The 72,089-nt window shown below is 41.6% G+C and overlaps 1 protein-coding gene and 1 long non-coding RNA gene across 8 annotated transcripts; one reads left to right on the top strand and one right to left on the bottom strand.

Moving 5' to 3' along the window:
• Nucleotides 1-35,510: 35,510 nt before the first annotated feature.
• LOC135364807 (uncharacterized) lies at nt 35,511-39,633 on the bottom strand. Its single transcript, XR_010412593.1, has 2 exons — nt 39,250-39,633; nt 35,511-39,102 (listed from the first exon to the last, which is right to left on the bottom strand). It is a non-coding gene; the product is annotated as an uncharacterized LOC135364807 (long non-coding RNA).
• Nucleotides 39,097-59,751, top strand: TIAL1 (TIA1 cytotoxic granule associated RNA binding protein like 1). Of its 7 annotated transcripts, none has more exons than XR_010412592.1 (13): nt 39,097-39,282; nt 45,856-45,952; nt 50,741-50,890; nt 51,154-51,208; nt 51,366-51,453; nt 53,344-53,419; nt 54,547-54,655; nt 54,968-55,063; nt 55,164-55,248; nt 55,498-55,621; nt 55,806-55,864; nt 55,959-56,098; nt 56,927-59,751. XR_010412592.1 is itself a non-coding variant. In XM_064595330.1 (13 exons), the coding sequence occupies exons 3-13, from the start codon at nt 45,941-45,943 to the stop codon at nt 57,051-57,053; spliced, it is 1,011 nt and encodes a 336-aa protein (XP_064451400.1). In that variant the 5' UTR covers nt 39,097-39,282; nt 41,967-42,028; nt 45,856-45,940; the 3' UTR covers nt 57,054-59,751. The 7 variants fall into 7 exon arrangements, 6 of the variants coding, with proteins under 6 accessions (XP_064451400.1, XP_045734921.1, XP_045734919.1 ...); XM_064595330.1 differs by lacking the exon at nt 55,806-55,864 and adding an exon at nt 41,967-42,028 and having other exon boundaries at nt 50,792-50,890; XM_045878965.3 differs by lacking the exon at nt 55,806-55,864 and adding an exon at nt 41,967-42,028.
• Nucleotides 59,752-72,089: the final 12,338 nt, after the last annotated feature.

Below are 72,089 nucleotides of genomic sequence, written 5' to 3'. Positions count from 1 at the left end.
TCAACAGTAGGCTATTAGTAGTTAAGTTTTGGGGGAGTTAAAAGTTATGCCTGGATTTTCAACTGTGCGTGGGAGGTTGGTGCCCCTGACTCCCATGTTGCTCGAGAGTCAACTGTATGGCTTAGCTGTAGAATTTCAGATTTCAGCACTAACTTTGCATCTGTTTGTTATTAAGAGTTAAAGTTGCCTGCTCAAGTCCAACTGCCCCCTGCTCTCTGACCTCCTGTGGTGGGGACATTCTGTACCAGGTATTTGGGCCTTTAATCATAAACTATCCTGTTTTGCTATTTATCTACATATCCCCCTGAAAGGGCTGCAGGAGCCGTAGAAATGGGGACTCTAGCATTAAAAGCTAAATTTTAAAAAAATTTATTTTTTAAGGAATCTCTACATCCAACGTGGAGCTCGAGCTTACAACCCCAAGATCAAGAGTTGCATGCTCCACTGACTGAGCCAGCCAGGCACCCCAAAGACTAAATTTTTAAAATATCAGGCACTGGGGGTGCCTGGGTGGCTCAGTCATTAAGTGTCTGTCTTCAGCTCAGGTCATGATCCCAGGGTCCTGGGATCGAGCCCTGCATCAGGCTCCCTGCTCAGCGGGAAGCCTGCTTCTCCCTTTCCCACTCCCCCTGCTGGGGTTCCCTCTCTCACTGTGTCTCTCTCTGTCAAATAAATAAATAAAAATCTTTAAAAAAATAATAATAAATAAAAATAAATAAAATATCAGGCACTGTGTTAAGCAGGTCAGGACCTGATCTTACTTGTTTTGCCCAGCAAACTTAGGAGGCATTGAGTCCATTGTGCAGATGAGGAAACAGACTCAGAGATGTTGAGTAACTGGCCCAAATTCATGTGGCTGACCTGCAGGTAGAACCAGGATTTGAAACCAAGTCTGTCTGATTCCAAGGCCTGTGCTTAATTATAAGGCTAAACACTCCTTCATCTTTTGCTGCTTCTCCCTTCTCAGTGATTCCTAACCAGCTGAATAGCTGTACTAGGTTGGATAGTGTTCCCCCAAAAAAATCCATATCCACCAGGAACCTCAGAATGTGACCTTACTTTGTATGTGGAACCAAGTTAAGATGAGGTCATACTGGGGGTGCCTGGGTGGCTCAGTCTGTTAAGCATCTGCCTTTGGTTCAGGTTATGATCCTGGGGTCCTGGGATCGAGCCCCACGTCGGGCTCCCTGCTCAGTGGGGACTCTGCTTCTCCCTCCGCTTCTCCCTTTGCCCCTCCTCCCTGCTCTTGCTCTCTCTCACTCACTCTCTCTCTTTCAAATAAATAAAATCTTCAAGAAAATAAAAATTAAAAATAAAGCTATATCTATATATACATATAGATATATAAAGACAAGGTCATATTGGATTAGGCGGGCCCTAATCCAATGACCAGTATCCTTATAAGAGGAAATTTGGACACAGAGACACACACAGAGAGAAGGCTTTGTGAGGATGGAGCAGAGATTGGAGTGATGTATCTATAAGCCAAGGGCTGCCAGTAAACACCAGAAGATGGAAGAGGAAGGGTCCTCCCTTCGAGTCTTCCAGAGGGAGCCTAGCCCTGCCAAAACCTCCATTTCCAACTTCTATTCTCTGGAACTGTGACACAATATATTTCTATTGTTTTAAGCCACCCACTCTGTGGTAGGTACTTTGTTAAGGCAGTGCCAGGAATCACATTCAGCGGCCATACCATCAATCTCTGTCACCCAACTCAGAGGTAGCTTCTGTGGGGCATAACGAGAAGCATCCTTTGGAGCATGAGCAACGAGTTGTTTTATTTGTCCCTCATCAAGCACAGCGGGGCAGGGAGGAGGCCTTTCTCAACTGTTCATCTCCCCACCAGACAAAAATCAACCCTCTTCCTATTTGAGGAACTATCTACCCAGAAAAGTATTGAACTCCCAACTCATCTGAAGTGAACCTCTTATATGTGTTTTTATTTTTATTTACTTATATATTTATTTTTAAATTTTAATTCCAGTATGGTTAACATGCAGCATTATATTAGTTTCAGGTGTATAATATAGTGATTCAACAACTCTATACATCACTCAGTGCTCATCATGATAAGTGTACTCTTCATCCCCTTTATCTATTTTCCCCATCCCCCCCGTAACCATCTGTTTGTTCTCTATAGTTGAGTCTATTTTTAGTTTGTCTCTTTTTTTGCTTTGTTTGCTTGTTTCTTAAATTCCACATATGAATGAATCATATGGTATTTGTCTTTCTCTAACTGACTGATTTCACTTAGCATTATACCCTCTAGATCCATCCATGTCATTGTAAATGGCAAGATTTCATCCTTTTTTATGGCTGAATGGCTGACTAATATTCCATCGTGTATATATACCCCATTTTCTTCATCCATTCGTCTACCAATGGACACTTGGTCCACTTCCACAATTTGGCTATTGTAAATAATGCTGCAATAAACATAGGGGTGCATATGTCTTTTCAAATTTGTGTTTTCACATTCTTTGAATAAATATCCCATAGTAGAATTACTGGATCATATTGTAGTCCTATTTTTAATTTTTTGAGGAAACTCCATACTGTTTTCCACAGTGGCTGCACCAGTTTGCATTCCCTCCAACAGTGCACAAGGGTTCCTTTTTCTCTACATCCTTGCCAACATTTGTTGTTTCTTGTGTTTTTGATTTTAGTCATCCTGATAGGTGTGAGGTGCTATCTCATTGTGGTTTTGATTTGCATTTCCCTGATGATGAGTAATGTCGAGCATCTTTTCATGTGTCTGTTGGCCATCTATATGTCTTCTTTGGAGAAATATCTGTTTTTGTATTCTTCCCATTTTTAAAATGGATCACTTGGTTATTGGTCATATTGGATTAGGCGGGCCCTAATTAGGTGGGTTTTTTGTGTTTTTTTTGTTTTGTTTTGTTTTTTGCTGTTGAGATAAGTTCTTTATGTATTTTCGATACTAACCTTTTATCGGATATGTGATTTACAAATATCTTCTCCCATTCCATAGGTTGTCTTTTAATTTTGTTTCTTGTTTCCTTTGCTGTGCAGAAGCTTATACGTGTCTTTAAATGATGTGTTTTCCTTCCACCAATCAAAACCCTCCAAATTTTAGGGTCAGGCTTCAGCCATGTCCCCCTGACAACGTATAAATGTATACGTAAACGTATAACTTATCAAGCCAAAAATCAATAAATAGTGATGGAACTGTAGGAAGGCAGTGGAAAATATCTAGTTATCTATTTAGTCATCCACTCCAGCAAACATTTGAGGACCAGTATTTAAGAATATAATGATGAATAAAAGGTAGGCTTGGCTCCTTTTGTGGATGGGATAACCCTTTGAACAGCTAAATTAATTACAACATGGTAAATGTTGCAGAGATAAGATATCCTTGGAGCCCAAACAATGGAGCAATTGACCCAGCCCCATGAATCTGAGAAGGTTTCAGGGAGGAACAAACATTTGTGTTGAAAAAAAAAAATGTTTTTTAAATTGGTAATATACGTGCATGATACAGAACATAAAAGGCACCAAAGGACACTGTATTCATTTGCTACGTCTTCGAAACAAAATACCATAAATGGGGTAGTTTAGAACAATGGAAATCTGTTGTCTCATAGTTGTGGAAATCAGAAATCCAAGATCAGGGTATTTGCAGGGTTTGTACCTTCTAAGGACTGCAAGGAAAACACCTGTTCATGCTTCTCTCCTGGCTTCTAGTGGTTTGCTGAGAATCACTTCAATCTCTGCCCTCGCAGTGTCCTCCCTGTGCACCTGTATGTGTCCAAATTTCCCCTTTGTATAAAGATACATGTCGTATTGGATTACAGACCCACACTACTCCTATATGACCTCAATTTAATTTCTTTTTTTTATTTTTATTTTTTTAAGATTTTATTTATTTGCGAGAGAGAGAATGAGAGACAGAGAGCATGAGAGGGAGGAGGGTCAGAGGGAGAAGCAGACTCTGTGCTGAGCAGGGAGCCCGATGTGGGACTCGGTCCCGAGACTCCAGCATCATGACCTGAGCCGAAGGCAGTTGCTTAACCAACTGAGCCACCCAGGCACCCTCAATTTAACTAATTTCATCAGCAATGCTCTTGTTTCCAAATAAGGAAATTTTGAGATACTGAGGGTTAGGACTTTGGCATAGGAATTTTATGGGTCACAATTCAATCCATCACAGGTACTCAGTGAAAAAAAACAAGCCTCCTTCCTTCTGATGTTTCCATGCCTCCCAGCGCCCTGCTCTGGAAGCAACCAGTGTTCCCATGTTACTGGACATTCTTTCAGGGGTCCTCCATGCATTTACCAACATATATGAGCACATGTGTTCCCACTCACAAGCTCACCCCATGCACTGGCATCCCTGTTACTCTTTTCACTTAATATTAACCCTGCAAAATTTTCCATATCAGTCAATACGGACCTTCCTATTCCTTTAAGTGGCTGTATAGTGGTCAATTTATTTAACTGGTCCCCTATTAATAGACATTTAGATAGTCCCCCCAGTATTCTATTACAAACAATGCCACAATGTATATTCTTGGGCACACGTCATTTTGCATGAAGGTACAAAATCTATTAATACCTGGATGTGGAAGTGCTTGGTCATCAAACCAAGGCATTTTAAAATTTGAGATGTTTTGCCAAATTGCTCTCCAAGGAGGTCAGAGAAGGTTAGCTTTGCGCCAGCCCCACAATCTTACCAGACTGCATTACCTAACATTCTGATCTTCGCCAGTCTGTTATATTCTCCTTGTACTTTTAATTTGCATTTCTATTATTGTGAGTATAATTGAGCATCTTCTCCTGTGTCTAAGAGACATTGGGAATTTCTTTTCTTTGAACAGTCTGTACCTATCTTTTGCCCATTTTTCTAGTGGGACTGAGGAGGAATGCGGAGGATTTTTACAGATGCCGAAGGAATTTTAAATGGGCACCAGATTATTGCAAGTACATGAAGATGGGGGCTGGCATTTAAAAATGGCTTGAGGACCCACCCCCTCCCCAGTTGCTTGAAATGTCTGGCCCAGGCCTCCCTCGTCTTTCAGTCTAAGTAGCAGCCTGCTTGGGAACCAAGGGGAAGTCTGGAAATTAAATTCTGGGTTTAGAATTAAAAATTTGAGTTTGAGAGGTGCTTGGGTGGCTCAGTCAGTTGAACGGCCTACTCTTGGTTTTGGCTCAGGTCATGATCTCAGGGTTGTGAGATCGAGCCCCATGTCGGGCTCCCCACTCAGCAGGGAGTGTGCTTGTCTCCTTCTCCCTCTCTCCCCACTCGTGCACGCATGCACGTGCTCTCTCTCAAATAATAAATAAATCTTTAAAAAAAAATTGAGCTGAACTGGGAAAGCAGTAGCCCCTCCTCTGAGCTGCTTAATCTCAAGGGGGGGTGGTGATCTAAGCTTGGTTTGGGGTGGGGGGGAACAGGTAAGAGGTGGAGCTTGTTACATAGATTTAGTAATAGGGTTGGGAGAAAGAGGAAGCTTGAAACAGGTACGTACATCATAAAAAGATGGTTGGAGACCAGGGTTGGAAATTTCTCCCTAGGCCACAACACGCTTTTGTGTTTTTCCTTTGTCTTTCCTTCACTAGCTAGGGCTGTGCTGAGTTCAAACCCAAATGAATGGACATTTCTATCTAAACCTATTATTGTCTTGGAAAGTGTGATGGAGTATGAAGAGTCATTTTCAGGGCAGAGAAGGGATCAGGGTTGTGCCTTTGGGATCTCTACGGCCCTGTGGTTTGCACTCTGGGGATTAAGCAGATGTTGGCTACACATCCTCTGTTGTTCTCAGAAGATGCATGAGGTTGCTTCCAGAATGTCTGTCAAGTCTCACTGTTCTTCCACTCTTTGGGGATTTATGGAACGCTCCCTGACAATCACCTCTGAAGTAGGCCCTGTGGGAGGATTCAGACAGGTAAGAGCTAACCTGTGCCTTCCAAGAGGGTAGACTCTAGTTAGGGAAATAACACTACTGTGATGGCTAATTTTATGTGTCACCTTGGCCATTGTGCCCAGGTATTTGGTCAAATATTATTCTAGGTGTTTCTGTAAAGATGTTTTCCGGATGAGATTAAGGTTTAATCAGTGAACTTGAGTAAAGCAGATTACCCTCTACAATGTGGGTGGGCCTCGTCCAATCAGTTGAAGGCCTTAAGAGAACAAAGGCTGATGGCCCCCAAGCAAGGAATTCTGCCAGCAGATTGTCTTTGGACTGGGCCTGCAACTCTTCCCTGCATCCCCAGACTGCTGGGGTACCCTGTAGATTTTGGACTCGCACCTCCACAGTCATGTGAACCAATTCTTTAGAGTAAATCTCTCAACACACATGCACATGTATATATATGTGTCCAGGCATGTATACACACACATGCATATTCATACGCACATACTTCTACACACACATTGCTGGTCTGTTTCTCAGGAGAACTGTGACTAATACAGCAAGTACTGAGCTACATTATCCTCAAGGGGGTATGTGATTTAGCATGGGTTGGGAGAGTTGCTGGAGGGAGGGAGGAAGTGAGAGCCCCTGCAGTCAGGGAGGCCTTGAGCAGGAACTGGAGATGTGAGCAGGATTCTAAAGCGAGGTCAAGTTTGAATAGGTGGAAAAAGGAGGAAGGGCCTGTAGGAGGGGAAATAGCAAGAACAAATGTGTGGACCTAGGACCCAGTCCTGGAGACGCAGGTGCTCCCAGCAGCAGGAGCTTTCCCCATGGCAGCTGTCACAGTGGTAACTGGGTTCTTGTTAGTGGGATGTGTGTTTCATGGCTGTCTCCCTCTTAGGCCATAAATCTGTGTTTCCCCATGCCCACCTAAATCCATTAACGCAAGCCAATGCCAAGGAAATACCTGTGGAATGAATGCATTCACTTTATACTCCTATTGAATTATAATCGATGGCAGAATTAATTTCCTACCTTGTTCCAAAAGGGGTCAAGAAATTGGCAACGACGGTTATAAGAATCACTTTTTTCCCAATGTAGAAATCATTTTGTTTCTTTCCATTTCAAAACACATACTCATAAACAATTCAGACAATGCCGCACACCAGAAAATGGGACATCCGTAGTCTTGGGCACAGAGACGAGATGTGGAGGAAATAACATTAAATAACACCGCTTACTGTAAAATGTGACACCTTATCATCACTGTCCCCTTATCAGATCTTTCCTTGCTCTTGAACCAGGACCGTCCTATTAATTGACCACCTACTATTACGTGTTAGGGGCTGAAATATGAGGGTAATGTAATCAGACACAGGTCTTCCTGCCTTCTCCGAGTGTCTGGCTGATCAGAGAAAGTTGTCTAGCTTTTCCGGGCTTTGGTGTTTCTGTGCCACCTCTTGGCTGCTGGGCACAAGCTCTTTGGTTGATGCTGTGCTTGAACACATGTTTTTCTTTCCCTTTCCAAGGCTGTGGTGAACAAACCTCTGAGAGCATTTCTGTGAAGCCACCTCCATTTTCTAGAAAATGAGTTATGAAACTGGAAGGGCCCTTTTTTTTTTTTTTTTTTTTTTTGGAAGGGCCCTTTTTATTTCTTTCCTTAGATCCCTCTGGAGGCCCAGCTTCCTTAGATTAACGAATTTTTTAGGGGGGGAAGCTGTTGTTATTTGTGTTTAAAGATCCCATTCTTGTACCGGGCAGCAGCTGTTCGCCCTGACAGGCCAAATGGGTTTAGTTTTATCACTTTTCACTAACAAAAAGAAGTCCTATTCTCGGGAAACAGAGAGGAATAATTAGCCCTATTCCCTTTAATGTTTGAATTTTTTTTAATGTGAGTCATCTTTAAGTACATGTATTTATATATCCTTGTTTGGAAACATGTTTTAAATTTTAAAGTCTTGTGTAAATGAAGCGTTGCACCCAACAAGCCTTAACCTGGCCTTTCTTTGCGTTCTTAGGGTTGTTCTTATAGGGCATAGACCAGAGGTTAACCCACTTGCACCTGGGAAAAACCTGTTTTGATTTGCCAGAATCCCTCTGTGTCCTGGATTAATTTTATTCAAATCCTATGGATTACCCATGAAGCTATTCCATACAGTTGATTGGCCATTAGAAGCCAAGATAGACTCGTGAACTGGTGAGGAAGACCCTCTGGGACAGGCCTGGTGGCCCCTGGGAGTCCATATAGTATTGCAGGCCCATAGCTCTTGGCTGGTAAAGGTGCCTTTGAAAGCTGAGAAAAGCATTCACTAGTTAATGGCAGCCACGGAGCAAATAGCAGGCAGGTCCTAGGGCAAGAGAAACCAGACTATGCGTGTGCTGGGTTCAGTCACCAATCTAATGTGGGAGAGGAGGCCAGCGAGTAGGTTTCTTGTTAATACAAAGGGCAGGAGATATATATAGATATCTCTATATATATAGGGAAGAACTAGGTTTTGTGTTCAAACATTTAAAAAATGTATTGTTTTCTCTCTAATTACAAAAGCAATTTATATACACTCTATAAAAGTCAGAAAATACAGAAGTCATAGAAGAAAATAAAAATCTCACAAATGGGGGCACCTGGGAGGCTCAGTCAGTTAAGCTTCCAACTCTTGATTTCGGCTCAGGTCATAATCTCAGAGTCATGGGATCGGATCCCACATTGGGCTCTGCCCTCATCGTGGAATCTGTTTGGGATTCTCTCTCTCCCTCTCCCTCCACCCCTCCCACCCCTCCTCACACTCACGCGCTCTCTCTCTCTCTCAAAAAAAAAATCTCACGAATGGGTGGGAACTTTTCAGGAGACAGAATTAAGGTTGAAATGGGGAAGAAGTTGCTAACAATTAGGAGTGAGCTCCTGGTCACCAAAAGTATTAACGGGGCGGGGGCGGGGGGTGCAGAGGATGACCAGCCTCTAAAAGGGCCTTCCTGCTCTGATTTGCAGCCTGTCAGCCTGCTGGGTTCTCCACAGCATGTCCCATTGCCCCTGCCCCACAGAGCAAGGGAGAGGGCAAAGTGCAGCAGGGCTCTGCTGAGTGGCATCTGCAGAAGAGGACTAGGTCCTGAGGAGGGACCGCTACATCTGTTTAATTTATCCAATCATTCACAATTCTTTAAATATTTATTGAGTGGCTACTGTAGGCGGGGCATTACATCAATCTCTGGGGATGTTTCGTGAACCACACAGACTCCAGACCAAGTTCCTACACAGGCATGAATACTATACGAATAATTTTATCATAAGAGTTAACACCAAGAAGGAACAGCCCTCCTTGTCCAGAAGTTGGGGAAGGCGTCTCTGAGGAAGTCACCCGGGAGCTGACCCTGCTTGGATGAGCAGGAGTGAGTTAGCCGAGCTGCCAGAGGGTGTGGAGGAGCCCCGTGTGTGAAGGCCGGCGCTGGGGAAACTTCAGGATGTGACACAAGACCAATGTGGTAGCAGCAGGGTGGAGCGGGGCTCTGGCTGATGAAGGAGGCTGGGCCAGGTCATCAAGGGCCAGGGAGGCCTCTCTCAGGCTGCACGACCTTATTCCACGGGCAATGGGAATCATCTGCAGGATTTTAGCAAAGCAGTGACATGATCAGATTGGTGTTTTTAGGAAATCACTGGGCTGCTGTGTGGAGAATGCCTTGCAGGGAGGCAAGATTGGAGGCCGAGAGACTAGTGGAGAGGCTAATGGACTTTTAAGTGAGAGGTGGTATAGAATGGGGATAATGGTAATGAAAATTAGGTTGGTTGAATGTATAATTAAGCGCCAGGCACCTGCATGATCTCATTCAATCCTTGCAAACCCCTGTCAAGTAGGTATCATTATTATTATTTTATAGATAACACTAAGGCTCAGAAAGGTTAAGAAACTTGCCTAAGTTCACCCAGTTGGTGAGCGGAGAGCCAGGATTTCAACCTGGGCACTCTGGGTCCGGAGCTTGCTGTACAGTTTACCATCTATACTGGAGAAAAGTGGATAGACTCAAAGTGTACTTAGGAGTAATGAGCAGCAGAGCTTGGCAATTGGAAGCTTTCTTCCATGATCATAGCTAGATGACTGGTGCCATTTATTATGGCTAGAACAGCTAACTGCAAATGACTTTGTTATAGCTACAGCTTAATGCGAGAAGAGTTGCAGGTGAATTAATTTGCACTAAAATAATAATAATGGCAAACACATGGAGCTTTCTATGTGCCGGGTGCTCCCAAACTTCTATGAGGATAATTCACTTAATCCTCACAAGAACCCTGAAAAGGAGGTGTTAGTGTTATCATCCCTGCTACGGGCTGTCTGAATGCTTATGTCCCCCCCAAATTCCTATGTTGAGATCCTAACCCCCAAAGGTGATGGTAATAGTAGATGGGGCCTTTGGGATGTGATTAATTCATGAGGGTGCCTTATGAAAGAGGCTCCAGAGAGATCCCCAGCCCTCTTCCAGCTAGAAGACACTGGCTGTGAACCGGGAAGAGGGCTTCCACCAGAATGAGACCACGTTGGCACCTTGATCTTGGACTTCTGGCCTCCGGAACTATGAGCAATAAATTTCTGTTTATAATAAGCCACGCAGTGTGCTATTTTGTTACAGCAGCTTGAACAGACTAAGACAATCCGTATTTCACAAGTGAGAAACAGAGGTGCAGAGAGCTCAAGTGACTTAGCCAAGGTCACACAGTAGAAAGTGTCAGAGCTAGGATATAAACCCAGGCAGGCTGGCTGCGGAGGGCAGGGGCTTAACCACAAGCCGTGCAGTTTCCAGGAACTTCTGTAACAGAATGGTCCCCCGACCCAAGGTCCGGCTTCACCAATGCCACGCATTTCTCTGAGTGAAAGTCTATGAGCTCGCTTTTACCTCTGAAGTCACACTGTAAACGTGGTCCGTATGACATTAAATCGGCCCGAGGACATTTAAATAGTAAAACCTGAAACTCACATACCTGCGGGTTACTCACTTGTGTAGGAATCCTGAGTCTGCTGTAAGCCGCACATTGGCAGGGTCTGAACTGCCCCACGGGGTTTCTTCTCCAGACATTAGTTTCTGAATTGGTTGGGAGGTTGTTTGTAGGAGGATGAGGAGTTATTTGATGAGGAGCCCACCGGGAGACTTCTCGGGCTTCTGATGAAGTTGTTTCCATTATGCAGATGTGGCCTTCTTGATGCTAAATAAAGCCTTGCTTAATTTGGATGCCTGCGGAATTCTATTTGGAGGGATTGCTATTAAAAGGAACTCATCATTAGGGGGAGAAGCCATTAGCTCTTCATAAGCATGGGGGGGGGTGTCTTATTTATTTATTTATTTATTTATTTATTTATTTATTTTTAAGGATTTTATTTATTTGACAGAGAGAGATAGCTAGAGAGGGAACACAAGCAGGGGGAGTGGGAGAGGGAAAAGCAGGCTTCCCGCGGAGCAGGGAGCCCGATGCAGGGCTTGACCCCAGGACCCTGGGACCATATCCGAGCCAAAGGCAGATGCTGAACAACTGAGCCACCCGGGCGCGCCATGGGGGTCTTTTTTAATGGAGACTACAACTTGCCTCAAATCCTACACAGCCCTATGTGAGCTAGAACCTGAAGGGGAGGATGCTCACATGTTTCTACAAATCTTCATAGGAGGCCTTGGACCTGGCCTCCCCTCTAGGGTTGTTGTTGGGGGTGGGGCGGAGCTCCAAGCCACCTGCAGTCCTCATTCCATCCCAGTGTCACTGACCTCGCCAGCTTTTCTCCCATCCACCCTGCCTTCTAGTCCCACTACAGAGTCCTACCTTCGCCCAAATCATTTCTGCGGTTCCTTCCTGCTGGAAATGCCATCCTCACTTCTCTTCATCTGGATCCTCTCCATCTCATCCTTCAAGACCCTAGCAGGAAGTCTTTTCAAGAAGTCTTACCCAAGGGGCGCCGGGGTGGCTCAGTCGGTTAAGCATCAGACTCTTGGCTTCAGCTCAGGTCATGATCTCAGGGTCATGAGATCGAGCCCCACCTCAGGCTCTGCGCTCCGAGGGGAGTTTGCTTGGGATTCTCTTCCTCTGCCCCTACCCCCACTTGGGCTTTTTTCTTTCTCTCTAAAATAAATAAATATCTTAAAAAAGAAGAAGAAGAAGAAGTCTTCCCCCTGCCTGCCCCAGGGAACTTCTAGTATAGTCTTATTATAAACATATTATAATTATTTGGCTATGGGCATTTTCCTCTTTAAACAGAGAGGTGAGGGATCAACTTGTTTGTCCGCATTTTTCTTCCTTCTCCCCCACTGTGGCCCCTCTGTCTGGCACTGTGCCTGCTGAGCAATAGCCATGTTGAGCAGACTATACTTGCTGACCTCTGTCCCATCCCCCCAACCCCCCACTAGGTCATCTTAGTGCGACTCTCCTGACCACTATGCTAAGGTGTCCATGTTTTGGACCATGTGAACCTTGACTCCCCCAAACGTCTGGGCTAGGATGGATATCCAGACGCTAACTCTCAGGCTGTCAGGTAACCCGCAATGATGAGCAAAAAAGAGGAACGGAGCCATCAGGCTCTCCGTTTAGGAATGGAGAGTGAGAAACATGGAAAGAACTGGCAGAATACAGGAGGGGTGTAGCGGGGTGACAAGAAGTGGGGAAAACAAGAAGACAGGGATGTCTGCCACTCAAGTGCCCCAAACTGGCTTGACTCCAGGATGCCCTCCAGCTCTTACCTCTAAGGGGCCCAGCTGTGGCCACTCTTCTTGATTTCGGAGCCCCAGGCCTCCAAGATGGCCCCCTCGTCAGTGCTTCCTAGTCCGCCCAATATATAGTCCCCTCCCACATTGCATGAGGCTGATTCGCGTGACCAGTAGGATACTACAGAAGAGAGGGTGTGTGACTTCCAAGACAGAACATAAAAGACATGGTAGATTCTGCCTTGGTCTCTTCAATCACTCCCGCTGGGGGAAACCAGTTGCCGTGTTTAAAGGCCCTCGAACAGCCTCATAGAGAGGCTCATATGGGGAGCAGCCGAGGCCACCCACCCAGGACCGGCACCGACTTGTGAGTCAGTCACCTGGGAAGTGGCTCCTCTCGCCCCAGCCAAGCCTTTCAATGACTGCAGACCTGGCTGACGTCTTGACAGCATGAAACACTGAGCCAAAACCATCCGGCTAAATTGTTCCCAAATTCCTAATGCACAGAAACTGTGTGAAATAATAAATGTTTGCTGTTGTTTTGAGGCATTAAATTTTGGGGTAATATGCAACCATAGACAACTAATATACCTTGTTGTTTCTTTACAAGAAAATGTCCTTGTGTTGGCTTGTGTGCAAATACTTAACTATTTACTCACTGCTGCCTTGTGTGGTTGGTGGGTTCCCATCCACATATGAGGAGCAGTTTATGCCCTGGGATTAGCATCTGCTCCACTGGAAGCTTAGAAGTCTGTATCTCTCTGTCTCTGTCTCTCTCTGTCTCTCTCTCTTTCTCTTTCTCTCCCTCTCTGTATTACATATACCAATAACACATTACCGATTTTTGGTGTGTTACAGTTTTGAAAGAGCTTTTCATACACATCTCATTTGAACCTCTTAGCAACTGACATGGATATGAAATACTACATCACAGATGTACTTACAGCTTACAGATTGACTTTACATTGAGAACTTTTGCAGTAATACATGGAGAAAGCACTTTTTGCAATTCTTTCGCGTATGTATAGGATCAATAGATTTGCTTATTCAATAAATGTTTGCTGACTTCCTACTATGTGTAAGGAGTAGGAGTTGGAAGATATATAGAAAAGAAGCAGAAATTAATTTGCCTTGGGCGCCTGGGTGACTCAGTTGGTTGAGCGACTGACTGCCTTCGGCTCAGGTCATGATCCTGGAGTCCCGGGATCGAGTCCCGCATCGGGCTCCCTGCTCGGCAGGGAGTCTGCTTCTCCCTCTGACCCTCCCCCCTCTCATATGCTCTCTCTCTCATTCTCTCTGTCTCAAATAAATAAATAAAAAATAAAATCTTTAAAAAAAATAGAAATTAATTTGCCTTCAGGGAATTTATAATCTAATATTTTTTACTTTGTAAAAGCCCTGACACCAGCATTTTTGAGCATTAAAATGTGTACATAAATAACTAAAATGCGCAGAAACTTCTAAAGCCCTAACAGCTGGAACTGAGCACTGGCTTTGTCCTGGGTGTTGCACTAAACTTTTACATGGAGAATCTTTCCCTACTAGGATGTGAGATCCCTGAGGGCAGGAGTTTATCTTTAAGTCTCATACCTAGAATAGTACTTGGCACACAGTACATCTTTAGCGAATCTCACTGAATCCTCACAGTCTTGTTTAAAAAAAAAAAAAGGCAGAGTAGCAGAGTAGTTACCGCATAGGTTCTAGAATAAGTCTCCTGCATTTGAATCCTGGCTCCATTAGTTGCAGGGAAGTGATCTTAGAGAAGTTAAAGTTCTCCGTGACTCGGTTTCCTGCCATGAAAAGTGAGGATAAGAATAGTACCTAGTTACAGTACCCAATAATATCTCACAGAGTTATCCTGAGGACCACATGAAATAATTTCATGCAGAACACTGGGACCCATGCCTGACACACAATAAGCACGAAAATGTCAACTCTCATGACTGCGATGATCGCCATTTTACAGACCAAGAAATGGAGGCTTGGAGATGCTTAGCAAGCCACGCGCATGCTTTAAACTGTATCACTCATATTTCCAAAGAAGGTGGTAAAGGAAGGCAGACCAAGATCCGTGTCTGAATATTTTCTTGTAAAGATAAGGAAGAGTTGGTTCATGTCTAAAGACGAGGATCAAATTAGTGGAGACATCTCTGCAAACAGTCTGTTCTAAAACAAGGGTAATTGGATTCTGGCCACAGGTTGCTTTTGCTACCTCCCCTCTCAGACAGCCGGTCGGTAGTTTCTGGCAGCCAAGCCCCGCTGGGGTGGGGGAGAGGGGCTCCTAGGTGCAGCTATGTTTGCCCGACTCACCAGTCAGTTTATAGCACCATTTAGATACTCCAGGGAGAGCAGGATTACTAATCACGCTGTCGGCTGATGTAAACTCTATTTGGATACAACAGTGTTTTTAAATAACCTCAAATACAATTACCACCCTGAGGCTGGTTGAATGACTAGAGAAATATCATTCAGATAGTTCATTAACTAAGTACAGTGTGTACATAAATAAGCAGCCTATGCAAGGCAGGGGCTGTGGGGATGAGTCACAGGGCTGAGCTCAGGGGCCACAGGGGGGTTCAACGCTCTCTCTGGCGCCAGCATCAGGAGGCATTCCCAACTGACAAAGAGGGACTCCTCCCCTCCTTGCTGTCTCCTTAGCCTCCATGGGAAGGTGCTTGGGAGGCCCAGAAATCCCTCCAGGCCAGGGTGACCCACGGGGCTTCATAAAGCTCTACTCCTCTCCCTCGTTGCTTGCTGCATTTATAACCCAAGGCAGAATCTCAGGGGGCTTGGACCGGGCAGGCAGGTGGCTGGTCACTCATTTCGTTAATGAATCTGTCGTCTACGTTGTCTTGAGCGCTGTGTGGAAGAATGTTTGCTGGGGGCCAACAGGGCACCTGCTGCCCCATTGCCTGGGGAGCACCTGCTAATCCTCCAGCTGGAGGAAGCTGAATTCTTACTACACAGGGGAGGGGTGGCCAGCCTGAGGCGGGGCTAGCTGCGCTGCGGTCAGAGGGGGTTTTAAAAATTGTTTCAAGTGGGCGCCTGGGTGGCTCAGTTGGTTAAGCGACTGCCTTCGGCTCAGGTCATGATCTTGGAGTCCCGGGATCGAGTCCCGCATAGGGCTCCCTGCTCGGCAGGGAGTCTGCTTCTCCCTCTGACCTTCTCCCTTCTCATGTGCTCTCTCTCTCTCAAATAAATAAATAAATAAAATCTTTAAAAAATAAAAAAATAAAAAAAATAAAAATAAAAAAAAAATAAAAATTGTTTCAAGTTGTGAAAGTGTTTGCCAAGCACCACTTTGGACAAATCACCCTCTGAAACTCGGTTTCCTCAACTGTAAATGGGGATAAAATTGGTATCTGTCTCAAGGAGTTGTTGGGTCACATGACAGAAGGAATGTGAAGTTTTTAGCATAATGCCTGGCAAAGAAGCCAGGGCTCAGTCAACGTGGAGCTAGTATTTGTCATGTGATCCTTTGACCACATGCACAGTTTTACTGATACCCCTCAGTGGAGAGCAGATTCAGATCTCTGCTCCATTCTCCCGGCACGCTCCTTCTGTCAACATTCAGCCCTCTCAACATTGGCCAGCCTTTCGATGGTGCTAAAGACCAACTATTCAAAATTCTTTTTCTGCACTTTGAAAATCAGTACCAGCCACACACTAAGCCCCGAACAGCAAAGGTCCCCCAGCAGCAACAGGTTCAAATTGGCAGACCACTCCCTCCTCGCTTTGTTTTGAATAAACATTCTTTTTTTTTTTTTTTAAGATTTTATTTATTTGGCAGAGAGACACAGTGAGAGAGGGAACACAAGCAGAGGGGAGTGGGAGAGGGAGAAGCAGGCTCCCCGCTGAGCAGGGAGACCGATGCAAGGCTCCATTCCAGGACCCCGGGATCATGACCTGAGCCCAAGGCAGACGCTCAACGACTGAGCCACCCAGGTGCCATTGAATAAACATTCTTTAAGAGAAATATAATGGAGGCTAGCTGGCTGTACTACCTTATTTTTCTCTTCTCCTCCAAAGTGAATGCCAGACATTTCTGGGGCCAAAGACAGGATTAACATTTCTCAGCCTAGTAAACACACCCATCTGGATTCAGCACAAGGAACATTAGCACTCCAACCATTTCCTGTAATCAGCTTGAACGATCCAGGCCGCAAGCTTGGAAATTAAATTCTAGAAGTGATTTTTCCATCCTGGAAGCTATTTGAATTACAGCTTCTTGCAGATGTACCTCGGATAAGCGGCAAACTTACAAGCCCTGGCATTATGTAATGAGTCTGCCCAGCGGGAACCTTGATACCGCAGAGAGGCCACCTGGAGGCTGGGAGCACCACCACTGGATAGAGCACCATACCTGCTCTGAGCGCCCGTGGCATGCCGGGCATCAGGCAAGACTCTGAGCAACCTGGGCCCCAGCTTGAGACTTGCAGTCCAAAGTGGGAGCCACATTTCAATGTCAGTTGGGGAAGCATTGGGGAAGCATTAGCCCAGCTTGAGGTAGAGGATATGCTATCCAAGCTGAATGTCCTGTCAGTCGTGTGAAGGCAGGTGGCCAGGGCTTTTCAGGCAGGTAGAAGAGCAAGCCAAGACCCACAGGTCGACCAGGGGGTATGGGGACGCCTGGGTGGCTCAGTCGTTAAGCGTCTGCCTTCCGCTCAGGTTGTGATCCCAGGGTTCTGGGATTGAGTCCTGCATCGGGCTCCTTGCTCACTGGAGAGCCTGCTTCTCTCTCTGCCTGCCGCTCCCCCTGCTTGTGCGCTCTCTCTCTGCCAAATAAATAAAATCTTTTAAAAAAAATAAAACAATGAAACGGGGTGTGTGTGTGCGCGTGTGTGCGTGCGACCCCAGGCAGCCCCGTATTCAATGGCAGGACGCTGGCCAGGTCTACCTTTGCCCACCACCATCATTTTTAACTTAGTAAGTCCTTTAGGACCCGCCCCAGGATCTTGTCTTCAAGATATCAGATTTCTAGAGTGTGAGATTCAGAGCATGATGGGCCCTTTGAGAATCTTGTAGAGGCCAGACACTGGAGTTCCTGAGCATCATCTTCAGAATGCGGTGGGGCGGAGTATTGGAATTAGGGTTTGGTGGGTGGCAGAACAGGGCAATTTGGGAGGTTGTCAGGCAGGTGACAGTAGGGAGATCTGAGAGCTGATGCTACTTTAGCCACATTCCTCCAGTGTGGGGGACTCAGGAGCAGACAGACTGGCTCATGAGGCAGGAGCCTTGCACTTTTTCAATTTTTTTTGTATCCTACACAATTTGGGTGAAGGTGCTTAGGAAGGAGAGCTGAACATATGAGACCTGGCCACCATCAGTTCCCCCATGGGAACCCAGTGTGGGACAGGGAGTCAGACAGACCTACCTTCAAGTCCCAACCTTGCAGTTTCCTGTGGGACTTAAATTACTGAATTTCAGGAAGTGCCAGATTCTTTGCTGTTAAAGTGGGGATAACGGAGCTCTGGGTTGTCGTGGGTGTCAAATGACGTGTTAGTGGGAGGCACCGTAGTGGGTGTTTAATAATAATGAGTTTTATCCAGGTGGTGCTGGATAAAAGGTTGCAGCTGGTGGCTAATCTTGAATTGTTTAGGCTACTTTGGGGACAGTGCTACCCTTCAGTCTGGAGGCCTCCCTTAATGTCACCATGGTGAGCAGTGGGGTCAGCTCATCCAGAATCAGAAGGGCCTCCCCCTGCCTTTCCTCATTCCTGGGCTCCTGCTTCTGCAGAACTCTGCTTATGACTCCAGCATAAGTCATATGCAGACTTCTCCCTACAAGGGTGCCAGAAAAAGGGCACGAGCTAGAAGCGACACAATCTGGGTTTTTATTTATTATGGTATTTTATGTATTATGCTGGTGTAATAGAACTTGTTGGGACTGAGAATTTTCACTGGCCCAGTTCCTCATCTGTAAATGAGGGATAATAGTAAGTCCCTTTTTCAGGGTCATTGTGGAGATTAAATGTAGGCATTTGGAAAACGCTTGGTGCAATGGCTGGCTTCGAGCTTCACCTGACATATGTTAGCGACTATTATCCATCACCATTCTACTTCCAGCGATGACTTAGGATCTCCTTCTGGAAGTATTCTATGCTTGCAAGAAAATATATTTACATACTCATGCACACAGAGAGATGTTATACTTATTGTTCTGCAATTTGCTGCTTTCACTTAATAACCTTGGGCATGCTTCCATATGAATGCGTATAGATTTCCCACATCCTTTTTTTTTTTTAAAGATTTTATTTATTTATTTGAGAGAGAGAGAATGAGAGACAGAGAGCACGAGAGGGAAGAGGGCAGAGGGAGAAGCAGACCCCCTGCCGAGCAGGGAGCCCGATGCGGGACTCGATCCAGGGACTCCTGGATCATGACCTGAGCCGAAGGCAGTCGCTTAACCAACTGAGCCACCCAGGCACCCCCCACATCCTTTTTAATCAACCGGGCAGTGTTTCCCTGAATGTGTGTACCATTATTTATATGACCGAAGGAGGAACATTTCAATTATAGAATTACGTATTTGTTTAGAAGTTTTATTTGAAAATACATGCAGAAAACCATTTGAATAATTAAACCTTCTTTTCAACATTTACAGGTTTTATAAACTTGACCCACTTTGCGTATCAGCAGTGCTGCTGAGTGACAAAATAGAGCCTCAAATTTAGAGCACCGTGGACCAGACTGGACATGCCTAAAGAAGCAGGTTAAAAACAGTGCAAGTTACGCTACTTATTCCAGATTAATTTGGAACAGAATACAACATTAAAGGAGGTGTAATAGTTGTTTGTTCAAGCTTTTAACTACAATGGTAAAAGGACCAGTGGTTTTACTATTATTTTTCCATTTGGCTTCCTGGCACCTCAAATTCAATGTGTCCTGTTGTTCAGAGGTATTTCGAAGTGTGCCAAGTCTTAATTGAAATGGAAGTGCCTGAAACCAGAGTTAATACCATGAGCAACAGGGAGTCGAATTTATGGAGGTAAATTGTGGCTAGCTCTGCATTTCAACTACTTTTGGCTCCTGGGGTCAATTTACATTTTGAGAGTAGCCTGGATGGTTGGGAACTGAGCTGGACTGGGCCAGAGGTGCAGCTCTTGTGATTCTGTTGGGCTTTGGGTTCCCTTGCAGTGTAAGAATTCTGCTACAGGGTCCAGCACCTCAGCTGGACAGCACCCAGCGTGTGAAGTCTACTGAATGCACCAGCACTGTGCTGGGGGCTAGAGATGCAATGGGCCCCAGGATGAGGTGGGTCCTTGTCCTAGTAGATGCTAGATAGAGAGACCGACATAAATAAGCAAGCAAACAAAACAAATAGAGCTTATGATGGGATGGGAAATAAACAGGGATGAAATAGAGTAACTAAGGGAATCCACTTCCCATTAGAGGTGAGGGAGGGGATATATGAGCTGGGATTTGATAGATGACAAGGGCCTGGCCCCAGGAGAGCTGGGAAAGAGGAAGAATAAGGGCAAAGGCCCTGGGGTGGGAAAGAGCTGGCTATGTTTGATGAACTGAGAAAAGTCCGATGGTTGGATCAGAGTGAGGATGAGAAAGAGAAGAAACTCTACCAGGGCGGCCCATTATCTTGCAGGATCTTGCAGACCATAGCCCAGAGTTTAGATTTCATTCCCAATGCTATGCCACAGAAGACTTTAAGCAAAACATGTTGAAGCATGCCCAAGATTATTAAGTGAAAGCAGCAAATTGCTGATTCCTATCTTTTCAAAAAGACCATTTGACTGCGATGCGGAGAATGCACTGAAATGGAGGTCAGTGGAGGAAGGGGAGGCCACTTGCTACGCAGGAGGGGACGGTGATGGGGGCAGCGGCTACAGCAGTGGGTGTGCAGCTCAGTTCTAAATCCCCAGCCCCCAGCTGGTCAGAGTCCGCTGCAGGAACAGTTGAGTTCACAAAGATTCTCCAGGGGTTCCCATCAGTTGGCTCACCAATCATCTCTCGAGATCTTGCCTAGCACCAGACAAATATTTGGTACAATCGGGGTTAAGACCAGTGCTGTCTCACTAGGTAGACCCCAAAACCCCCCACGACAAATTAAATTGTAAGATGCCAGGCCTCAGGCACTGGTGACCATGAGCACTCGAGACAGGGGTGGCAGGGAAGATTTTGCCCACACCACTGACACCTGCCTTCAGGACCTTTGGCAAAAACGTGAACTATACCCTGTCTACGCCACCTTTCTTTTTTCTGGCGAGGAATACCGACTGACCCCATCTCCCACCCTGACAACTATCCAGACCCCATTTGCCCACTTTAGCTACCCCTACACATGTCTGATTTTAAAGCGGTGCTGTAACCCAAATGGCTTCTTAATTTTGGGGGTGTGTGGGAGACAGATTTAAGGTCTGGGGACCTTGCCAGCCCCCCTCGGCTGCGGGTGAACAGAAAGGCCACGTTACAGGCTTGGAATGCTGCATAAATTCAGAGAAGGCAAACCTCAGGGCAAGACCTCTTGAGAGACAGGCCAGGGGCTGAGCTCGATTGGAAGCTGGATCTGGGGATGCCTGATGGGGAGCCATCCTACAGTTTAGTGAGGTGTGGCTTTTCTCTCTGGTTGCCCTTAAGACCTTCTCCTTGTCTTTGACAGTTAGCAATTTCACTACATTGTGTTGGGATGTGGATTTCCTTTTATTTGTCATACGTGGTGTATATTGTCGTTCCGATTGTTAAGGGCTAAATTGCATCCCTCCCACAAAGAACATGGTTGAAGTCCTCAGCCCCAGTACCTTAGAATGCGACTGGCTTTGAAGAGAGGATTTTTAAAGAAGTGATTAAGTTATATAAGGTCATTAGGGTGGGCCGTGAAATCCTTAGAAGAGAGGAGATTAGCACACAGGTACACACAGGGAAAGACTATGTGGAAACACAGGGAGCAGCTATCTGCAAGCCAATGAGAGAGGTTCAGAAGAAACCAATCCTGCCAATACCTTGGTCTTGGACTTCTAGCCTCCAGAATTATGAGAGGATAAATTTCTTTAGTATGTGTTACCTATTACATCATGTTTTAAAACGGCATTTTGGCTAGGAGAGGTCAAGAATGCCCAAATTCGATCTTTGGCTTATTACTTCTACCTAGACCTAGTTCCAAAACCGGAGGCCACGACAGGCAGCTGGGAGGCCAAGGGATCCGTGACTGCTCGCTGTAAGCCCAGGTACAGGGAAAGGAGGTAAGCGGGGCCGGCCCCCTGCTGCGCTCCCCTTCCCCCCACCTTTGTTGGTCTGTGAGATCTGCTTACAGGCTCTGAGGTCTAGTATCTACCACCCTGGAGCTCAGACTTGAGTTTCAGGTTTTGCCACTGTGATGGGAGGAAGAGCAGGCTTCACAGAGACCCATCATCATCAGCGAGAGTGTTCCCAGAGAGCAGGAGTGAGTAGACCCCTAGAGCAGGTGTGGAGCTGGTGCAGGTCTGGGACCCGGGGGAGCAGAGTTGGTGCAGGTCTGGGAGCCAGAAGCTCTCCCAGGCGGGAGCAGTCCTGTCCTTTTCTCCTCCTGTTACAATTGTACAGGAAAGGACTCAGGCAAGAGCCACACGGGGATGGGGACAAGGTCCCTTTCACTCAGTTCCTCTGTCACTGGCAAACGTGGCAGACCCCAGAGAAGCTCCTTTTAACCTTGGAGTGGAATCGGGCACAAGGTGGGAGGAGGACAGGAAGGGACTCTGAACTCCGTCTCCAGGAGGACACTCTTCTTCCCATGGGGCAGCCCCAGTTTCATATTTTAATAGTTTAAATGGAGACAGTTCTTGGGGTCTAACGACCGTCCCATTGCTTGTTTTCCCTTTCCCTCAAGGAGCCTACAGTCTCCTATGGTGAGGTACTGCTCCATATCTTGTGACCATGACGGGAATTGTCATCTTTATCCCCCTCTGGTCAGCCAGCCTCTGGCTGGGTCCTTAGGGACGGAGCTCCCTCTGCTGGCTCGGGAGCTGGAGCCTTCTGGATCTTGAACAGAGCCCTTCCTGCGGTGACATCCACTTCAAATAATTGTCATCCTAATAATCTAGAACAATCTGTTTATTATACAGTACAATTATCTATTGCTGTAGATTAATAATGTTACTGTGAAGTATAGGAATCAGCCTGGGGCCCTTATTAGCAGTGACCTTTGGCATAGTTCTTAATTTCTCCGAACCTCAGTTTTCTCATCTGTAAAATGGACATAATAGCACTTGTGTCAGTTGAGGTCCAGTCAGGAAAACAGAAATTACGCTAGTTGAGTTCACAGAGAGAACATGGGGAAATTGTGAAACTGAGTTGGAGGGCTGAGAGAACAAAACGGGTATTTTGAGGTCACAGAGAATAGCCATAGGAAGCAACCACCTTCCCTTTGGTGGAGGGAAGAGGCTGGGATTACCAGAACTGCTTCAGGCACCTATTGCTGCTCAACAAACCCCCCAAAGCTTAGAGACAAGCTCTCACAAGCTCTCAGGGTTGGCTAGGCCGTTCTTTCGCTGGTCTTCCCTAGACTCGTTCATGTTGCAGTCTTCCCATAGGCCTCCCCCTGTCCCCCCACCCCATGCTGCCCCCCTCATGCCCCCTGGCTGTGCCAGGAATGCAGAAAGAAGTCGGAAACTGGAACCATCTGCTGCTCCAGGGGAATCAGCAAATAGATTTAGGAAGGAACAAGTCTCTCTTCCTTCACCTTCCAAACTCCTTCTGCCAAAGGAGAAATGTAGCTTGCAGACTCCCAGCCTGGCATCCCAGACCGCAGGGTAGGACGGTGGGAGCTGAAACTCAGATGGGACACTTCACTGTCTTGCAGGCGTGTTGAAGACTGGTTGTGTGTGCACAGTGCTCAGCCCAGGGGAAACGTTCAATAAAGGATAACTACTTGTATGATTGACTTTTTTTTTAAGATTTTAAGTAATCTTTACACCCAACATGAGGCTCAAACCCACAACCCCGAGATCAAGAGTCACACGTTCCACTGACTGAGCCAACCAGACAGCCCTGTTATTAACTCTCTTTAAATCTTTCTCAAGCACGATGGCACTGAACTCTCACTTACTAGGTACCTCGCCATGGCAAAACGTTTGGAGGTAACTGAGGCTTTATTCCATCCTGACATTGTCTTACTGCCCCGTGGCCCTCATCCATTAAGACAGTAACATTTCTCATCTCATGGGGAGAATGTGTCAGGGTCTGGCACAGAAGGCCTAGAAGGTCATAGAAGTTCACAGGGCCTCTGAGCAGATTTTTCAAATATTTAACTAAGACAGTGGCCTTGAAAGCCTCACCTTTCCATAGCAAGATTGTTCAGAGAGAAAAGGTTTCTTGAGGTCTCAGAGACCTGGGGCCCAGAGAGCTCAGAGTACAGAACTCATACCAAAGGTGCAGAGAGGAAAGCAAGGTAGGAGATCCCACCCCAAAGGAGAGAATAGCGACCAACTAGCAGAAAAAGTCTGAGGGGCTTAACTGGATCTGGCGCGTTGGGCCTGAGAGAGAGTCCCATACTCTGGTTCCTTCCAGGACTTATAAAGGTATACTTAAATTGCTGTGGGAGTGCCAAAAAAGAGGGGAAAGATCTGTGTATTTTGTCTCAAAGAGCAAGGCACAGGCTTATCTATACCCAAGAGGGCACAGACACTCAAAGTAGAGAGTTGGAAAGAATTGAATCAGGATCTATTTACAAAAGTGTGGGCAGGACTTAGTAACAGCAACAAGAAGTTGGTACAGGATCCTGGTACTAATAATAGCTGGGAGCTAGTAACTACCACTTTTAGGCCTGATGGAACAAGAGGAAGGACCAATTCCTAGAACCTGATGAGCTGTGTGTTGAGGGCTGCCAGACAAATTACGATTTGGGGGCATAGCCAGCCCATTGCAGTGGCCCAGCAGGTGGGAAGTTTGGGGAATAGCTGCAATCTTTTCTCTTTTCCCTTTCCTGCCAGTACAAGGGTTGCCAGATTACATGAGAAATACTTCTGCTAAAAAAATTATTGTTGCTTATCTGAAATTCAAATTTAATGGGGTGTCCTGTATTTTATCTGGCAAGCCTAGCCAGTACTCCCCTTTGGCTAAACCCAGACAGAAGCCAGAGCCCAGGACATCCTACTGATATAGCCCCAAAGATCCCCGTAGGTTTTATCCTGTAGGCAATGGAAGTAACTAAAGATTTTCAGGAAAAGGACAAATATTCTATTAAATCATTCTTTATTTAATATCCATAGCAACACTGTACATGAGAGCATAAAATGCACATTACAAGAAGAGTGAATAAATTGCAATGAGTGCACATGGGAATATTATACAGCAGTGAAAAACCAACTGCAGCCACACGACATGGGTTTTTTATTGTTTTTATCATTCTCAGTTTATTGGTGTTTTTTTGTATAAATTTCTTAAATAACAATATTTAAATTAAAAATCAAAGCATATTTACTTTATGTAGGGTACATATCTTAAGTTTAGCGGACATATCATTTTTTTATGACAGTATTTTTTAAGATAACTACTTTTGTACACCCACAGCTAATATAACACAGTATGCTAACTATACTAGAATTAAAATTTAAAACTTAGTAAATAAAAGATAGCAGAATTATTGCAGGATTATTACAGAATTATTCTCAATCTCTATGGATCTTTAATATATTTAAGTTGGCAATTTTGTGTTGCCATATAGTTTCTTTTCAGTAGAATAATTTTCTTTACATGAAAGGTCATAGAAGTTTCATTTTTTAGCACATTTTTATGAAGGTGTAATTTAGTCATGTAATTGGCACAAACTCCAGCTATAGAACAAATGAATCACACCCAGAATCTCCCTATATCCTTTTGTAGTCAACTCCTCCACCAGCTCTTCTTGGCCTCTGGCAACCGCTTTCCATTCCTACAGCTTTGCCTTTTTCAGAATTTCATACAAATGGAGTCGTACAGGACGTAGCCTTTTGAACTCGGTGTATTTCATTTAGCGTGATGCATGAGGTTCATTCCTGTTGTTGCCTGCCTAGCTAATTCTTCTTCCTTGCTAAGCATTATTCCTTTGCATGGATGATGTACCAGTTTTGTGTATCCATTCAGAAGTTTAAGGACATTTGGGATGCGTATCTGTCAGGGCTTTCCAGAGCAATAAATTCTGTGGGATATATATATACACATATATACATATATAAGCATACATACATCTATATCTTTCTATATCTCTAACACCTGTATCAATACCTTTATCTATCTATCAAGAGAAAGAATTCATTTTAAGGAATTAGCTCACGTGATTAGAGGGGGAGGAATGCTGGGAAGTCCAAAATCTGTAGAGTTGGCCAGCAGGCTGGGGACTCAGGCAGGAGTTCTAGGTTACAGCTTCAAGGCAGAAGTGCTTCTTTAGGAAACCTCAGTTTTTGCTCTTAAGACCTTCAACTAATTTGATGAGGCTCACCCACATTACTGAGGGTAACCATTACTTAAAGCCAACTGACTGTAAATGTTAATCACAACTGCCAAATACCCCCACAGCAACACCTGGGCTAATGTTTGACCAGACAGCTGGTTACCATAGTCTAGTCAAATTGACACGTAAAATTAACTATTACAAGATATTTCTCGTTTTTGGTGAACGCGAATAAAGCTGCTGTAAACACTCCTGTATGGGTTTTGTGTGGATAAGTTTTCTTTTCAATTGGGTAACTAACTTGGAGTAGGATAGGTAGATCATAGAGTAAGTATATGTTTAATTGTATAAGTAACTACCAAACTGTTTTCCAAAGTGGTTATACCATTTTGCATTTCCACCAGCAACATACAAGCTAGCTGCCCACTTGGAATTGTCAGATCTTTTTTAAAATTTTAGCCAAGGTAAAAAGTATGAAGGAGTGAAAAAAGCAAGAGTGCATATAGCCTTACATACTTGTCCATAGTTATAAGAAGGAAAACCAAATGATATATAAACACACATATACATGCATTACAATTCTAATTTAGAAAGTAAAATAATGGTAAACTCCAACTTAAGGATAGGACTTAACGTCTGTGGGGAGAAGGTAGAAGAATGAGAAATAAAAGAACCCTATAAGTGCTTATGTTATTATCAGTGTAATGGTTCCCAGCTGATGAGATCATGGTTGTTCATTATTTCTTTATTCAGAGACAGAGAGAGAGAGAGAGAGCGAGAGCACGCCTGCACCCAAGCAGGGGTGGAGGGAGGGGCAGAGGGAGAGGGAGAGAGAGAATCTGAAGCAGGATCCATGCCACGTGGATCTCATGACCCTGAGATCACGACCTGAGTCGAAATCAAGAGTCAGACGCTTCGCTGACTGAGCCACCTAGGTGCCCCAGTTGTTCATTATTTCATTAAAACATGAATAAATTTAAAAAGGGCCACACATGGACCAATGATGACAGTGTGTTGAAAACCAAGGATTGTATTAACAAGATTGATAAACCCCTGGCTAGACTTATCAAAAAGAAAAGAGAAATGACCCAAATCAACAAAATCATGAATGAAAGAGGAGAAATCACAACCAACACCAAAGAAATACAAACAATTATAAGAACATATTATGAGCAACTCTATGCCAGCAAATTAGATAACCTGGAAGAAATGGATGCATTCCTAGAGATGTATCAACTACCAAAACTGAACCAGGAAGAAATAGAAAACCTGAACAGACCTATAACCACCAGGGAAATTGAAGCAGTCATCAAAAATCTCCCAACAAACAAAAGCCCAGGGCCAGATCTCTTCCCAGGGGAATTCTACCAAACATTTAAAGAAGAATTAATACCTATTCTTCTGAAACTGTTCCAAAAAATAGAAATGGAAGGAAAACTTCCAAACTCATTTTATGAGGTCACCATTACCTTGACCCCAAAACCAGACAAAGACCCCATTAAAAAGGAGAACTACAGACCAATATCCCTGATGAACATGGATGCAAAAATTCTCACCAAAATACTAGCCAATAGGATCCAACAGTACATTAAAAGGATTATTCACCAGGAAACAAACTGAGTGTTGTTGGAGTGGGGGGTGGGGTGGGAGGGATGGGGTGACTGGGTGATAGACACTGGGGAGGGTATGTGCTCTGGTAAGCGCTGTGAATTGTGCAAGACTGTTGAATCTCAGATCTGTACCTCTGAAACAAATAATGCAATATATGTTAAGAAAAAAAAAGAAGAAGAAGGTAGCGGGAGGGGAAGAATGAAGCGGGGGAAATCGGAGGGGTAGACGAACCATGAGAGACGATGGACTCTGAAAAACAAACAGGGTTCTAGAGGGGAGGGGCGTGGGAGGATGGGTTAGCCTGGTGGTGGGTATTGAGGAGGGCATGTTCTGCATGGAGCACTGGGTGTTATGCACAAACAATGAATCATGGAACACTTCATCTAAAACTAATGATGTAATGTATGGGGATTAACATAAGAATAAAAAAAAAAAAAAAAAGGATTATTCACCACAACCAAATGGGATTTATCCCTGGGCTGCAAGGTTGGTTCAACATCCACAAATCAATCAATGTGATACAATACATTAACAAAAGAAAGAACAAGAATCATATGATCCTCTCAATAGATGCAGAAAAAGCATTTGACAAAGTACAGCATCCTTTCTTGATCAAAACTCTTCAGAGTATAGGCATAGAGGGTACATACCTCAATATCATAAAAGCCATCTATGAAAAACCTACAGCGAGTATCATTCTCAATGGGGAAAAACTGAGAGCTTTCCCCCTAAGGTCAGGAACGCGGCAGGGATGTCCACTATCACCACTGCTATTCAACATAGTATTAGAAGTCCTAGCCACAGCAATCAGACAACAAAAGGAAATAAAAGGCATCCAAATCGGCAAAGAAGAAATCAAACTCTCACTCTTTGCAGATGATATGATACTTTATGTGGAAAACCCCAAAGACTCCACCCCAAAACTGCTAGAACTCATACAGGAATTCAGTAAAGTGGCAGGATATAAAATCAATGCACAGAAGTCAGTGGCATTCCTATACACCAACAACAAGACAGAAGAAAGAGAAATTAAGGAGTCGATCCCATTTACAATTGCACCCAAAACCATAAGATACCTAGGCATAAATCTAACCAAAGAGGCAAAGGATCTGTACTCAGAAAACTATAAAATACTCATGAAAGAAATTGAGGAAGACACAAAGAAATGGAAAAACGTTCCATGCTCATGGATTGGAAGAACAAATATGGTGAAGATGTCAATGCTACCTAGAGCAATCTACACATTCAATGCAATCCCCATCAAAATACCATCCACTTTTTTTAAAGAAATGGAACAAATAATCCTAAAATTTGTATGGAACCAGAAAAGACCCCGAATAGCCAGAGGAATGTTGAAAAAGAAAAGCAAAGCTGGCGGCATCACAATTCCGGACTTCCAGCTCTATTACAAAGCTGTCATCATCAAGACAGTATGGTACTGGCACAAAAACAGACACATAGATCAATGGAACAGAATAGAGAGCCCAGAAATGGACCCTCAACTCTATGGTCAACTAATCTTTGACAAAGCAGGAAAGAATGTCCAATGGAAAAAAGACAATCTCTTCAACAAATGGTGTTGGGAAAATTGGATAGCCACATGCAGAAGAATGAAACTGGACCATTTCCTTACACCACACACAAAAATAGACTCCAAATGGTTGAAAGACCTCAATGTGAGACAGGAGTCCATCAAAATCCTAAAGGAGAATACAGGCAGCAACCTCTTCGACCTCAGCCGCAGCAACTTCTTCCTAGAAACATCGCCAAAGGCAAGGGAAGCAAGGGCAAAAATGAACTATTGGGACTTCATCAAGATAAAAAGCTTCTGCAAAGCAAAGGAAACAGTCAACAAAACCAAAAGACAACCAACGGAATGGGAGAAGATATTTGCAAATGACATATCAGATAAAGGGCTAGTATCCAAAATCTATAAAGAACTTATCAAACTCAACACCCAAAGAACAAAGAATCCAATCAAGAAATGGGCAGAAGACATGAACAGACATTTTCCAAAGAAGACATCCAAATGGCCAACAGACACATGAAAAAGTGCTCAACATCACTCGGCATCAGGGAAATCCAAATCAAAACCTCAATGAGATACCACCTCACACCAGTCAGAATGGCTAAAATTAACAAGTCAGGAAATGACAGATGTTGGCGGGGATGTGGAGAAAGGGGAACCCTCCTACACTGTTGGTGGGAATGCAAGCTGGTGCAGCCACTCTGGAAAACAGTATGGAGGTTCCTCAAAAAGTTGAAAATAGAGCTACCATATGATCCAGCAATTGCACTACTGGGCATTTACCCCAAAGATACAAAAGTAGGGATCTGAAAGGGTACGTGCACCCCGATGTTTATAGCAGCAATCTCCACAATAGCCAAACTGTGGAAAGAGCCAAGATGTCCATCGACAGATGAATGGATAAAGAAGATGTGGTATATATATATATATATATATATATATATACAATGGAATATTATGCAGCCATCAAAAGGAATGAGATCTTGCCACTTGCAATGACGTGGATGGAACTGGAGGGTATTATGCTGAGCGAAATAAGTCAAACAGAGAAAGACATGTATCATATGACCTCACTGATATGAGGAATTCTTAATCTCAGGAAACAAACTGAGGGTTGCTGGAGTGGGGGGTGGGGTGGGAGGGATGGGGTGACTGGGTGATAGACACTGGGGAGGGTATGTGCTCTGGTAAGCGCTGTGAATTGTGCAAGACTGTTGAATCTCAGATCTGTACCTCTGAAACAAATAATGCAATATATGTTAAGGAAAAAAAAAAAGAAGAAGATAGCAGGAGGGGAAGAATGAAGGGGGGGAAATCGGAGGGGTAGATGAACCATGAGAGACAATGGACTCTGAAAAACAAACTGAGGGTTCTAGAGGGGAGGGGGGGGGAGGATGGGTTAGCCTGGTGATGGGTATTAAAGAGGGCATGTTCTGCATGGAGCACTGGGTGTTATGCACAAACAATGAATCATGGAACACTTCATCTAAAACTAATGATGTAATGTATGGGGATTAACATAACAATAAAAAAAATAAAAAAGAAAACCAAGGATTGTGATAAATCCAATTCTGTACACTTGAAGTCTCATTAAAAAAAAAAAAAAAAGGAAAAGAAAGACTAGTGGCAAAATGGGTAGTGTATTAGAAGTGGGAGAGAGTAATGGCATGAAGGACCAGGAAGGCAAGGTATTCCTATAATCAGTGGAAATTATAGACCAAAGGGGGGGGGTAGATTTAAATGATAAGTTAGAGGGGAAATGGAATGGACAGGGACTCTGGGATCAAAGGAATATAGGGAGTAAGAGAGATGGTAAAGTACATGGTTGATGTTTCTGGCTTGCAGGAATGATGTCATTCATCAAGATAGCAGATGTAAGAGCGGAATTTTGAGGGGGGTGAAGAGATTATTCAGAATTCAAGTAGAGAGCTCAGGAAATGGAGAGAGAAAGACTTGGGAATAATTTGTATATAAAAATTATTTTTTATTCAGCGCCCTGTCTCAGACCCTGGGCCAAATGTTTTACATGCATTATTCCATTGACATTTTACAGCAATCCTGTGGTGCTATTTTATACATATTTGACAGAGGAGAAATGGAGGTACCAAAGGAACACTGAGCAGATTTAAGGGCCCAGGGGAGATCAGAAACATTAAATTTGTAATGGCGTCCATTCGCAAGGTTATCCACTTTTTCTCTGGCAATCCTTGACAGCCAGTGAAAAGGAGCAAGTAGAAGAATCTAAGGTTAGGAATTTGGGGTGAAGGACAAAGGGGTGAGGAATTAAGGCAGTGTCCTGACTGATGACTGTGTTGAGTAGGACCCTGGTCTCACTGACTCTGAGACCAGGGAGTCCAAGCATGACGCAGGGGAGCACATCGAGACCTCTGGAGGACTTAACAGATTCCTGGTCGTCAAAGTCAGACCACAGATTTGAGGACGTCTTCCTTTTCATGTAGATCAGAGGCTTGTCATTTCTCTAAATTGATTCTAGATGATTTTATACACTGCAGCCTCTGATAACAGTGGTGGCTGAGATTGCTATGGGCTCTACTTTTTTTTTTTTTTTAAAGATTTTATTTATTTATTTGATAGAGAGAGAGCACAAGCAGGGGGAGCGGCAGGCAGAGGGAGAGGGAGAAGCAGGCTCCCCACTGAGCAGGGAGCCCGATGTAGGGCTTGATCCCAGGACCCCAGGATCATGACCTGAACCGAAGGCAGACGTTCAACTGACTGAGCCACCCAGGCGCCCCTATACAACTTTCTTTTTAAGAAGTTGGTAAATGTCTTATCTTCTGTTCACTGGGTTTTCTGTGTACTTATTATTAACATATCCCAAAATACTCCCTCAGTTGTTTGCTCTCCTTTCAATAAGATCAAACAAATTAGGTGTTCATTACATTTCATCCTCTCGAAGAAATCTCTCTCAGAGCCTTTTAAAAGATTGTGGTAGGGCGCCTGGGTGGCTCAGTTGGTTAAGCAACTGCCTTCGGCTCAGGTCATGATCCCGGAGTCCCGGAATCGAGTCCCGCATCGGGCTCCCTGCTCAGCAGGGAGCCTGCTTCTCCCTCTGACCCTCCCCCCTCTCATGTGCTCTCTGTCTCTCTCATTCTGTCTCAAATAAATAAATAAAATCTTTAAAAAAAAAAAGATTGTGGTAAAATACACAACATAAAATTCACCATTTGAACCATTTTTAAGTATACCGTTTAGTGGCATGAAATGCAGTCACGTCATGGTGCAACCATCATTGCCCTCTGTCCCCAGAGCTTTTTCATCATCCCATTAAACGGCAACTCCCATTCCCCTCCTCCCCACCCTGGCAACCACCATTTTACTTTGTCTCTCTGAATGTAAATGGAATCATACAATATTTGTTCTTTGTGACTGGCTTATTCTACTTAGGATGATGTCTTCAAGGTTCCTCCACATTGTAGCATGTGTGAGAAATTCCTTCCTTTTTGGGGTGCCTGGGTGGCTCAGTTGGTTGGGCGTCTGCCTTCAGCTCAGGTCATGATCCCAGAGTCCCAGGATCAAGCCCTACATCGGGCTCCCTGCTCGATGGGAAGTCTGCTCCTCCCTCTCCCTCTGCTCCTCCCCCTCAGCTTGCTCTCTCTCTTTCAAAAAAATAAATAAAATCTTTAAAAAAAAGGACAAAGAAAAAGAAATTCCTTTTTAAGGCCAAATAACGTTCCATTGTATGCAGCTACCACATTTAGTTTATCCATCCATCCATCCATCCATCAATGGACATTTGCTTTCACCTTTTGGCTATCGTGATTAATGCTATGAACATGGGTGTGCAAATATCTCTCCAAGACCCTGATTTCAATTCCTTCGGATATGTATTCAAAAGTGGATTTGCTGGATCATATGGCAGTTCTATTTTTAATTTTGAAGAACCGCCATACTTTTTACACAATAGCACTTGCACTGCTCAACATTCCCATCAACAGTGCACAGGGGTTCTCTACATTGCTGTCAGTTCTTGTTATTTTCTATTTTTGCTTTCTGATAGTAACCATCCTAAGGGGTTTCAGATAGAAGCTTTTCCTTTTGATGATTCTTTATCAATTTTTTTTTTTTTAGATAGTTCCTCCTCCTCTGACTTCTCTTGATAAGTTAGTGTCTTCCCATGCTCTCAGCCCTCTTATCTTCTCCACCCTCCCCAGGTGATGCTTTCTCCCATACTGAGACGATGAGATGACAATGACACTTGCAGACTGATTCCTCCCAAAGCCAGTCTGGGCCTCTGCATGAGCTCCAGATGTCTATATCCATGTGTACATTGAGCAGCTTTAAATACGTGCCCCATGAGCAGATGCAAAACCAAACTAACTTTCCCTGAAACCTGTTCTTCCTCCTGTATTTCCTGACTCAGTGAAGGGCTCCACAATCTGGGCAGACAGCCAAGGCATTAACATGGGGATTATCTCAGTTTTCCCTGCCTCCCACCCTTCTGCTTCCCTATTATCTTGTATCCATAACCTTCTGTCTTTTCTCATTGTTGCTGTCTAAATCCACTCATCTATACCGTCTTATCTCTTGCCTGGACTATGGAAATTACATCCCAGGAGCTCTCTTAGCCTGAAATCTCTCATCCCTATAATAACCCACACATCTGCTTGAGTTCTGCTGCGGCACAGATCTGACTCCTCTGCTTAAAAGCTCTGAATACATATGAAGGAGTAAAGGATCAAGAGCAACAAGGACAGTTCTAAAGAAGTGACTAAGCCCACCAGCATTAGAACGTATTCGGAGGATCTCTCTTTGTAAATGGCACAGGCATAGAGAAGTTGGCCAGTGGAATAACAGAGCCCAGGAACGAAGCCGTGCAAACAGGAACCTCTGGTGGCCAAGAAGGTGCCCGGCTCAGACCTCCCTGCAAGAGAAGCTGCTGCAAGGAGTGTAGTTCGTGCATAGCTTCCAGGTCTTCTCCAGGACAGAAGACAGCAACTTCACGTCCAGTGCGGCATTCACGCAGACGCCATGCTGTCTCCCAGGGCTGCTTTCAGCCTGTCACTGAGATGGCGGAATTCTTGGAGCTGGGCCATTTCTGCTCGGAACAGTATTTTCTAAGGGTCACTCTTCACCCTGGGACGCCCTGCTTGCCTAGCCAAGACTTTCTTTGAGTCATACAATGTCTGAGGCAATTGCTAGCCAATCCTTCCTTCCTTCTCTCCTTTGACAAGTGTCCAACCTCTGTTGTGGGAGTCCTGGCCTATTCCAGTTCTCTCCTCCTTCCATTCGTCACAAGTTTCCCTCGGTGCATCTCTTGCATATCTAATCCCATTTTGGTGTCTCCTTAGAGGACCCAAACTACACAGAGGGAGCATGTCCCATTAACTGGGGGCAGGGGAGAGCTATTCAGTAATTGGAGTTAAAAAATAATGGTTATCTGGGTGCCCGGGTGGCTCGGTTGGTTAAGCGTCTGCCTTCTGCTCAGGTCATGATCTCAGGGTCCTGGGATGGAGCCCCATGTTGTCAGGCTCCCTGCTCGGCAGGGAGTCTGCTTCTCCCTCTGCCCCTCCCCCCACTTGTGCTAATAAATAAAATCTTAAAAAAAAATAATGGTTATCCATATGGAAAAACGTGAAATTGGATCCCTACTCTACATGTATATAAAATTCCAGGTGGATTAATGACTTAAATGTCAAATACGAAGTTTAAAAAATTTTAGTAGACTCCATGGATGAGCTTCTCTGAAGTCTATAATTTAGGCTTAAGGTGGGGAAATATTTCTTAAATAAGACACACACATACACACGATAGATTTGACCATTTTAAAGGCATTTATAAAGAGAAAAAAACAATTTACAAACTGGGAGAAGATATTTGCAATATCAGTGAGAAAAAATTAGCATGAGAATTCATAAAAGTCAAGGAGAAAAGCACATATAACCTCATAGAAAAACAGGCAAAAGATATCAACAGGCATTATTCAGAAGAGGAAACACATATGGCTAATAAAATATGGAGAGATGTTCAGTCTTAAGTGATTAGGTAAATGCAAATTAAGACCACACTGAGCTCACACTTAGATTGAAAGAAATGTAAAAAGTCTGACAAAAGCAAGTGTTGAAGAAGACATGGATCCAGTCATAAGACCTCCTACAGAATGCTACTGGGAGTGTAAATCAGTGTACCTACTTTGGAAAAAATATTTGACATTATCTTTTAAAATTGAATATTCACATTCCCTGTAACCCAACAATTCTACTTTAGGTATAAACCCAAACAGACCAAAGAAAGCTATCTATATTATAGGAGACACGCACAAGTATGTTCATAGTAGCACTGTTCATAATAGTAAAAACCCAGAAGTAACCCAAATGTCCATCAATGAGAAATCAAAGTGTGGTATATTCACATACTGGAAATCATACAATAGTGAACATGAATAAGCCAAACACATAAAATATGGCTGAATCTTACATTAGGCGAAAAAAATCTCACAAGGATACAAAAGCACATTTTTTCCTTTGTAACAGACTTTATTTTTTTTCAAGATTTGATTTATTTGAGAGACAGAGAGAGCACAAGGGGGGGGAGAGGCAGAGGGAGAGGGAGAAGCAGACTCCCTGCTGAGCAGGGAGCCCGATGCTGGGCTCAATCCCAGGACCCTGGGATCAGGACCTGAGCCTAAGGCAGACGCTTAATCGACTGAGCCACCCAGGCGCCCCCAGACTTTATTTTTTTAGAGCAGTTTTAGGTTTACAGAAAAACTGTGCCTAAAGTACAAAGTTCCAGTACACCCTCTCCCCCACCACAGCATACAGTTTCCGTAATATTACTGTCTTGCATTTATGTGGTATGTTTGTTGCAACTGATGAACCAATATTGATACATTATTATTTACTAAAGTCCCCACAGTTTACATTAGGATTCACTCTTTGAGCTGTACAGTTCTTTGGGATCCACAAAACAGTATCATACAGAATAGTTACACCACAGTAAAAATGCTCTGTGCTCTACCCGTTCCTCTTCCCTCCATTGCCCCTGGCAACCATACATCTTTTTAGTCTCCACCGTTACACATTTTCCAGAATGGCACATAGTTGGAATCACACAGTATGTGGCCCTTTCAGACTGGTTTCTTTCACTTAGGAATATGCATTTAAGATTCTTCCATGGGCTTTTTTGGCTTGATAGCTTTTTTTTTTTTTTCACTGAATAATATTCCATTATCTGAATATATCACAGTTTATCTATTCACTTATTGGAAGACATCTTAGTTCTTCCAATTTTTTGCATTATGAATAAAACTGCTGTAAATATTCGTGTGCAGGTTTTTGTGTGGACTTAAGTTTTCAACTTATTTGGGTAAATACCTAGGAGCTAGGTTTAGCTTTGTAAAAAACTACCAAAATGTATTCCAAGGTGGTTGTACCATTTTGCACCCCCACCAGCAATGAATGAGAGTGCCTGTAGCCTTACATCCTTGCCCGCATTTGGGGTGTCAGTGTTCTGGAGTTTAGCCATTCTAACAGGTGTGTACTGGGCATATTCTCTTTCTTTTAGGGGGAGCATACTCTTTTTTACTATATTAAAAACAATTAAAAATACGTTGCATACACACTTCATATATATATATATATGTAGTTGTATTCTGTATAAATACGTATATGGAATAAAAATTCATAAAAAGGAGAACAAGAATTGGTGAAGATTTGTGATTATATTCACCCCATGTGAGGGGAGGCAAGAGGATCACTTAGTATGGGGCTGGGGGAGGCAAACCATACATTTGGTTGTAAATTGTCATTATAACTTTTTTTTAGGGTAGAGAGTTCACAGCTATTATTACATTGAAAGCAACTAAATTAATAAAGGTGGGTTGTGCGTGGTTGGCTGAATAATGGCCTAGCAAAGATGTCCATGTCCTAATCCCCAGAATCGGTAAATGTGTTACGGGGGGGAAGGGACTTTGCTGATGTGATTAAAGGTGTTGAGTTGGGGAGATTATCCTTGGCCCAGTGTAAACACAAAGGGTCCTTGTAGGTGAGAGGGAGGCAGGAAGACCAGTCAGAAAGGGGGGTCAGGATAGAAGCAGAGGTCAGAGAGGAAAGAAGTGGCTATGCGGTTTCTGAAGATGGTGGGTAAGGCCAAAAGTCAAGGAATGCTGGCAGCCTCTAGAAGCTGGAAAAGGCAAGGAACCCATTCCTCCCCTGGACTTCAGCAAGAACCAGCCTGCCAATACCTTGATGTTGGCCTAGTGAAACTGATTTTTGACTTCTGACCTCCAGAATTGTAAGATAATAAATTCCTACTATTTTAAGGCACTAAGCTTGTTACAGCAGTAATAGGAAACTAATACAGTGGGCTAGGCATGGATCAATGACTGATTGGATTATGACAAACCCAGTTCTATACCTAAGTCCAATAAAAGCAAACACCCTTGAGAAACTCCTCACTGCTTCAAAGACAAAGCTCAACTCCTCAAGTCCTTCACAATACAATTCTTTAAGCCCACCTCTCTCAACTCTCAAGACCCCTTCGCCATGCCTTCCCCTCTCCTCCCTCCCCAAATAACTATATACTTTAACCCTGGATCCTGGTCTCTGCGCCCTTTTGCTACTCCCACGGACTCTTACGGGGTTCAACTTCCTTGCCATGGAGTCTATGAAGCTTTCCAGGTTCAAATCCCCCTCCCCCTCAGGACATGTTGGCAGAGCCAACTCTTAAGGCACTGTTTAACTGGGACCTTTAAGGTCGGGCAACAGGCTGAAAGATCTTTATCACCACCCTTCACCAGGAGGGGGTACAAACTCAAGATGCTGGGGGGAGGGGACGTAAGCGCACCATGAACTGTCGTGTGTGTGGGGGGGGGGGGGGGAATTCTACAGGGTTACAGAAGCAGTTTGAAAACGGCTCCCTCCATTCTCAAGCAAGACTTCATTTCCCGTCTACAGGATGGATATCTGCAAACACAAGCTTAAGTCTGCACGTCTCGGCCCAAAGATTTTTTCCACTCCAAGAATTAAATAAGGGGTTGGAGGGCATTATCACTGCACCTTACACTGACTCGATGAGTCATTTTAATGGAGGACTGCTCTACTTACCATCTTATCCGACGAGATAACGGACGGGGGAACCTTTGAAACTTACAAAGCAATCTACAAACGGCCAACCTAGGCCAGCAACACCTATTTGCGGGAAAACACGCCCAAGAGACAAGGCCGGACCTTAGGAAGCCCGCCGGGACCCAGCGAGCGCAGCTCCCAGCTCAGCCCGGACCCGACGTCCACCACAGCCCCTCCAGCCCGTCGCGCGGGTCGGCGGTTGATGACCACGGGTCGGCTGTTTGGATGAATAGGGGACGGCTCGAAACGCCCGCTGACTCCGACACCACGCGGAGCCAAAGCAGGGATTCAGACGCAATTAAAGAAACCGCTCTCAGGCTGGACGGAGGCGGAGCGGTAGCACAAGCTGAGCCAACTGAAGAGCCTTAACATGCTCCGAGCAGTCCTAGGACAGCCCCCAGCGCGAGGCACTCTGGGACTTGTAGTTTATTTCCCGGTCAGCGTTTTTTCCGTCCGGTCTCCCCGCCTTTCAACGTCGCTTTTATTCTCTGCTTCTCCTTCCAGCACGCCGACTTCCTGGTGGCCGCACGTCCTCACGTATGACTACACTACCCAGAAGTCTCTTCTTCGCGACCCGGCGCGTCGCGGGCGCCGGCCGTCTCCTGTGGACTACAGTTCCCAGAAGTCCTCTGGAGAAGTGCTTCCCTCTCTCATTTCCAGGACCACAATTCCCAGAACCTTCAGCTTCACGGCGGTTCCCTTTTCACTCGATCTCTTCTTGAACTGGCTGGGCTTCAGCCGACCAGCAGGCACTCAGCGACGACGTGATTCGTCGGGACTGGGCACAGGGTTTCCTTAGCGGCCTGTTTTTCTCCCCACTCAGTTATTCCCTTTACAGGCCGTCGCGGCTGGCCTGAGCGGTGACCTGGCGGGCCGCGCCTGCGCTCTGCCCCGTTTCCTGCCTGGCTGGTGGCGGTGGCCATTTTGTTCATCCTCCTCCTCCTCCTGCTCCTCCTGGTTGGAGCGCAGTGTCCGGAGCGGGCTGGGGGGAGAGAGCCCGAGAGCAGGGTTCGGTGGCTTTTCCTCTGTCCCCAGCTGGTGCCCGGAGCCCCCCTCCCCTTCCTCCCCACCCCCTCCCCTCCCCAGCCCTGCCCTCCCCCTTGTCCCGGGATCGCTCCGTCGCACCCACCATGATGGAAGACGACGGGCAGCCCCGGACTCTGTGAGTACCCGAGACGGGGGTTGCCAGGCGCCGAGAGGCCCGGGCACGGCGGGACGCTGAGGGAGGGAGCAGGAGAGCGGGGCCGAAGCTGGGACTTACGGCGGCTCCCTGGCCGGGGTGGCGGACGCGGAGTGCATTTCTCTTCTGTCCCCTTTTCCTTGGGAAGGAAGCCCTCCCTTCCCCCAAACACAGTCACTTCCTGGGGTCTGGGGTTTGTGTCGACCTTTTCCTCTCGCGCCCTTCTTTGCACACCCTCCCTAGGCCGGCTTTCTGCACGGCTGGGGCTGTCAGGCCCGGGAGAGCTCCTGCTCCCCCTCTGCTGTGGGGGCCCTGGGCTGGGCCGGGAGCTGCCGGTCCCCACGGGGGCAGGGCCTGGGTGGGGGTGGGACTGGGGGTGGGACCGCAGCCTCGTGCCCCGCGGGCCCCGAGGAATTAGCGCTCTCGCTCTGCAAGCCCCCAGCTCCATCGCTCCCAGCTCTTCTCCCAAGCTAAGCTCTCCGAGGAAACTGGACGCTCTTCCTCCACTCAAGCCCCTTCTCTCTTTCTGTCCCACGTGCCCCCGCCCACGCTGTCAGAGACACTCGCCAAGCGCCCGCTACTTTTGAAGTGCAAAAGGGATGCCTCTTGCCGCCGGAGCATCTTTCCCTTCTTGGAAGTTTACTTTGAGCGCTACCTACGCTAAACTGACAACCAGTTGTTAAACTGCTTTTGCTCTTTGGGTGTTACCTCCTCCTAATCTGTTTGTGCTTTGAGACCTTCAGAATTGGATAAAGTGATGTCCGTTCACTATTCGATGTGTGTCTTCTGAGCACCTTTTCTTCCATCTTGCTGTTGCTTTTTACCTGAAGCCCGGTCTAATGAATGAATTTCCATCTTCCAACCGCTTATTCGAGTTTTCCTTTCTTTCCTAATGAAGAGTGATGACTCAGCATTTGCATTCCTTTCCAGATAGTGTGGCACTCCTTTCTTTTTCCTGCATTTTTAAAAAAAGTCTGAGTAACTTCTCATTAAATGTTTAAGTTGGCCCCCTTCGGTTTTCCTAGCCTTTGGAAGCTCAGCACACGTACCTCGAGTACGGGGAGTCAGATCGCTGCTTTGTTTTCTCTTGCCTCTGCCTGGTATTGATATGATCATAGGCCACTTGGCTCTGCTATCTGTTGGAAATTACTTTTTGGGGAATAGATGAAGGTGGATGGGTACTCAGGAAGTTGGACTAGCTTCTCATCTCTTCTACCAAAGAAAGTCCGCTCAGTAAAGAAGATAGATACCTATTTACAATATTGATACAGGTTTGGTTTTTTTGTTTCGTTTTGGGGAGGGTGGGGGGTGGGCTTGCACTCGTTGTATCCCTATTTTTCTAATGTCTCACTAAAGTATTTGCCATCCTGTTTTGAGAATTTGAGGCCAACTTAAGCACATCAAATGTCTCAGGGAAAAGTCTGTTTTGGAGAATTTTTATATTTTGTGCTGTCTCCCATTACTAACTTTTTTTTCCCCAAAAAGAGAGAATTGGGACAATTTGAAATTTGCCCTTTAAGATCTGTTGAAGCCAAGGCTTGATAGTTAGCCATGTGTGCTTTGATGGAAGCATCTGGGAAAGTTGAATTTAGTGCCTAGCTAGCATGTATTTAACAAAGATAAAAGTTACATTGTATCTAAACATCTGAAATGTCATCATTGCATCATAAAAGCTACTGAATAATTGGTAAATTCTCATGGTACCTTTCTCATTAATTGTATTTGTTCCTTAAGAAGAGGAATTACTGGTTTTGTCGGGCTAAATAATACGCCATTTCACTACCTTTAATTCATACAACTATCTTTGCATTTGCCTTATCTTTATCTCCATCAGACCTTGGACCCTTCTCCAGTAGACTAATGAGCTAACTTTGTCACTTACTTCTTAACCTCTACTTTCTCCAATCTCCTGTTCTTTCTCTGAAATACACTTAAGTTGTCTATGTTTACAGTTGTCTAAGAATGTGACATGTGTACATGTGAGTAAAGAAACATCTTGAGCTTAGTTGTACCTGTATGTCAGTACATGTTTACTATTCTGTCTTCCTTTTTCCTTCTCCCACTCTTCTCTATGGGAAGGGTTTTTTTTTAGACAAGGACTGCTACATCTTCCTAGGTCTTACCCCTGCAGCACTTAGTTCACTGCCTGGAAGACAAGAGGTACTCAAATATTTTACAATGATTATACTTCTTTTCATTGAATTAGTATTAAGTTTGTTTTTTTTAAGTCCTGATTAATGTAAAATTATGAGCAGACATGACTGTCATACATGGTGTGGTCTGTTGATTTTTATATATTTTTTTAAAACCTTCGAATGTGGAATTTTGAGATAAAAGCAAATGTTTCAGAATTGGGATTTCTTGGTCAGATTTTAATTAAAATAATGCATAGTATAGTTTTTTCTAAGCGTTCATTTTACATAATTCCCCTCAAAGGGTTCTTTTAGGTATAAGTAACATGACAAAAACTTTGAACATGACTTTAGAGGTTGACATCTAGTAGGGTTTTATTTTGTTTATGGAGATCCTTTTATTTTACATTGTGATCTGTGGGTTAGGTTTTCACGTGGCTAGTATGTTTTAAAAGAATGTACTCTTAACAAAGCTTATCTTAAACTGTTTCCTTAAAATGCCTGTGTGTTACTAGTGAGGTTTTTTTCCTGCAGACACACACAAGCTAAGACATATGGTTCTATCATCAGAAAACAATATGGTGTTTATAGCCTAGGTAGGTCTTTAAATATTCATTACCTACAGTATTACTAATTTATTTGATGGTATTTAAAGTGGTATAGAATTGCTTTGATGTTGAGCCTAAAGTTTATTTATCCTTTAAAGGTCTGTTTTCTGATGTTCTTCGTTCTTATTTGACATTTATTTTGGGGTAATATGTATTCAATAACTTGTGATCTAAAAAAAACAAACGAGATCATGCTGTGTAATCTGGTGTTGGAACTAAACTGCCTGACACCGACCTTGTGGGACCCACATTTCAAACTTGTGGGTAGCTTTTGAGAGCAGAGATTTGATCCATGGTATATCTGAATCTATAATACAACATTAAATTATGGTGGTGTTCTATTGTAGTTTAATTAACTTTCTTAATTTATCTGATGCCTCAAAATGAGTAGGAATTGTGGATCTGGGATTACACCATGTTATGCAATGCCATCCTTTAAGGCTGTTCTTTCTTTCTGATGGAGGCTGTCAAAAGGAGGAAATAAGGCAGTGATTTAGAATATAATCTGAACATCGGAGGGCAATAGCAGAAGAAACTGTTAGATCCCGTTATAAAATTGACTAGCTATATGATGGATTTGGCTATATTGTGGCTGTAATTAAGCACCTCAGCCAACTTAATCATATTCTCTGTTTCTTTAAAATGTGTGTGTATGTGTGTCGATATCCCTTATGTAGGTGGTCAGTTCACTTATACCCACCCTGTATCTTTCCTCCACCTTGCCTCCTTCGTAAAATGAAATACTGACAAATTGATCAGTTCATTGGAGGCCCATTGAAGGATATTGTTATAAAATCTCCTCTTACATAGGAACTCGTCAAGAACAAAAGCAAAAATGTGACTTAATGGAAATTTAGCCAAAGTATCTTGTGCAAAAGTGCATGTAATTAATTTCAACCTTGGTAGGGCTATTCTTTTGAGTGAGAGTACATTCAGTGTTGAAAAAGCTTGATTAGTCTTCCGAAAGGCATGATGTTCCTAACTTAAAATTCTGCCCAGTTGGACATAGGAAGTAGTTTGGCAATGTGAACTTTTGCCTACTGTGAAACTGCCAAGTTTCTAGTCTCAAATTGGATTTTAACCCTTACGCTAGGGATAAAAGCATCATTTTCCGTTTTTAATGCTTTAGTTCCTACAGTTCCTGTTCATAGAAGACAAAATAGACCTAAGGTATGCCTTTTTTTTCCTTGAGTAAAAAATTGTTTTAGAATTTCCTAAGTGTTTACTCTTTGAATTGACCTCTTAATACAAGAATTTAAGCTATTTGTCTTTTTCTGCTATTTTGTATGTTCTTCAAGTAGAAATTTTATACTTAAGCACTTGGAACTTTAGAATATATTGACTACTTCAGAAGAGAAAGAGTGAAGCATAGACACTATAATTTAGAAAGAGAAAATACACTTCAGGGTACTGCCAAGAGATGATGTTCTTTCCAGGTCAGGTGTTGAACATCTTCCTTAAATATTTTTGTTAGTATTTATTTTGGGACATAATTTTATGGTAATGTAAGGTACTTAAGCTGTGCCGTACAGTATTTTTAAAGCTATAAGAAGTTTCTCTATTGAATATTATGAAGGATGGAGACACATGCAAGTGAATGAATTACTGAACTCGAGTAAAGGAAAAGGCAGTCAGATTTGGGTAACATTTAGGTGAAATTATATGGTGAATTATATCCTTTTTATCCTGGTAAATTAAGATAGCTCTGTGTGTTGTTATGGAAGGCCTTTTTTATATTAGCTTTGGAATTTAGTTTGCTGCTTTACCACTGAACTTTTAGTGGAGATATTTGAAAAATAGGAAACCTTAAAACTGGATTTTTGTATTTCATGACATTCTAAACTTAGATTACCATTTTGCTCTTTGGCATCAGTGCTTGAAATGTAAATTACTTTATTTAAATGTGCCTCTAGAAATTCTCCAAAATGTATAGCTCACTCAAAAAAGGTTGACTTGGAATAAAGGTCCTATTAAACAGTAACAACTTTAATTGTGACTGTTAGATGTGGAAGGTAATTAATGCCCATACAGTTTTTTTCTGAACAAATCAATGTTTAAACAGTAATGCAAATTTAAAACTATTTATTTAAATTTTATTATATAGAAGTGGTGTTCTATTTTGACTTTGTTATTAGTGTCAATACGTGAAAATCAGTTTATCCATTCCTCTTCTGTTCTCTTAGAGGTGAGCTAACTAGCACTTTAGGCTAAATGAATATAACATTTAGGAGCCCAAGGTCACTTGTTCATTTACTTTATAGATAGTTCTACCTTGTACAAAAAGAAATTTTTCCCTGGATACAGGCTCACAAATCCCTCTGAGTTAAAAAGGGACAGGCAGTTGTCTGGCGAGCTTATAATCCTATAACCTTTTGCTACTGCTGGAAAAAGTGTGTCATTCTGTGGCCTACCAATGGGTCTGCTCTACTTTAATTATATGAAAAAGATGGACTGTTTGTCACTGGTTTAGTCTTCTATTTAAGTAGCATTGGACTTAGGGTTCAGTTTTAGTACTATGTAGATATTAGTACCCATTGCAATGAAATTCTTAGCTGAACTGGGAAATTGCTACTCATTCTTCATCAGATAATTTTTTTACACTTTACCTTTCTTGGTTTATTTTTCCCTTTCAGAATGTTCCAGCTTAAAGCAGTTATGTATTTAATATGGTAACCATAGATGCAAGGCTTATTTTGGTCTCAGTACTCAGTTTCCAGATGTTATATGTTATCATTAGGAAAAGAAAACTTACGTCTTTTTAATTTCCAGGAGAAGCTATGTTAAATTTTATAAATATTGTTTGGTTCTTGAGGTTGTTCACAACAAATGTGAGTTTTAGGAATTATACACTGAGTACCAGAAAGACTTAAAAGTTTGGCAGTTTATTAAGCTAAATTAATATAAATCCATGGGACAAGAGAAACCAGGTGGTCATTTCTGGGCGGTGGTGTTCTTCTCTTTTGAGTATTCTGAATTTCTTAATACAGAATATATATAGTCAATATGTAATTAAAAAAAATAATTCCAAATCTTTAAATAGGCATAGTGAAAAGCATACCTAGATTTGTCTTAAGTTTTCTCTGAAATTCTGAAGACATCCTTGTGTTTGCTTTTTTATCTATATAATGATGTATTTTGTTGATTCTGATGTATTTTAGACTAGGAAATTTTATTATTTTGCCCTGCGTTCCTAAAACAAAACAATGAAGATATATCATCAATAAATCTTGTTTAGCAAGACAAAACAAAAGCTTCCAATCTCTGTGTGTTTTGCTAACTATACTCTCATTCTCTTCTTTATTCATGTAACTGTTTTTGTTGGGGGTCTAAGATAAACTCGCCTTATGTCTAATGTCTCTTTATTGATCAGGTGTTATAATTAATCAGTATTTTTGGTGGTATTCGTGTGTGAGTCACACACACACTATTTTGAATTGTGTTTTATATCCAGAAATTACAGTTATCTGGAGGTTGGTTTAAATTTTATTATTTTTATTCTAATAAGTAAGATGAGGCAATGATATGTAGGATACAGAATAATAATAATGCTTTTGGGGCATGCAAGGTCACATTGATTTCTTCTTTATCACAGATGTTTGAAGTGTTACTTTAGTGGCCTAATTTAGTACCTAAGAACACTTGCTGCTTTCCTAAATAAGGGTTAATTTTACTTGCATAGGATTAGGCTTAATTGGAAAAAATTTTATTGAAGACAGAGGAAGTTAAAATGAAATAAAAGGTACTTAAGTGGTAATACATTAGAACCAGAGCTGAAGGGAAATTGCTGATAATGTATTCTTTTTCTTCTTGAACAGATACGTAGGTAACCTCTCCAGAGATGTGACAGAAGTCCTTATACTTCAGTTATTCAGTCAGATTGGACCCTGTAAAAGCTGTAAAATGATAACAGAGGTAAGGTCTTCCCAGTTCCATGTGCTGACAGCGTGATGTTTAATGTTGTGAGATACATGAGTTGATTAGTATCATTTTAAAATATCATTTTATGCCTCAAGTTATTCTGATGGAGAGATTCGTGTTTGTTGTGTTGACTTACTGATTTGGCAGATAGACTAGGTTTGGAACGGAGTTTTATTTGAGAGGACAAAGTTTGTGTTCTGTTACTCTCACATGGTCATTCTTCAGGATATAGTTACCTTCAAGTGATTCTGCTTGTAAAAAATTGTTAGCGCTTATCTCAGAGTGTTGAAAAACTATATAATATTTCATACAATTCTAATAAGAATGTTCCTGATTCAGATGATAGACATTTAAAGTTTAGGAATTGGTGTAGTAAAAGAACATTAGGTTCTTATGTGCATAGTGTAGCACCATGCACCTTGTGTACCTCTAATAAATACTAATAACAGCAGCTTTACATAGACTGGACTTAAATTGGTAGGGCAATCATTTTATTTTCCTTTTTGCAAAGGAAACTTTCTCTTTATACTCTCCAAACATTTTATAAAGAAGAAATCAGTGTAACCTTGCATGCCCCTTTATACTCTCCTATATAAGCCCAAAGATTTGTTTCAGTTCGTTCTCTTCTTCCTTTTTCTTTATTCATCCACGCACTTCTTAGACTTTACTATGTACCAGCTGTTCCTGTAAGTGCTAGAGATACACTGCTGAATAAGACCGTTCTTAGCACCGTAGAATTCTACAGCCTAATGAGGGAGACAGAGGGGTTAACAGGCACAAATGACAGAGGATGGTAAGTGCCGTGGAAGCAGGCAGCGTCAAGTGCTATGGGAGCACAGAGGTCCAGGACCGCCTCGGGTCAGGGGAGGCTTTATTGCGGGAGTCAGCGTCTAGGCTGAAACTGAAGGAGAGTAGTGGAATCTGAGGAAGAAGGGATCCCAGAAGAGAGAAGAATGTTGATCCAGTCTGGTAGACAGAGTGAGCAGGAGTGCCCATGAGAGGAAGTGGGAAGTTAGAGACCATAGTGCGGTTGGTGTTCCGAATGGGATTAATCATAAAAGATGCCAGGATAGGAGGCACCAGTGTCCGGCAGGGGCCGGAGCTGTGCTAAGGAGTTTGTGTTATACCCTGCGAGGGGAACCATGAAAAACCCATAAAGCAAATTGGCCTTTTGATCTTCTTTTCTAACTAAGAAGAGTCCTTATTCTGTTCCAGTACCTCTTCTTTCCTTCCTCTCTGATTATTCATTGATTCATTCTTTCATTCATCAAAAATTTACTTTGTGCTAGGCACTCTTGAGAGCTCTGAGGACATAGTGGAGAGCGAAAGGGAGGAGACTCCCCATGAGTTTACATACTGTTGAGAATATTGTTAACAGACAAGATAATTGCAGATAGGGATAAGAGCTATGGAGAGAATAAAGCAGCTCTATGATGGGGATTGGAGGGTTGGTGTTTATATAGGTTGGGTGTTGAGGGGAAGATGTCACCTCTTTGATCTGAGACAGGAATAACAAGATGGCGCCATCTATGTTAAGAGTTGGAGGCAGAGGGAATGGCATATACAAAGGCTGTTGAGTTGGTAATGAGCTTGGTGAGTTCATGGAACCAAAGACCAGGATGGCTGGAGCCTGGGGAGAGGAGGGAAGTGGTGGAAAATGAGTGTAAAGAGGCAGGCAGGCAGGGTTCAGAATCACCTAGGGAAGTGTGGGTCCTGACACACAGTTTGGATTTTACTCTGGTTGTGGTGGGAGTTTTAAGCAGAGTAATAAGGCACTCTCTGATTTGCATTTTTTAGATTATTTGGAGACTGTTGTGGAGAATGGATTGTAGGGGGCAGGAATGGAAGGAAGGAAAGCAGCTGGGTTTATTTTACTAGTCTAGGTAAGAGATGATGGGGGCTTGTTTTTTAGATTGGTAGGTGGAGAGATAGAAATAGGTAAGTTTGGGATATAATTTAGAGGTGGAATCCATAGGACTGGATTGGCTGGGGGACATAAGGGAAAGAAAGACATCAGGAAAGATGCAAAGATTCTTGTTTGTAGTTGTATAGATGGTAATGCTATTTATTCGCTCAAATGGGCATGACCAAGGGAGGTGTGGGATGGATGGGGGGAGTGCTGGGAATTAGGAGTTCTGTTTTGGCAGTGTTAAGGTGTGCATTAGACATCCAAAGGAACATTATATTTAAGTAGTTGGATAAACTGAGAGACGAGTGCTGATGATAGCAGCTTGCAGTGGTATTTGAACCTATGGGACTAGATGAGGTCTAGTTCCTTGATCTAAAGAGAGTGCTGATAGAGAGGAGTAGAGTGGTCTAGGTCTAAGCCCTGGAGCATCTCAACACTTAGGGTGACGTTTAGAGTTTGAATTAAGGGGGAAGAACTGCCTTCTCAAAGATCCTCCACTGAGAAAACCAGAAAACCAAGAGGCTGTGTGGAATCTAAAATGGAGTATTTAAAGGAGGGGAGGAGTCGTTAGCTGTTTTGAATTCTGCTTGAAAGTCAAGGTGAGGACAGAAAAGAGATCACAGAGGTGGCAGAGGGGTCAATGGTGAGCTCAACACAAAGTTTCAAGTTGGGTTCCTACCCAACCAGGCAGCCAACTGGAGTGGGTTCAGGAGAGAATGGGATGTGAGAAAGTGGAGGGAGTTCTCTAGAAAATTTTTGAGAAACATTTGATAAAGATTTATTTTAATAGTATTCTTTTTAAAACTTGTGTGCACAATCAGCCATTTGTGGGGAGAAGGATTTGAAATGAATTTGTAAAATTTATCCATATTCTACATATCCATATTCTACAACTCCTACATTCAAACTTGTATATAGCTGTAAAATCTCATATTTCTCTGTCTTGACATTTATGTCACCCAACAAAAATTGGTAACAATAATTATTACGGTTAAGCACGTGGTTGATGTTTAGAGCGTCTCTTGGTGGCATAAATGGGAAGCTTCCAAAGAGTATGAACTCTAGTACAGAATATCTAGGTGTTTATTTTCCTTTCCATAAATTCCATTTCAGTATATAAAAAATGCTTTTTCCCCTTAGTTTTGTGATTTTTTTACTTTAGATAATTGTTTATCTTAGATTCTAGCTTTCTCTGTATACTATGTTATGTTACTGATTTTAAGGCTAAAAAATTCTCTGACAGTTGGGTTGTGACAAAAATCAGTGGTGTCTTACATGAAATGCGGTGTGATATGAATGTGTGTGTGCGTGTGTGTGCGCACATATGTTCATACATTGAATGGGGTTGGCCTCTTACTATTAGGTAAACTTGAAGTCAGTCTGCATGAGTTAGGGTAGTTTACTAAAGCCTATTGTTACCATGGATCTGCCATTGGACCCCTGTATGTCTTGCTATAATTACCAGTGTTTTCTGTACAGACCATCAGGGCAGAAGAGATAGGAGTAAAATGAAAAATTGACTAGCATAGTTTTAGCTTGCTCTTTACCTTTAAATCCTTTCTACAGATGAATATCATTGGTAAATGTTAACTCTTTCACAAGAGGAATTTAAGTGCATGTTTTTCTTTGGAATCTTTTCTCCATTTCCTTTCTATATCTCTTAAGAATAGAGTTCACATGGCTACAGTAGGATTTTGTATGAGAGCCCATAGTTTTCTTGTCAGTATTAATGATCACACTTTTTTTCCCTCAAGGAAATGCCTTCTGGTTGCCTCGCCACTATTGTTTTAGACGTCTTATTTTGGATTTTTCTTCTAAAACTTTCCTGGAATGAAAAACAGTGGTTGTTGAAAAGATCTTTATTTTATCTGGTATTTTGTACCCCTTGTAAGTGCAACTAGCATTCCACATTTTAAAATAGTACTATTTTTTTTAGGGCATTTTACACTGAACAGTGATGAATGCTTTTAGCCTTATGCAAAAAATGTATTTGTACGGTTGCATAGCTCTTCAGTGCAGGTTGGAGTTTTATAAAACTCATTTCCGTTTTGGTTGTTAGATTATAAAGTTGCTATAACTTAGGTCGTACTTTCTAATTGTCTTTATAAATGTCTATTTGCCACCTCCTGTCAAGTATAGTATTGTAGAATATATTTAATAAAGATTTCTTATATTGGTTTTTTTGTGATATAAAATTGTAGCTTTGTTTTGGAATATTTTATTCAGACATATTTTCAGATGTTCTTTTCTTGATTTCTAGCATATTTTTCTGGTCTTTGAAGACTAAATTCAAAGTATATAGAATCTCCTGTTCATTAGGATAGCTTGAAAGATGGGGAGTTCATTTCAACAGCTGGTTATAAATTTGAAAATTTTCTGTTTTTATTCTCATTCCTTATCCAGAAAAGGAGTACATAATCTCATCTCCTCCTATGCAGTACTCATCCTAGTTTCAATCATAAGTAAAGTTTGTAAAGTTGGTTCATTTCTGTATTTTTTTTTTTGTCATGGGATATAGTTTATGAAGGGTTATGAGGCATAAATAGAATTCATCCTTTTGAAAATAATGTTGGGAGAGAGAAGAGCAGTGGTAAGGAGTGGTCCTTAAGGTTTTGTTTGGTCTAATATAAATTTCTGTTTTATATTTAACATATTTCACCAGAATTCTGTATTTTATTTTGCTTTTAATACTGATAGTCATGATTCTATACTGCTGTGATGGTTCTATTTGAGTACAACAGTATTCTGAGCTGCAAAGTCAGGTGTAGCTGTAAATCTTATTTTTGTAAGTGTTAGGCTTTCATAAGCTTATGCAATCTCACCTTGTACATTCCTAGCTGTCAGTAATGTTTTTTCCTGGATTTTCTTCTCAGCAACCCGATAGCAGAAGGGTCAACTCTTCTGTTGGATTTTCTGTTTTGCAGCATACAAGCAATGACCCATATTGCTTTGTGGAATTTTATGAACACAGAGATGCAGCTGCTGCATTAGCTGCTATGAATGGGAGAAAAATTTTGGGAAAGGTAAGATAATACAATGATGGCACCTCATGAGTATATATTTTTGCATGTCGAATTAGCTTGTGTGTGGTTTTTTTTTTTAGCTTGTATTCTTTTTAGCAAGTTTTTAAACAAATATTCAGCTCTGCTGAGTGATGGTTTCGCTTTATTCAGCCTAGTGTTTTTACAAAAATTATCCTGTTTGATAAATGATTTAATAAGTGGTAAGTGTTATGGTTCATAATGACATGCCTAATAATTGTATTAAATATAATCTTTATTTTTAGGAGGTCAAAGTAAACTGGGCAACAACACCAAGTAGCCAGAAAAAAGATACTTCCAGTAAGTACTCCTGCTGCATTTTACTGTGGAAGAGTTCTGAAATTATCCTGGCAGCGCTACGAGCTTAAATAGGGTTTTTCTTCCCTTAGTGTTGCCTGAAAGGGCTTATTAGTAGCTGGCTTTTTACGTATTTGATGACCAAATGCTTTGATTTCAGATCACTTCCATGTGTTTGTTGGGGATTTGAGTCCAGAAATTACAACAGAAGATATCAAATCAGCATTTGCCCCCTTTGGTAAAATATCGTAAGTATCATAATCAATACTGTACTCAGTAGTGATAGGCAAAATTGTATGATATGATTAACTTGTACTGGAATTAAGATTTTCTTTCCCTAGTTAGTGTGATTTTTTGTTTGTTTGTTGGTTTGTTTTGTTTTTTGATTAGTAGATGTTGTTGAAAATGTTAATGTCATTTCAATGTTTTGGGGTCTTGTTTTCATCTAATCCTGTGTATAATATGTGAAAAATTTTTAAGTGATTCGTTTGTTATCTTTGAAGCATATGTTTGGGTGGTACAGCCTATAAAAAAATCCAACTTTCTGTCAAATGTTTTCAAAATTTGGTGGTTAACCAAAAGTGAATGTGATGTATACTGTGTATTAAACTTTCATAGGAAGAGTTTATAAGTTGGGAAAAGTAGGTAAATCCTTGGGTATATTGCGGTTAAATTAGAAATGTACATGTTTAATTATAATGATAAATGTGTTTTGATATTTTAGCTGAAAAGTAGTACTATTATAATCCTAAAATGTTTTGTTGTCTGAGCCATAAATGTGGAATTAATTAGTGGATGTTTTTTTGTTACTGGTATTTGATTCTGCTAGTTAGGGCCTAAATGTGGTTTGATTTTTAACAAAGTTTATGCTCAAATCTCATTGTATGTTATTGTGATCAAATATATTGGAAAATTAAAAGTGGTTTTATGAGTTCTATAAAATGTTTATCACAATATATCTTTCTGATTAAAATCCGTATGTTTTATGTACTTCCTGTAGATTTAAATGAAACGTTGTAGTACTACTTTACAGGAATATGTTTCACCTAAGAACAACATTTTTCTGTATATAATTTGTTGTTCTGTAGATTTATTTGAAAGAAAGATTTAATTATTAATTTTCTATTTTGATACTTGCTTTGCTTTTTAATCTTTAAATGTGGTAAGTAGTACTGTTTTAAAAATCAGTATAAAAAATAATACAGGTTGCTGTTTTTCAATCTTTATTTATACCTGAGACCTGCAGTTTTTCTAAAGTCCAAGTCACAATTAAAAGTAATAGCATTCTGGTTATTTTGCAGAATTGCTCATAAGAATGGACAGGATCTTGAAGGCTAACTGCAAGGAACTGTGCACACTGGAACTCAGTTGTAGATTTTTTTCTCATTTCTATTTATTCTTATTATACATTATTTATATATACATATTTTAGTATTTACATTTTAACATTCTATATTCAGTGGAGTTCTATATTTCCAATCATTTTAACTTACTCACTAAAATTTCTGTGTAAATTTGTTGTTTTCGTACTGGTGTGCTTAGCATTGTTGTTAGTTTTTTATTCTCCTTTCTTAAATTTCTGAAAATGTCAATTTTTCAAAATTTACAGCTGCCCAAACTCCAAAATGATGGTAGAGAATTGACCAAGAAAAATAAAGAAATCTGTTAACAGGCCATGTATGCCTTTTTAATTCCTATTTTTACCTCTTTTTCAATTTTTTAATATTTCATATATTTTGTATCACTAGGCAGAAGACATTTAACTATTTAGAGATTGCATGGTAAAGTAGTTAGCATTGTTACAGTAATTTATAGAACCAGTAAACCTTAGAGGACACTAGCCAATAGAATATTAGAAAAGGAAACTATTGTTCCTATTAATCTTCAAATTTGAGCATTTAGTTTAGAAAGTGCAGGCTATTTGATTAGGTTGCATGTTTATTACATGTTTTTGTCCTACTGCTTTTTTCTAACAGGTAAAGAAGCGTTAGGGAGAGTTCAGGAATGGCAGTAGTTAATTAGGGCTAACTGGAATTTTATTTAAAAAAATGCTCACAATACAGTGTGTGTGGTTCCTTTTAGTTTTTATTTTGAGGATGACTCTTACTTCCCTCATTTAGCTGTGCTTCTTTTCACAGGGATGCCCGAGTAGTTAAAGACATGGCAACTGGAAAATCCAAAGGCTATGGTTTTGTATCTTTTTATAACAAACTGGTATGTTCTTTTCAACTCAGTGTAAATTTAATACAAAATTTAGTTGTTAATCAGAATCTTGAATATTCTTAGATGTTGCCTACAACAGCTTTTATGTAATTTTGTGGATTTTAATAGTAGAGTGTAATTGTTTTCTTGGAAATAAATTGCTGGAAAAAGTCTGATTATAAGAAAGTATCATGGTTGCATTTATGCATTGGTGAAGGTAAGATGTTTTGGAAGTCAAACTCAAGATTAGGACATATGAACTAATCTCAGAATTTGGAGGGAAGTTAAATTATATTTAGTCTGGACCATGAAAATCTCAGTTTTAACTTTTAAATTATCATCCATACTTTTATAGCTAGGATATTAATGACTACACCAAATTATGTAAATGAAAATTAAAACAATTCATCATGAGTTTTGCATGTATTCTTAAAGAGGTACCAAAATGTCTAAGCATTTGCATTAACTATAAGATTATAATAAAGTAGGCTTTGATAGTAGCATTTTAGACCAATTTTAGCGACTTAAATTATCTACATCTTATTGAAGTGGCAAGATGAAGGTTGGAGCTATACTCTTTCTTTGCTTAGATTCATTGCAAATTCACATTAGTTGTGATAATTAAACTCATTTTTATTGGTAGCATTCTAAATCTTAATAGAGAAGTCTTCTGTCTTAAAATGAATTCTTAATCTTGTGTCACAATCCTGATCCATTGCTACTGGAATGTAGATTTTGGGGGTAGGTAATTTAGACCATAGTATTGGGAGTTTCCGTGTATCCTTCAGTAAAAGTTACATTTCAGATCAGCCATTAAATTAAGATACTTGTGGGATTCTTACTTTCCCTCTTTTTGGTAATGAGTGGGGTTATAATTTTTTTCTTGCATATTTGAATTATGATCAGTTTCCCTTGGTGCTTAAAGAAAAATAGTTTTGACATATCACTGGAGTTCAGATCATTTTTTGGTGGTATTAGTTCAGTTTTGTTTATTTAGGATGCTTAGTGAATTCATTCCCGGTACTGGTAAGATTTATTGGATCCCAGCGGTGCCAGCATTTTATTTCATTTTACTGAGTCTTACATGCCACAGTTTTCTGTGTTTGTAATTGCTCTTTCTTTCTCTTTTTTCTCTGTAGGATGCAGAAAATGCAATTGTGCATATGGGAGGTCAGTGGTTGGGTGGTCGTCAGATCAGAACCAACTGGGCCACACGTAAACCACCTGCACCTAAAAGTACACAAGAAAGTAAGATACGTCTAGTGTGTATGTTGAAATTATGGATACGTCACAAAATGATCAAGTAGTGTAATCTTAATTTCTTAAAATTTAAATTTTATTAGCATTGTAAGACTCATTTCATCTTGAAATTTAATTGTCTAATAATAATTTGGGCTTTGACAGTTAGTATATTTGGAGTTGTGAACCAGTGATTTTATAGATCAAATGGCATCAAGAAAAAAAACGCTATTTTCTCCCCCAATGAGGTGTATCTTCATACATAGTAATCTGTTTTATACTACTGTATAATCAACGTTTTTCTTTTCTTTCTGCATATAGATAACACTAAACAGTTGAGATTTGAAGATGTAGTAAACCAGTCAAGTCCAAAAAATTGTACTGTGTACTGTGGAGGAATTGCCTCTGGGTTAACAGGTACAACATGTGGTTTTCTCCTCCCCTTCTCTGAGGAGCTTTATCACTCTTCGTGTCAGTGTCATGAGCCTTAAGTATTTTGTGTGTTTTTGTTTCTCAGATCAGCTTATGAGACAGACTTTCTCACCATTTGGACAAATTATGGAAATAAGAGTTTTTCCAGAGAAAGGCTATTCATTTGTCAGGTAAAATTCGACCTACAGGTTACTCTTCTGTTTGACCCATTCCTTTCAGTTACATTATTTGATCCCCTCAGGTATCAGCCTTTGTTATTTTAGTAGTTCTTTGCAACATAGAACTTTAACCTACCTACATAATGTACTTTAGGAAAATACCAAGTTGACAGTTATAAACTGAGTTTCTGTTATTTGCTGTGTAAGTTCTTTTGAAAGAAAAAAAAAAAAAGACAAAATCCTCCTATCTTCCCCTTTTAGATTTTCAACCCACGAAAGTGCTGCTCATGCCATTGTTTCAGTGAATGGCACTACAATTGAAGGACATGTTGTTAAATGCTATTGGGGTAAAGAATCTCCTGATATGACTAAAAACTTCCAACAGGTAATTCGATTTTTCACAGCACTTTTTAAGGTTTCCATCTTACATATCTACATAGAAGCTTTAAAAACTCTGTAAAATAAACAGAAAATAAAGCATATAGCTGCTTTCAGTTTATTTTATTAATGCTTTTTCAAAAGTGATTATTTTGCGGTATTAACTGAATCTTAATACTTTCTTTCCACAGGTGTCACCACCCCAATAAACTTAGACAATGATAAATAACAGAGTCCTATTCACATAAGGGTGCTTACTTAGTTTTTCTCTTCCTTGTCTCCCACTTTCTTCAAATACTGTGTTTCTTACTTACTCCCTAAAACGGTAATTTGCTTTTTCCTAGGTCGACTATAGTCAGTGGGGGCAGTGGAGCCAGGTTTATGGAAACCCACAACAGTACGGACAGTACATGGCAAATGGGTGGCAAGTACCGCCGTATGGAGTATACGGGCAACCGTGGAACCAACAAGGATTTGGAGTAGAGTAAGTTGTTTGGGTTTTTCCAGTATAGAAACCGATACGGTTGTGACAAAAGAAATTATGAGTGTGTTTTTCTAGGAGAATCTATTTAAAGTAAATTCATCAGGCTGTTCGACATTTTAAGTGTTACAGAAACCTTATGAAAAGTGATTTATAGTGCTAAAAATTTGCTCTTTATTACCTAGGTGAAAGGGGAGGTTGGGGTAACATTTGGTGTGTCCTTCTATCTCTGTAAGCTGTTGGTAGAATTTCATTTACATTTCTAATCTGTCTTATCTCATTTATTTTTGCATGGAAAAGGTCTTTGTCTAGATATGCTTAGAAATTTAATGATTTGTGTCTGTTGGCTCGTGTGAGAAGTCTAAGAGATTTATGTGGTACAAAGTAGCTTGCTTTTTTTCCTTTGTTAATAGAGTGGGTTGGTCCTTTGCACCTTTTCCCCCAGACCAGCCCAGATCTTTATTTTTACTGGTTCCTTCTTCCTTCTCTTTCCAACATGAATTTTGTGATTTTTAAATTTCTTATATTGATGTACTATGTGTGCCATATATGATAGGTAGGTGATTCGTCATTTTTTAAAAATCAGTTTTGAGATGTTCTTCAGAGAAGTCATTGTGCTAAGTTGTGATTATATTAACAAAAATGTAAGACTAATGTTTGGATATGTATTCTACATGTATGGATGTGTCATTTATTTCTTTGCTCTTTGTTGTGGCTGTGTTGATTTCTTATCTATTCTATGATGGGGCTCTGCTTGATTTTGGATAAATATATGGACAGTTTTTTCTTTGTGTTTGCTCAAGATTTTGTTGTTTTTTTTTTTTCCCCAAGTCAATCGCCTTCTGCTGCTTGGATGGGTGGATTTGGTGCTCAGCCTCCCCAAGGACAAGCTCCTCCCCCTGTAATACCTCCTCCTAACCAAGCTGGATATGGTATGGCAAGTTACCAAACACAGTGAGCTGGGACTCTAAACAAAATTGTAATTCATGATAGCTTCAGTTTCCTGTGACACTCTGAAGACATGAAAGTAGACATCGGAAAATGAAAATATTTATTTTAAAAATTGAAATGTTTGGAACCTTTAGCACAGCTTTGCTTTGGTGAAGGACACATGTCTTCTAGTTCTGCCTTTTTAAGTTTTTGTTCATGATGGATATGAACATGATTTTTCTTTGTGTACAAAAACTAAAATAAAGTCAATAAAGACAATTCTGACTACAAATTTTGATATAATAGGAGAAATGGGTAATACATTTTGATTCTTAGATACTATTCCATTTTTATCTTGCTGTTCAGTATTTTAACTCACTGTGTTTTTAAAAGAGCAAAAAAAGGGAGGATCGTGGAAAACTGGGAATCACATATAAGTTCATCCTGAACCTTGATACTCCCCTCCCCTCCCCTGAGGTGGACCACATTCGAAGTCAGCAGAATAAAGTGTGATATTGAGAAGAAATTGCATGATTTTGGAGTCGCTTTGGAGGAAATACTTACTTTATGCCTAAAGAAACTGAAGCCAGACTGATAAAGAAATTTTACAAACTAAATAAGGAACAGCATTATCTGAGTTACTTGAGCGAATGTTGGTGGTCCACATTAAGACGTTTTTAAAACTTTAAAAAGTGTTGATTATTAAAACTGTAGTAAATTACATTTCATTTTGGGGGGAAATTCCAAGTATGGTGTTTGTATTAAAGTCAGACAGTCATACTTGTGCTTTTACATGAAGTTTAAATGATATACATTGTAAATATTGAATAACTACAGTGTTTAAAAAGCATGCTTCAACATAGAAGTAGCAGCAATGTAATTATTTGAAGTAACACTTAACACACTCCACTGCATTGAATGCAGTGGATTGATAAGAATGTTGAAGACTGACACTTCCAAGGTTGGCTACTATGTAAAATTAAAATTATACGAATTACTATACAGAAAAAGCCTTAATTTTAATTTCATACAAATCTTTGATGCATTAGTACATTTTAAAATGTCATTGGAAATCAGATTTCTTTTTTTTCTTTCTTTCTTTACATCACTTGGTATGTAAATACCTTGATTAAAACCTTGTAAACCTATTCCAAGGTTCCTATAAGTTGTATAGTACAAGTGTTTTTAAAAAAAAATCTTGGGATGTTTTTTAAAATTAGATATATTTTGCCCAAGAATTTTTTTAACAAGATTGCTAAAACATCTTATTTAGACAGTTTGATGTACCAATTTATAATTGGATATTCAGCTTAAGTAGTACACAGAGTTGTGGCTTTTATTTTTATTTAACTTTTTTTCTTTGTGGGTAGTGTGCATGGGATGACAAGCCTGATCAGAGGCTGAGTTGTATGTGTGCAGAGTTTGTAAATGAACCAATTGGGTAGGTGTAGAAGACTGAATTTTGCTTCTGAGGTATTTTTCAGGCTATGTGGATAAAACCTGCCTCAAATTTCTATCCTAACAAGAATGTAAAAGATAAAAGTCCTATGTATTCGAATTCTGACAGCTAGAGGGTGCAAATGTTTAGGCAGTGTATTTAAAATGTTGCTTTGAGGTCTGGGCATCAAAATGAGAAAACCCTTACCAGTTAAGTAGTAAGATGCAATTAATACCCACAAAGTATTATTTTTTAAACGTTTAAGGTCTTACAATTAGCTTTAAAATAATGATGGTTTTATAAATTGGCGACTACGATAATTCTGGTATTTTTCTTCCTCCCCCATTTAGAAAAACAGTCAAATGTATTAAACATGAATATTTGCGGGGTCTGAAATTCATCTTTGGGTTAGATTTGTTACGGCACTTTAGTTTTAACCACAGGAGTCCTCTGTGACCCTCTTCTGTATAAAAGTTATCCTTATTTCTTTGTTTATGGCTAGTGTTCTTGGGGGATGTTATGGAAAAGTTACTTTATATTTTATAAGGAGAACACTCAAATTATATCAATTATGCCTCCTAGTTTAAAATTTCTTGAATATATGTGAAACTTGAACAACTAAAGACTTTTTTTTTTTAATATATCAATATTTTCAGTTTGCCTTTTTTGGTCTGCTAGTAAATTAAGTAGCTTATTGCAGTAGCAGGTAACTGTAGCTGCAATGTTTTCCTGGTTGTCTTTTCTAGGATTTCATAAAATGATCCAAACTAGTTCTAGCGCCATAGAAAACCTATTACTGAAGTGTCCTTCGTCTCAATCTGAAAGAAAGATTTCATGATCAGTTCAGTTAATGGAAGTTATTTCATATTAAATGGTTTTTAAAATACAGAGCTAATTATCCAAATAAAATGCACCATTTTAAAATACAACTGTCAAGCTAACACAGACTCAAGTCTATTTTATAACAAAGTGAAGTCAGTGCTATCTTGATCAATTTAAGCCTAAGAATCGTTGCCTTTTCCATGTTCATTAAAAACAACCGCAGAGATTCTTTGGCATGCGAGAAAATGTTTATTTCTTAATTATTTTGAGATTTATTTTGGTGATGTGTTTCTGACTGCCATCTTCTTTGCTCTGATAATCTCTCTACTAGTATTTCCCCCATACCATTCCCACGTGGTTTTTATGTCTGCTGGCAGTGAGAGGCTGAAATGACTGGCCAACGTAAGCCAAAGCTGTAAACGACAGTTGAAGTAAGTCTTTCAATAAAGACTAGACTATCTGATAAGTGGTTTTTTCTTATTGTCGTTTATTACTTAATTATTCCTTCCAGGCTGCCATGAAATAAGCAATTTTATTTTATTAGTAAGGTCTGTGTACATTCAGGATCTATTTTATGTTCTGTGTAAGTATCAAAAGTCCATTAGCTTTGTTGAATTAAAAAAATTTTTTTAATTAAAATTTAATTTCTGGATGGAACAGTAGAAATTTTCATCCTTCTAAAAATGAATGCTCTACTGAATATTAGTATAGTAAAATTTCATTAATTTAGAGTCCCCGGGTAATGGAAACCATTGCTTTACCATGTCTAGGTTGATCTTTGGTAGTATCTGTGAGTAAAGTTTGCACTCAACAAAATAGAAAAAAAACAGGAAAAGAATTTATCTATAGACACTTTTCTAGGCGGCATGCCCAAATTAAATCTTCCTGTTTGTTAAAGATCAGCATTTGGACTCCTACTTAATACATTTTGAACGTCGAAATTGCATTTTTAGTATGCATTGGAAAGATGCGAAAATGATTTAGACTTTAGTTTATGTAAGCCTTCTGTTAAGTGGTCCAAGTGAGCAGGTTTTGTTAAATACGAATTCTATGTGTAGGAATAAAGTGTCCTACTTACCATGTCCAAGTAGGTTACTATTGAATTAGATTGCCATCTATTCTATTTTGAAACGAAATTATGTGAATAATTACAACTTCAAACAAATGTGTTAATTAGTACAGGTTAATATGAAATGTGGGCTCCAGTCTACTTAAATGGATCTACTTTGACAATTAGTACAGAGGCTGGAAACTAATTCCCAAGGTACTTTGTGTAAATATCTCTTTTGGGGGCAAGAATGACTTTTGGTTTTTAAATGGCCTAAATGTGAAGGAAGTTCAGTTTATATCTAGGAAATAGAGGAGGGGCAGGGAAGTATATATAGTTGGGGGGTGGGTTTTGTAATCTTGGGCAAAAGAGTCAGGGCACTAATGGTAATTGACTTTTTGATCTAGTTAGGATTTTATTTGAGGGAAGAGAGAGCTTAATCCACATAGCATTCACAGTTTGGTTTTTAAACAAGAATGTCAATGAGAGTAACAGTTAACAAAAGGTATGTGTCAAATGACTTCCTTAATGTTCTAACTCAGTTCTAATACAGATGCTAAATTTTGACTTTTCCAAATTGTGTTTTTTGCAATTCACTAACCATTGTTTCCCTGAAGTGTTCCTCTGGGAAATGATCCCCATATTCTAGTATTTTGAAGTCAGCTTGGAAGGTCTGCCAGACAAATGGAGCTGGAGTGCTGTCTGCTGGCTGCTAGTGGAGAGGCAGGCTAGCGGCATGTTGGAAAGGAACCTCACGTGGTGGAGCTGTCCAGTTGGTCTTGGCAGCTGGACTCAGCTCGCCTGCAGATCTCCTGTTTTGACTCTGCTCCGTTCTGGGGAACTATTGGGCATTTGCAAAGAGCCTAGTTCCCAGGTGATACTGGAGAATTGCATTTTCGAGGTAAACCAGGTTTTGCTATAAACAACCAGTCGATACCATAACTTGCCCAACTGTGATTTTTTTTTCCCTGTTCTTCCATCTTTCTTCCTTGGGTTTTGGTATACCAATGAAGAAAAGTCCAAAACCATCTGGACAAAGTAGGCATGAAGTACGTGGCCATATGCAACTCTGCCTGTTCTGAGAGTTGATACTAACATTGTATATGTTTTAGATTTTCATAGTTCATTTTACTGGTTAAGAGTTGTGAGTTGAATTGTTTGGTATGTGGTTTATGTGATTACTTTTGCTCACAGAAGTGAAGCTAATTCATAAATCTTAACATAGCTAAACAAAATTGAGAATGCCCATTTAGTAATCTTAGCTTGCTTCTTTTTGGAAAAAACTAAACTTGTAAAAAACATTGTTAATTAGTTTCCTTTGGCTAGGTTATATTTTAGCCTATGGCCCCGCTCAGCCTTGGGTATCTGTTTAATGAGGATTTGGACTGGGAAAGGGGTGGTGACTAGGATAATGAAGGGGGCAGAGGTCCTTGATTCGGAAGAGTGTTGACATGAGAACAGATGGTCCCGGGCAGGTGTAGCAAACCCTGGTGATCAGGGCTTCAGTGCTGATATTTCATGTTATTTGGTTTAAGACCACATGCACATGTAACCAGGAAGACTAGGAGACTTAGCAGGTCATTGAAAATAAAATACTACCAACACCCTTGTCTTATTTACTGACCCTGATTTCTTTTAAGTTTCCTTTAACGTATGTATCTATTAATGTATCTACACTTCCGGTAGAATGTTGGGCAGATGCTGCGGTGCTCAATACTGCCTTTGAGCATTTTCATTAAAATGGGATTAAGATACGGTTCAAAATCCACATTTAGTTTATTATAACCAGGAATCTTTTATTTTTAATAATGGACTACCTCATTTCCAGATTGCTTTGCTATTTTTGTATCTTTGGTTCTGTCAGTCACCCTCCACTAGAATGTAAGCTCCATGGGGGCAGGGATTTTCTTGGTGACTGCCTGAACCCTAGGGCTTACAGAACAGTGCTTGGCACGTGGTAGATGTTAAGTAAATGTTGAATGCCATGACTACGATGGAGGAAGTGAAGATAAACATATTTTAGTCTCCCTCTTAAAACCAGAACACCACCTGGTGTTCTACTGGAGTAGAAGTTGACCAGAATCAACTGGGTGCTTGTCAGAAGGCAGATTCTAAGGATCCACAGTTGTGGATAAAGGTAACCTGAAATAAATTGGTGTGGATTCCTTTTTTCCTCTTCTAACTCTTGTCCAGGGAAGAAAACCCTATTGGCCATGGTCACACATTTTCCAGAAAAAAAGTGGTTTTCGTGATTGCTACCCACTAGAGCTTGTCAAGCATCTTTCGAATGGATGTACCCCTCTGGTAACGCACTGGGGTGCACCAGGTAGGAACCATAGCTGCCCCTGCATAGCACTCTTCCAAGAATGGGCGGTGGTGCCAGAATGTTTAGGGAGGATTACTTTTTTAGGAAGAGGGGCTACCAGCAAGGCAGGAATTGGGTTCCTGGACAGGCAGCATCTGAGTATAACAGACAGCCTGGAAATAGCCATGGGAAGTAACACAGTTGAGATTCTTAAAGTGGCAATTAAATATATAGCACATAGACTAGATCTAAAGTCTGTGCTTCAGCGTATTTACTGATTGGTTAGAGCAGAAGGCAGTTTCTTAGTTGTTTAAGTGAGGATGAGAAGACAACTTTTTTTTTTTTATAAAAGACTTGTACAGTGTTGGAAAACAGGTTATCTGAATGGTGTTGGTCTTTAAGGCACGGTGTCCAATTAAAATAGTGTCTTGTTTAAAATTTGGTTTGCCCTTCTATCCTGAAGGTTAAGTATTTATTGAAGACCTTCTATTCTGTATTCTTAGTTTGGTTGGGTCTTAAATGTGCCCTGAGTCTAACTCTGCTGTCAAAGAGAAAGGTTTTAAATTTTCATACCTGGAAATTACTTGCATTTACTCACAGGTATTTAAAACCTTACTCCAATCTGTTACCTCTTTCAAGCAAATGCTCTGTTTTGACGTTAAATTTGCTGATGGTTTTGTTAGACTTACTAGGCTGGTGACAAAATGCAAAAACGGAAATAACAAAAGCCTGTCACTTTATAGATCCGTCCCCACCCACTCCCTGTTCTCCACCCGCCTCCCGCCCTCCCCCGCCCCCCGGTCCCACTACTGTCCTCCATCTGCACCCCTGCAAGAGCTCCTGCCACGTAGACCTAGTAAGTGCCCGAGCAGGGTGCCTGGGTGGCTCAGTCGGTTAAGCGACTGCCTTCGGCTCAGGTCATGATCCCAGGGTCCTGGGATCGAGTCCCACATCGGGCTCCCTGCTCTGCGGGGAGCCTGCTTCTCCCTCTCCCACTCCCCCTGCTTGTGTTCCCTCTCTTGCTGTGTCTCTCTCTGTCAAATAAATAAATAAAAATCTTAAAAAAATAATAAGTGCCCGAGCATTCTACAGAAGAGTGCACGTATGTGCACAGCTCCAAACTCGCACAAGGTGAACACAGTCACAAGGTGGCAGGAGACCAGGCAAGGATGTTGCCAGCGCCCAGAAGCCTGCCTGCTTTTCTGGCTAGCTCCACTCCTCCCCTGAATAACTGGTAGCCTGATGATTGCTGTGACCATAGATTAGTTTGCTTTTTTTCAAACTCTATAAATACGGAATTAAGCAGTTTATATCCTTCTGTATCTGATTGACTTAATGCTATGTGTTGTTGCATGCCACCAAGTTCTCAGTGCTGTTAGTATTGTGTGTGCTCTAGTTACCCATTCTATTCTTCATTAAACACTTGGCTTTCCATTTGGGATTCACATACAGTGCTGTAATGAATTTTTATAAATGTCTTGGGGAACATACTCATTTCTGTTGAGTATATACGTAGGGATGGAATTTGGGGTTCTACATGTGTGTCTGAAGGGTTTCAGTAGATGATGCCCCACAATCTCCCAAAATGGTTGCATCGGTTTGCACTTGGATGCAGCATATGAGAATTCCACTTACTCCCCATGTTGCCAACAGTAGGTACCATATCTTTTTCATTTTAACTGTTCTGGTATCTTTCCTAAGTTTTAACCCTTCTAGTCTTTTTGACACAGCCAGAGTGACTTTTTAATTTTTAATTTAACTTACTGTTATGTAGGTAATTATTAAGCATGATACCTAATTCAAAAGATAAAAAAGATATACAGTAAAAACCGTTCCTCCCACTCCTCTCTCCTAGCCATACCATCTAGTTCCCATCTCAGGAGACACCAGTGTTACCAGTCTCTGGTATTTTTCCAGAGATATCCATTTATATATCAACGTTTATTTTCCCCTTTCCCCAGAAATGATAGCATCTTGTATACACTGTTCTGCACCTTTCTTTATTCACTTAATAAATCTTAGAGATTATAACAGTTGCATTAATTTTTTTAAAACACCTACTAACGTAACTTGAAAATGCCTCAGTAACTTCCCATTGCACTTAGCATGAAATCCCAAGTGCTTTCCAGGCTTCAGAGCTCTGCAGGACCAGGTGCCTACCTACCCATCCAGCCTCCCCCACCCCTCCACCCTCCTCTCTGTTAGCAAGCTCCAGTCACCCAGGCTATCTTTCACTTACTTTATTCATGGAGGTCTCCCACCTCAGGGCCCTTGCATATGCCTTCTTAACCTAGAAGCTGCTTCTAACAACACCTACCTGGCTGTTTACATCAGCCTGTCATTGTTCTCAGAAGTCTGACTGTGCCTCAGCTCTACACATAATTTAAGGATCCCTCAGTTATGCTTTCATTATCCCTGTATTTTTTATGATCCTTGAGACTCTAGATATGGATTGATGTGATTATTTGATTAATGATATTCTACTAGATTATAAATTCCACAGGAGTAGGGATTTTGTCTCATTTACCACTCATGGTGTCTATGTGCTTAATGAATAGTTATTGAGTGAATAAATGGATTTATAGGAGGTAAATTTGCAAACTAATAACAAAGGGCTTAATGGCAAGTAATAAGGTAGGACTGGGACAGGAGAGAAATAGATGCGTGTGTACAAATTTGGAGTAGCAGTCTGATGCTTAGAATAAAGGAAGCAGTACAGGCCGTTCTATTTTCCAAGACAGTTCCTGTGCCTCCCACTGTGTTGCTTGGGTATCTCCCAAAGTCTAGGGGGCCACTGAGAGCCTTCTCTGGCAGCCTAGGGGGGCTACTGCTGGTGCTGGGAGCCCCGGTTCTTAGCTGTTCTGGGGAGCGGGCAAGTCCGCTTCTTCCTGACAGCTCCCGTTGGTGTTCCTGACGGCGCTTGTGGCAGTGGCTGGAAAGGACGTCTCTGAGGGCAGCCAGTGTGGGTGCAAGACCCTCCCGCCGCCTCGTCCCTGCTCTGCCGCTGCCCCGCCCATCCTGTGCTTACTGTCCAACGGGCCCGCCCTTATCTTCTTCCCGGGGCACTAGAATAAGGCAGGTGTGTTCAAGAGAAAGAAGGCGGCGAAATCTAAAATTAAGAAAAAGATTTTGAAGTTAAAATGTTTAAAAGTTCTGGGAACAGTGACTTAGCGATGTGCATTTTTAAATATTTGAAACGTTTTGGACAACTGTTTCCAAGTTTTTTCACATTCAATAACTTAAACCGAAAACTTTACCATGGATGTAAAAAGTATATATATATGTGTATTGTATTTTATTTTATTTTTAAAGATTTTATTTATTCATGAGAAACAGAGAAAGAGAGAGGAAGAGGGAGAAGCAGGCTTCCAGGGGCGCCTGGGTGGCTTAGTTGTTAAGCGTCTGCCTTCGGCTCAGGTCATGATCCCAGGGTCCTGGGATCAAGCTCCGCATTGGGCTCCCTGCTTGGCGGGAAGCCTGCTTCTCCCTCTCCCACCCCTGCTACTTGTGTTCCTTCTCTTGCTGTGTCTCTCTCTGTCAAATAAATAAAAATAAAATCTTCAAAAAAAAAAAAAAGCAGGCTCCCAAGGAGCAGGGAGCCCGATGGAGGACTCAATCCCAGGACCCTGGGACCATGACCTGAGCCGAAGGCAGACACTTAACCATCTGAGCCACCCAGGCGCCCTATGTGTATTTTATTTTAAAGGGAAGCCCCCCCCCCCCCAACTAACAGGTGTTGGCGAGGCTGTAGAGAAATTAGAAACTTGTGCCCTGTTGGAGGGGATCGAACAACGGTGCAGCTACTGAGGAAAGTAGCATGGAACGTTGTCAAAAAATTAAACAATTACCATAAGATCCAGCAATTCTGCGTTCTGGGTATATGTCCAAAAAAGGGCAGATTTTCGAAGAGATAGTTGTACACCTGTGTTTAGAGCAGCACTGTTCACAATAGCCAAGATGGAGAAGTTACTCAAACGTCCATCGGTGGATGAATGGAGACACAGAATGTCTATCTATACAGTGGGATAGTACTCAGCCTTGAATGGCAGGAACTTCCAACACACACTACAACCTGGGTGAACCTTGAAGACATTAGCTAAATGAAATAAGCCAGTCACAAAAAGACGAACGCTGAATGATACCACTTACACGAGGTTTCTAAGGTAGTCAAACTCCTAGAAACAGATAATAGAATGGAGGTTGCCAGGGGCTGAAGGGAAGAGGGAAGAGGGTGTAGTTTCCGATTTGCAGGATGAAAAGGTTCTGGAGATCTGTTTCACAACCATGAGAGATGTTCAGCCTATACAATTATGCTGAACTGTATACTTAAAAATGGCCACGATGGTAAATTTTATGTTGTGTATTTTCACCACAGTAAAAGTATATGATTTCTAAATTTTATAGATCACATTTAAAAGTAATAAGCAGGAGAACCCTCCTGCCTAGGGCTACTTACTTACCTTTCAGTTTCGTCCCCTGCTCACCAAATCTGGATCTCTGTGCAAATTTACTCAGCTTTCCTTTTGTTAGATGACTCTTCTTAGATACTTTTCCTCTTGAGAAACATTATTCTTACACATCTTTGCCTTTTTTTATTTGAGTGGGAGCGAGCGAGAGAGAAAGAGACAGCACAGCGGGGGAGGGTGGAGCAGAGGGAGTGGGAGAGGGAGAAACACCTGAGCCGAAGGCAGACGCTTAATGACTGAGCCACCCAGGCACCCCCATCTTTGCCTTTTTGTCCGTTTTATTTGACATTAGGAGAGTTAAGATCTCAGTCACCAGCTTATTAGTGGGTTTCCTCTTGACTTAACTTGCTTTATGGTGGTTTTAATCTACTGGCATTTTTTAATCTAATGGCATAAAAATATTAGACCTTGAAGAAAGAAGGTGGATCCAGTACCATGGAAGTTCTAAATGCCTGCAAAATGTAGCAGATGACAGTATTTATTCCTCAACTGCTCTGTATCCGTTTAGCCTATAAAGTCACAAATGGTATGTTTGCACTTGGAGAATTTACTGCTGTTTACGTTAAAGGTGAAAAAACTCTCTGGTGACCATGACTAAAAAAGGTTGAGGTTTCCAAGACCTCAGCTGGAAAAGATTGTTCGAAGTTGTAAATGGTGCCTGGCAACAAATTTTACCTGTATCTATAAATCCCTTCAAAATATGGACTGGATCCAAAATGGCACTTTATAGCCTATTATGTAAATGTGTGGGATTTACCATTATTAAAGAAAGTGTTTTGGTATTTATGACTGGAAGCATATAAAACGAAGTACCGTTAATGGGTTCTCTTGTCTTTTATCAATAGAGATCATCTAATGATACTAATAACCAGAAATTTGTGGTATTTGCCTCGCTATACAGGTAACTCCTTCCTATGAAAAGATCTTTGGGCTTAAACTTTGGATCTGATGATGCTAGATCTCTGGGTGGAATTAATGCCTACTCTTGAGAGACGTAAGCTGTACAGATTGTCTCTAAAATGCAGTTAGCTGTTGGTTGCCTGGCTGGCTCAGGTGGAAGAGCATGAAATTCTTGAACTCAGGGTCATGAGTTCAAGCCCCACTTTGGGTGTAGAGATTGCTAAAAAAAATATAAACTTTAAAAAACAGCATTTAGTGACTGTGCCAACAATCCTTACTGCTTTTCAGCTTGCTTACACGCCCATTTAAATATGTATATATGCATTTATATATGTGCACACATGTGTTCGTATGTGTATACACACCTATTTATATATACACACATGTATTTTTCCACCCCAAGTATATTAAAAATCTGAGTTATGGCTTTGTATATTATTTCAGCTTTTTTTTCTTCACGGTGTAAAAATTTACATGTAATGTTCTGTAACACTGATAAAAATATCAAACTTGTGAGCCTGAGAACATGGTCAACATTCCCTGAGAACTTGGTCAACATATCTCTAGGAAGCAGTGATTCAGGGAAGTTTCCATCTGGCTAAAATTTAAGAGAGAATGACATGATCTGCAGTCCCTGTGTTTTTGTCAGATGATTTTCTTATATGTTTACTACCTTTTTTGACATGTTTTCTACAACCACATGTAAAGCAGTTATCAAATAGCTTTTAGGTGAAATTTGATGGCTGGGCAAAAGGTACTAGGAAATCATAAATGGGAATAGTTTAACAAGTGATCTATCTTTTGAAGATTGCTTTCTAACTGTATCTTGCTTGGGTTTTAGGATTTTAAAAAGCATTTTAAAGAGTTTTAGAGATTATAAGCATAGATGAATAACCAGAGACTGAATAAAAATCATTAAAACTTTTGCATTTTTTAATATCTATGAGGCTTGGGTTAAAAATGATTTTTTAAAAAAAATTTTTGATTGAATTCTGTCTTATGGGGCTGATTAGTTCACAAAGTGTCCATTGTTTTTATTAAGTCGTAAGGAACACTTGTGGGTATATTATATGATGGCCATAACCTTTAGTAATGTAACTTTTTGCTTTTGTAAAGTGAATCTCTCTTAACCATGCCAGATTTTACATATCCAAAATGTGAAATATGTGTTTGTCTTTAAAAGGAGTCAGCTGGAATTCTCTTCCCAAATGCTGGTTCTTTTGAAGTCACTTGGGGCTTGGTTTATAAGGCCCACTGGTCAGCTGGCTCAGGGATTTTACAGCTGTGTCCTCTGTCCCTGCTGTAGACCCTCCCTGCCATCTCACGGACCTCAGTACACGGGTTTTATCAAATAGCTCTTGGCGGTTTCCCAAAACCGCAGGATAGGTCCACAAGATAGCGTTCACTGTGAGAAATACCCAGGAGAATATGACATCCCAAAGCAGAAGTTTTTGAAAAGGTCTCAGCAGTGGTGGCTCCCCAGTCGCCTCTGTGGGGTGTCTGTGATTACACGGAATGGGGCAGTACTTCGTGGGACATGGGTGTTGGTAGCGCGATGTTCAGGAACCCCAGAACAGTAGTATGTTAATGGCCACACCTTATATACGTCTGTGTAGGTGTAGGTGTGCCCCATGCACTTTTTGTTGTTTCTGTTGTTTGCTTTTCAGAGGACGTTTTTGAATCTAGATTTGAAGGAAGGTCCAGGCTAAGAATCCTGGATTCTTCAACATTTAAAAATAACACCAGGGTACAGAGTTACAAAGTGGACACCTGGAACAGGGATTTCTTTTCTGGGTGGGAGGCAGTCGTGAAAGAGCACCGGGAGCCAAGAGACCTGAACTCCAGCCCTCCTCTTCCACCTATACCTGTGATATTGAGCTGTTCTCCAGACCTCTCGGACACGGTTTCTACATCTAGAAACTCCCCTATCACCGTGTTAGTGAAGATTGAATAAAAATATGTGTGAATGTGCTTTTTAATCCATGAAGAGCCACAATTTTACCTGCAGTTGGTGATCTAGTCGTCTGTAGAGGCGGTCTAGAATTGAGCCCCCGGTAAGGGGTTGTTAAATGAGAAGAGTATTTCAAACAGCATTTAGAATGTGCCAAGCACATAGTAAGTGCCCCCATTTTTGGTGCAGTGTATCTTCCAGTACCTTTCCAAGGAGTCCGATGACAGTTTGAGTTCTGAACCTTTGTATGTGATCTGTTTTTGATCTTTGTAAATTAAAAAAAAAAGTAAACAATTTTGAGATACCATTTGTATACCATCGAATTCACCTATTTGAACACACAATTAAATGATTTTTGATATATTTACAGAGTTGTGCAACCATCACCATAATCTAATTTTAGGACTTTTTCATCATCCCCCCAAAGCAAGCTTGTACTTATCAACAGTCCCTGCCCACTCTCTCCTTGCTTAGGGTTTAGGTAACCACTAATCAACTTTCTGTGGCTACCAATTTGCCTATTTTGGACTTTATATAAATGGGATTATATGATGTATGTTATTCTGTGATGGTTCTTTTTACCCAGTGCAACACTTTTTTAGGTTCATCTGTGTTGTAGCATGCATTAGGACTTCATTCCTTTTTATTGCCAAATAATATTCTATTGTAAGGATATGGCACAGTTTATCCATTTGTCAATTGATGTGCATTTGGGTTGTTTCCACTTTGGGGCTATTATCAGTCATGTTGCTATGGGGGCGCCTGGGTGGCTCAATCGGTTGAGCGTCTTCCTTCGGCTCAGGTCATGATCTTAGGGTCCTGGGATCGAGCCCCGAGTTGGATTCCCTGCTCTTCGGGGAGCCTGCTTCTCCCTCTCCCTCTGCCCTTCTCCCCCCTGTGCACTCTATCTCTCCTCTTGAATAAATTAAAAAAAAAAATGTTGCTATGAACATTTGTGTACAAGTTTTAGTGTGGACATTTGTTTTCATTTCTCTTGAGTAGATATGTAAGAAGTAGAATTTCTGACTTAACAGTTTCTGCATTCCCATCTGCTTTCAGATTGGTTAAAATCTCTCTTCCGTCATTGCCTCCTTTCCCATACACCTTGTCCAGGTGGATTTATACCTTACTATAAAAATATACTTTGTGTTTAGCAGCTTCTCTGTCATCTGACTGGGGATTTGGGAGAGAAGAGATAAGGACTGTCTTGGGTCATCAACACATTTTATTGAGTGCTTCTTGTGTGACAGGCCCTCCTCCAGGAGCTGGGACTCCAGGGAGAATGGAAGGTGGGGGCGGGGGGGGGTGTAGGGGCCATGTGGAGAAACAGTCAGCAAACATAACAAGTAAAATGCACTATGCTAGAAGGTGCTATGTGCTATGCGGAGCCCCATGGCAGGGATGGAGGAAAGGAGGCATGAAGTACAGGAGGTGGGGTTGCCATTTAACACTGATGAGGTAACATCTGGCCGAAGACCTGAAGCAACTGAGGGAGTGTGCCATGCACACACCCAGTGTGGTGTGTTCCAGACAGAGGGGATAGCCAGTGCAAAGGTCATGAGGTGGGAGCGTGTGGAGGTGTTTGAGGGATAAGGAGGTTGGGCGGGAGCAGATGAGTTGGAGGGCAGAGGGAAGACCTGGAAAGGAGGTCAGAGGGGAATGGAGGTCTTGGTCACATGGGGCCTTGTCAGTCTTTATAAGGGGCTTGGGCTTTCTCCCGGGGCAACAGGGAGGCCCCAGTACAGTCTGAGCAGAGGGTTGATATGGTGAGACTTCCCTTGTTTCAGTGATCCCTCTAGGTGCTGGGTTTATAACAGACTGCTGCGAGGCAGAGGCAGGGAGGGAGACCTGTAGAAAGCCGTGCCTCTAGTCCAGGCAGTGAGTGGTGCCTTGGACATGGTGCTTATAGTGGAGATGGAAATGGTGAAAGCATAGATTTCTGGGTTCATCTGGGAGGTCGAACCTGCAGGATGACTTGATGGATGAGATGTGAGGTGTGAGAAAAACAATGATCAGAGATGACTCCCAGATAATTGGTCTGAGCAACGGGAAGGGTAGAGTTGCCCTTAATTGAGATGAGAAGGCTGTAGGTGGATCAGGTGTGGGCCAGAAGAGGAGGATCCATTCTGGACAC

Source organism: Mirounga angustirostris, unplaced genomic scaffold, assembly GCF_029215605.1.
Source record: "Mirounga angustirostris isolate CCGP_5_RB_7025 unplaced genomic scaffold, mMirAng1.0.hap1 SCAF_6, whole genome shotgun sequence".
Classification (NCBI taxonomy): Eukaryota; Metazoa; Chordata; class Mammalia; order Carnivora; family Phocidae; genus Mirounga; species Mirounga angustirostris.
Note: the sequence above shows the minus strand (reverse complement) of the source record. Positions and strands in the feature narration are given on the sequence as shown.

Coding starts and splice junctions, on each gene's coding strand:
- TIAL1 (XM_045878962.3), top strand. CDS start 39,251: ATGATGGAAGACGACGGGCAGCCCCGGACTCT. Junction 53,420..54,546: donor TATCTTTTTATAACAAACTG/GTATGTTCTTTT, acceptor TTTTCTCTGTAG/GATGCAGAAAATGCAATTGT. Junction 54,656..54,967: donor ACCTAAAAGTACACAAGAAA/GTAAGATACGTC, acceptor TTCTGCATATAG/ATAACACTAAACAGTTGAGA.